General features: G+C 41.2%; 2 protein-coding genes across 3 annotated transcripts; both read right to left on the bottom strand.

Annotated features, from left to right (window-relative positions):
• Window positions 1-489: 489 nt before the first annotated feature.
• LOC121313943 (proproteinase E-like) lies at window positions 490-3916 on the bottom strand (the record flags this gene model as incomplete). Its single annotated transcript, XM_041246716.1, has 7 exons — window positions 490-1005; window positions 1222-1374; window positions 1745-1887; window positions 2276-2412; window positions 2823-2951; window positions 3542-3639; window positions 3800-3916. Coding segments are annotated over 7 exons (795 nt in total), but the record flags the coding sequence as incomplete, so codon positions are not given.
• Window positions 3917-10509: 6593 nt separating this feature from the next.
• LOC121314582 (serpin B6-like) lies at window positions 10510-27454 on the bottom strand. Of its 2 annotated transcripts, XM_041248001.1 has the most exons (8): window positions 27345-27454; window positions 15494-15671; window positions 13378-13461; window positions 12644-12784; window positions 12320-12437; window positions 11927-12069; window positions 11568-11735; window positions 10510-11162 (listed from the first exon to the last, which is right to left on the bottom strand). In XM_041248001.1, the coding sequence occupies exons 2-8, from the start codon at window positions 15659-15661 to the stop codon at window positions 10758-10760; spliced, it is 1227 nt and encodes a 408-aa protein (XP_041103935.1). In that variant the 5' UTR covers window positions 15662-15671; window positions 27345-27454; the 3' UTR covers window positions 10510-10757. The 2 variants fall into 2 exon arrangements, with proteins under 2 accessions (XP_041103935.1, XP_041103936.1); XM_041248002.1 differs by lacking the exon at window positions 13378-13461.
• Window positions 27455-59476: the final 32022 nt, after the last annotated feature.

Raw genomic sequence — 59476 nt, 5'->3', positions numbered from 1 at the left:
GCTTCACTGGTTTGTTTAATATAGTCATGTGTGTCTTGTTTGATTTAAATTTAGGAAGGCTGACTGATTAACTAGGTGGTTATATAAAGAGGGACCTGTATGGGGGTGAGGTTTTGCTGTTCTTTTATTCCTTTGTTTGTAAAAATAAGTTTTTGTAACTTTTGCCGAATATTATAAAGTAATTTAAAGAAACCTGCTTATTTTGAAAATAAACATAACATACACTGTTTTGCTGGCAAGTCAGTTGTTTGTAGAATTATTAAGAACTCACACACACACACGAACGCACGCACACACCTGGCAATGAAGTAGCAGATCCCTAGAGTACCATGCAAGAGAGGGTTTATTTAAATTCAATATCCCCACTCAAGCCTCAAATAGATCAGGCTTTTTAGTGTTATTGAAAGCATTTTATTTAAAAGTGGTTAGAGCTAGCATAAATTAAACATTTAAAAACATTCATTATTAGATGAAATAAAAATCAGCAGTTTCAGATAGTGTTGCACTTCCTTGGTTATTTCACCAGACAGTAAAATTACCCCCAGCCTTCAAAGCCTTCTTTCCTGTCATTAACCAACCATTTGTCTCCCTTATTGATTGACATGCTTTCAGCTTAACATTGACACAGAGGACACAACTTCTTTCAAAACTGCTCACCTGAGACCAAAAAATATTACTATATAATATTTTGCTCAATCATTAATCCCAGTTAATACAATAGAATGAAGAAAACATTTGATTACCATTATTATAGCATTTTTTATAAAGCATGGGTAACATTTTATTTTTTTCTTAGTTAAGCTTAACATGTCTTGTTTATTGTGGAAAGATGTTCATGTTTCATATGAAAGAGTGCAGAACGTGTCATGAATTGTTATTCACGATGTGTGAATAAAATCTAAATATTTCAATAAACAAGGAGAACAATGTTTCTTGCAGAACCATTTATTGCTTAAGCTCTGTATTCAGATTGTTTGAATAACTTTTTCAGTAGCGCGTCATGGTCTGAAAAGAAACAAGGGAAGCATTTTAGATTTTTTTCTGCTGAATAAGGATCATGTTTTAATATACAATTAATAACTTTGCTGTAATATTTTTTTTCTAATATTTTTTTTTAATCAGGGAAAACAATTTTTCAATTACTAAGGTAAACAATTCAGCTAAAACCAATCTTAATCTTTGCAGGTATATTTCACAAGCTGGGTTTGTTATTCTACTTACATCATTGATCCAGGAGATGAAGGCGGAGACACGGGTGAAGACTGTTGGTTTCCGAATGGTGTTACACCCACTAGAGGACCCAAAACTGGTCACGCCGTGGACGTACCAGAGCCCATCACTGGACTTGCAGTTCAGGGGTCCACCAGAGTCCCCCTGAAATAGAAAGTCAATATATTAGTTCAGTGAGAACATGTTTTCCTGCGATTGAAAAATCTTAAATGACTGAAACATGTTTAATGAAGTAATTTATGGGGTGCTGACTGTGCTGTGCTATTTCTTTAACTATTTAAAATCTGATCACTCATCTTTGAAAAATGTTTCAGCGAGTGTCTTCATCAGACACACTTAAAATGTTTGCCTACTTAACTTCCAGTAGTTTCTGTTAAACTGCAGCATATCATTAATGAAGTAATATGACATTTGTCTACTTATTATTTTCCCTCAGAAAATACAATATTTTGAATGTTCAAACCGATTTACAGCTAGATTTTACTATTCCAGTGAACAGGAATTGTGAACTCACATTGCACCCGGACTTGAGTTCCCCCCCGGCGCACACCATGGTGGTCTTGACAGTGCTGCCCCACCAGTCACTGCGGCTGCACACACTGTGGTCAACCACTGGCAAGAGAGCCTGCTGCAACTTTGAGGCTAGGGGCCCGTTGGCTGTTAGGATGAAGAAAAGAGTCAGTGGTAAATATTTTGATGGCACATCATGACTTTCAAAGAGTGACAAAGATTTAAAAAAATAATTTTAGCTTTTTTCTGTGGGCTGGGAATCTTTTAGTTCTTTGTTTTTATTGTTTACTTAAATTGTATGCAGACATTACAAAGACGCCACATAATTTAAATAACGCTCTTAAACAGCATCTTTCTCTACTTCTTGTTAACCTCAAGTCACTTTGTACGTGGTTACAGGAAACAAACTGTACCATCCTCAGTGAATATTACTAACCCCCTTAACTTTTAATAAGATAGACAATGAAGGCTCTCTCAATCTTGTATATTTCTATAACAAGTTACCCTGAGTATTTAAAATAAACAAATGGCGTACTGTAAAGTCTTCCCCATCCAGTGATGTAGCAGGAATAATTGTTGGGCAGGACATCTCCAGGGGCAGGGAGACAAGCTGGCTGGACCTTGTCATTGATGATAGCACTTCTCTCGAGCTTAATCAGGGCAATATCATTACTGGAAACACAGAAGAACAGCAAAAATGATTAACTTCTCTTCTATGGCAAGTGAGACTGATAAAAAAAAATATGGGGAAACTGCCATCAGAGGGTAATTTCAAACATAAACGGAATGTTGTTCAAACAGAACTTAAACAGACATTACGTGCAAAAACATTTTAAAATACATTCCAAAAATAGTCTAAGCTTATGAATCATACTTAAATTAGTCCTAGAAGTTGTTTATCACTACTTTTGTAACATACTGGAACTTAATGTTTTATTTTCCTTTCAATTAAACATACAAATCAAAAGTTTGAGCCTGGTATCAGCCAGTTTTGTTGATTTGCAAACACACCAGTACCAGTAACATATTCAAAGACTACTCAAAATAACTAGCAAACTTAGAAGCCATAAAAGGTGTCATACCCACAAGCCACGCAGTTGCTGTTCCAGTTGGGGTGCACAATAATGTTAGCTGTACCGAAGATCTGCTCGCTGTTCTCAACCTTTGTTAAGTCGTACTTACCAAGCACAACACGATAGGTGTTGCGAGACCTAGAAAAACAAATGACTGTTCAAAAAAAAAATGTATGCCTTTCTTTTCTTTGCTTCAGTGTTGATATTTAATATGTTTTTTCTCATATAAAAATACCATGCTTTATTTAACCTAATATGGTGCCAGATATTATTTGAAAATGGTAATACATGTTTGTTATGTGCTTCTTTCAAAACTGGATATATGAGACATACATAGTGAATGAAAGTGCATGAGAGGGAAGATTTACAGAATTATCCTATTAGCTATAACCACTTTAAAATGACATCTATTAGTTACCCAAATAAATATATACCTTAATAATAAAAGTATAATAAAGCATAGGTAAGCATTGTAAAGAATAGCAAGGTATGGTAAACCATAGTAAAAAACATGGAAAACCAGGATAAACTATGGAAAATGGATAGTATAACCATGGGAAAAGAATGGAAAACTTCAAAACTACTGAGCAAAAATACTGGAGTAAACTTTTGTAAGGACAACTCTTGAACTGTTCAATAATTAATTCATTATTGAATTTTGTATATCGCAAAAGAATACTGTTAATGAATAATGTCTTATGAATAATGTCTTATGAATAATGACTTACGAAATACAGTGCCCAGCTGTCATGACCCAGTTGGGAGAAATAAGAGTTCCACCACAGGTGTGGTAGTAGCTACTTCCACTTCTGTACTGCAGAGAAATCTAACAGAAACAATACAAGCAAAAACTGGTGATTATACAAAAAGCGGTCTTTCCAAAGTAATGGTGTACTTGACTGCCTTCGCACGTTGTGACTGCAGGTTTCAATGAAAATACCTGTCCCACACATGTGAGGTGCGACCACACAGCTCAGGCAGCCTACCTGCCAAGGCCAGCTGTATGCTTTTGCATCCACACCATTTACCACTTTGGCAGTGGGAGGGTAGGTGGGATTTCCACAGCCATAGGCTGAAATAGAAGAAAAATAAACACCATTAAGTCAGCATGTTAAACAAACTTCAATACATTCAGTATAAGAATTATAAGGTAAAACTTGTTTTTTTTCATACACAGTGCTTTCTGTTACGCTCTGACAATTAAATACAAAATTGCTTCTGATTACACTATAAATAACACAACTACAACATCATCATGGATAGGCCTTATAAAAGTTTACCACTGTATTGTTTCAGGATATTTTTGCAGTTTTACCTTGCTTTTCTCATTGTTATGCTATGCATTTGTCATGTCAGGCCATGTTTATTAACCATATACCTCTCTGTACTTCACAGTGCTTACCTATGTTTAAAATGTGCTTTATTACACTTTGCTATGCTTTTACTATGGTAACTTTTATAAAGGAGGTATCTCAGAGCCTGGTAAGGTATAAGCAAACTTTTTTTTTTTTTTTTTTTTTTGGTCTGGTTTTAATTTCAGACCATACAGTTTTATAAAGCAGGTCCAAAACCATGTAGAGACTCTTGGTGGGTAGCTAGTGGAAACCAATCACGAAAGAAAGAAACAGGCTGGCTGGCCTCAGTCTTGACAAAATGTCTTTTTTTACATTTTTTCCTCTGAATATTTGATTGAGTATGTATAAAGCAGGTTGAAAAATCTGTTTTTTCCATATGAAAATGGTCACTTACCAGACGCAGCCAATAGAAGAACAAGGGCCAGACGCATCATCTTTTTTCTCTGGTGTAAATTGGACAAGAAATGCTTTGCTGTGGTTTTATACCCACATGCATCAATTCAATTGTGTCATCCGTTCCAGCTGGTGTGAATTTGTGTTTCATAATGTACCTTTATCAGCAATGCTTGTTTGCAGTGTCTTCATGTCACCTGCTGACATTGCCTGGGAAATGAACTTCTGTTTTCCACGTGCTGAATCACATCGAGTCCACTTGCTTGCAATCTTCATTGTAGCCTGGTGGTGTATTTACATTCATCTGAACTACCAACTTTTACTTTTATGAAAGAATCCTTATTATTGAGATCATTTGAATGTTGAAGACATATCCCCCCCACATAACTATTTGATTATGAATAGTTAGTTATAGCAAACAAGCCCTTGTTGTAGATTCTATACTGCTTTGTATATTGGAGATTCACAAATACCACAATTATCATTCAATTTTGCATGGGGTGTTTTAAAGGTGTAATCTTCTAGTATGTATATCCTTAAAAGACACAACTTTATGGATCACTACACCTTGCAACAGACTGTGCATAGAAAGTGTAGATGTGTTTCTATTAAGCATTTATATTTTACCTGCAATTGTCCATATTGGGCTTACAACATGTAATACTTGGAAATTCCTGAACAATGTGTGTTAGAAGTTTTATTTCCTATACTGTAATATGTATGCCCATATTAAATAATTAATGATGAATTCGTAACTAATTGTATAACACATGCTTGTTACATCAACAAGTCTCATACACTGTAACATGGATTAGATATTAACACAGACAAATTATAATAATATTTAATTATTATATAATAAAATTATAATAATATTTGACAAATTGATTTTACCCATGTGTGTGGCTGAGACCCAGTCATAAAAAGCATGTGCTTTTCTCTATCTTCGGCTGTGCTAAAATTAGACACCCTCTAAGATAACTGACTAAATGTAGCAGTTGACAAAACTGTATTTTTCATTAGAGGACACTTTTCTGTCAGGCCATGCAATACGCTTATTTTCATTACAGGAATATCTGGGAAAACTGCAGATGTTGCTTTCCATGTACTTTAACCAGTACATGCTAGGAATCGGTTTTATGCAGAATAATGGAGAACAATGCAGATTTTTTTTTTCTTTTTGTCTTGTCAGTGATTTTTACACTCTTGTGTTTTTAATCAGCAAAAGACACAGGTGAAGACTGAAACAGAAAACAATACGCAAAGTGATTCTCAACAGGTTAAAAGACTCCCGGCAACTAACATTTCAAACTTGTACCAAAATTATTTGGGAGCTAAATGTTAATAAAACACACCAGTAATCTTATTTTTATAAAATATGTAATACTTACACTTAACATTGTAAAGTATTTTTGAGCTGATAATCAACAGTGCTAATAAACAGCTCAATCTACCATTCATCCTTCTTTAGTTTAAAGAAGCAACAGTGCAGGCATATTCAAAGGGTCCTCATAACCAAACAGTACCTGAAGGGGATAGCTAGACCCCCATGAGGCAGAGTGGAAGATAAAGATATTTGTATATAAAGGTTTTCAGATTATAGCCAAACAAGTTTAATGGAACAACTCATTCACTTCATTTGTTACAGTGCATGTGACAGGATCCCAGCTGACCACACATACATTGCAGTTGTGTAACACAAATACCGATAAATGTCTATACATTTACACTAACAAAATATTGTTAGATTTGGTGGATGCAGTCGATCTGGGCTACCGATAAAGAAAAAATGCAGGAGGAGGAGAAAGAACCATACAGCACAGACCTCAGACACACAGCCAGAGACACTGAATGTAGTAAGTCACTGTCACATCTTCAGTTGAGTGTATTAAGTAAAGGTTTATCTTTTGTTCCGTCCACCTCATGTCATGATTTTGATACAATTATGGATTTGCAAAATATATATATATATATATATATTTTTATATATTTTATATATATATATATATATATATATATATTTTTTTTTTTTTTTTTTTTTCCGGAAATTAAGGTTTACAAATTTCAAGCAATTCTGGTATGGTTTGACAACTGATTTGTCAGCCTCTAAGAGTGAAAACTGTGGTGTAATGGTTGAAGAAATAAAATCTTCTTCCCAAGGTTCAAGAACAAACATCGTTTAGGGGTAGATTTACTCCAAAAAATTGAAATGCTTCAATAGAAACCTATTCTAGGTTAATAGAAAGTGATATAAATTCCACTCTGATAAAAAAAAAGGCAATATAAGACATTTAAAAATTTGTTAAAAGGGGAGATGGAAGCAGTTGTGGAACTAATGATAAAAAATGGTAATAAAAAAATGATATTTCCATAGTTATCAAATGTGCTGACGAAGGCGGTGCCATAGTGATACAGAAAGCAATAGATTATGAATTTCAAGTGATTATACAATTACAGTAAATGATGATTTTATACAAAACTTTTGACTGATCCTACAGTGTAGTTTACTAGGGCAATATGTCACAAATTGAAACCATTTATGGATATTGGTGAATTAACCAAAAAAGAGTATGAATTCATGAAATTAATTTTCCAACAAAACCAGTGTTCTATGCCCTTCCTAAAACTCATAGAAATTTAGAGAACCCCAGGCAAGCCTATTGTGGCTGGTATAGGATCCTACCGAAAAAAATCTCTACATGTTTATTATTTTTTGAAACCTGTTCAATCCCTCCTGTCATACACGTGGGATACGTTAGATATGATCAATATGTTGAAGACTATAGATGATATTGAAGCTGATTGCTTATTAGCAATGCTGGATGTGGTGAGCTTATACACCAATATACCAAAACAAGGGGGCATAGAAGCGATTGTCCATTTTTTAAGAAAAAACTTTTAAATTTATCTACTACTGAATGTATTCAAGAATTGACGGAATTAGTTTTGGAATAATAATGTTTTATTTCAGAATGATTCTTATTTGCAAATTAAGAGAACAGCTATGGGCAGCACCATGGCACCTAATTACTTTAATTTATATGTGGGACTATTTGAAGACCTTTATGTTTATGATCCTGTGCGTATCCCTTTTTCACATTACATAGGACTTTGGCATCGTTACATTGATGACATATTTTTTATTTGCACGGGTACTCGGGCACAATTGGTAAATTTCCATGCATATTTAAATAGTTGTAGAACATTTGAACTTTACATTAGAATTTGACCAGTTTCAATTGCATTTTTTGGATAGCTTGAATATCAAAGATTACAATAGGTTAAGCATAGACCTTTATCGCAAACCCACTGCACGAAATTCTTTATTGAGAGTTGATAGCTTCCATCTTGTACCACTGAAGATGAGTCTACCAATCGGACAATGTAGTAGATTACGCAGGATCTGTGGTTCTGATGACATATACACAACAGGTGGATATCTTACAAGATAGATTTAAAGAGTGGGGCTATGCAGAGGACTGGATAGGTAGTGCTGCTAATCGATTTAGTTCTGTTAGTACATTATTGATTCAGATCCTTTGTTTCATAAGGTCTTCAAAGATTTGGTGGCTACACATTTCTTGAAAGAAAACCATAACATTACATCTCTTAAATATATCGGTATTGAACATCTCCTAGAAGAGAAACTACTATTTATAATGTCCCCAAGTGGTCTTAACGAGGAATTCAATATCAAACCTTTTCTGTAAATTCCTCTCATTTGACTAAAATGACCGAGCTCTTTGTAAATATAATGCTCCTACTGGTTATTTGTTTAAACTTGTATTGCAGATAAATGGGTAAGGTCCTGGTGGTTATTTATTTATTTATATATTGAGAAACATATTGAGATAACTCGAAAACTCTTTTGAACTCGTTGTTTTCTCTCAGGTCTTGATTGTGATGTGATGTTGTTGATTATTTATGTGTAATGAGTTGAATATATTGTTAATAACTATCAATTTATTATATCATGTTGATTATGTGTTATTATTTTTTGTGATGTCGATCTGATAAAGATATAGTTCTCATTCGTTTCTAAAGAGAAAATAATGTTATGAAAAGTACGAGATTTATGAAACATTATATAACATTATTAATAACATTAATCTTTTTATCATCTATATATATATATATCTATATATATATATATATATATATATATATATATATATATATGTTGTGAGCATTGTTCACAATGAGACAAAATAGTGTTAACAATAACAATGCAGTCTGATTTAAATTTCCTTTGTGTAATATAATGTGTTTGCTCACCTGTATCTAAAGCAATTCATATTTCATGTCCTGATGAAGATGCTTGTAGATCGAAACTTTGATTTTACCTGATGGCATGGTGTTTTTAAACTAAATAAAATATGTGTAGCTTCATAAGTGTGCGGGCATTCTATCTTTTTACTTAACTGGCAAATTTCCCAGAAAAAAATTCTGTTACTTTTTCCTTTAATTTAACAGTGCAGTTTCCTATGTGCAGCATGAAATGCAATTGTATTCCTATTGCCTCAACAAAGGAAGTGAACTTATAGCTTTTTGGCACATTTTTTATTTTATTTTTAACTGAAAATAAAACTTTTAGGATAAAGTATTTTTTGGAAATAAAAATGAATACAATAAGTAAAGTGGGTGGAAGGAATGTGTTTTTTTTTTTTTTCTTTTAATATGATGCACTATTTACAGGGTGTTCACATGGTTCTCCGCATGCAACACCACTATCAGATTTGAATTGACAGGGCTGTTGGTAAAGTTTGGGCTGTGCTCTCAAATTTCACCAATGCTATAGTTTCTTGCTGCATTTCTGTTCTGAACAGAAATGGAAACTTCTAGTAGTAGGTACTGATTTTGTGCCTGTAGAAATTCTAGTCATATATCTTGACTTGCTATAGTGATGAACAAGAACAGACATTAACTTTAGAGACATCCACTAGATGTCACTGTTTCCCCCAGAAGTCATTATTTCCTAACTTTGTTTATCTACATTCTGGATCATTGAATCTAATATTTTGTATATAAGACAACAGGGTTACCAAGGGTTACAAAAGTCCAATTGATCACAATTAAATCAGAGTCAGCCCATAGAGAATTAATAATAATCAAAATCATAATTTCACTAACCTTTACTATGTTGTAAGTCCCACAAAAATAGCAAGCGAAGTGAAACAACTATATTGTATGCTGCATTGTACATGTATTGTGTTTCACTGACTTGGGCCAGCCTCATTTTAGGACAAGTCTAAGGCCGGTACCAGTTTGCCAAAACTCAGCACCAAGCTGGCACATTCAGCTACAGGACAATATTGACCAGTTTTGTGGGATAGCACACATTCTTTTGTCTCTGTGAGAGCCAGGTGGCTATTTAATGTTTAATGGAATTTTCTGTATACTGTTTATTAACATCACATATATTTATGGTATTCATTTAAATAAAATGCCATGCCTTTGCAGACATATTGTTTAAACTCTGCTCCTTCTTTGTTCACATTATGCAACAGCAATCTCTAAACAGTTCAAACTATACTGGTCTACCGCTGCTTGTATTGTACATCATTTTGAAAGGTAGAAAACAATGGCAATGAAAACTTCACTTTGACTAGGCTGTCCTTTCCCCAGGACATCCTTAGAAGTCTCAGTCTGTTATTATATAGAATACAATATAACAGGTCGCTTGCAATAACAGCATTAGTTTCCACTGAAAAACTGTTCCACTGTTTAAATGCTTCTTAAAGCTGCCAGTGTTTGAAAAGTGACCATGTTAACACACATGCTGTACACACACACACTAAAAGCCAGCATATTAAACTGGTCATTGGCCTTTGGAATGCAATGAGATATCAAACACATTGGAGGGTCACTGCTGACTTCTAATACCTAAGTGAAAATGAAATCTGGAAAAAATATCAACAGCAAAACAAATAACTTGTAAGAATGTAATGCATGTTTAAAGCCTTGTTTATTCATTTGTGAGCACAAATATTTATGATTATACATTGTGGTGATATAACAACAGTTACGCAGTTCACTAAACACTGCAATAGTGTTGAACAAAAAGGAGCTATGCAATTCAGCTGAGCATTTTAAATGCTCCTTTCCTTACAAAGAACACCTCATTGTGGGTTTTTTTATAGTGTGTGATAAGGCATAAGGGTTTAAGGCAAAAATCACAGCACTTATAAGTGCAGACTTAAGGAGAGCTGAACCTGCCATAGAAGAGGATGTTGCCGGTTTTGTTGTGCCTAATGAAGAACAGGAATGGGTGGTCAGCATTGAAGTGTACAGGGATCATCGCACAGCGCATCATCATGATGGCCGCAGTGGCGGCTGCTGCCTCTGTGCCCTCCTCATTCACCTCCACAAAGGACTTGTGCACCACCTTCGACAGCACCAGTTCATTATTGGGAGACATGCCAGAGAAATCAGACTTGCCAATGTCAAAGGCATCTACCATGCCCAAGCTGGTCAGAGCCGACTTAAGGTCATAGGTCTCCTCCAGCTTGAACTTTGGCAGGGTTACAGTCACCTCAGTGTTGTCCATCATTTCTGCCTTAGTCCATTCCATGAGATTCTCAAAGGTGAGCTCCCTTTCAAGCTATAGAAAGAAAGACCACAAACCAGGCATTGTTACCAATCTTGATATTTTCACAATATTAAAAGTAACATAGTATTGGTTTTAAATAGAAGCTTGCTGATGTTCTGGGCAGGACAACCCCTAATGGTACAAGCCTAGTAAAATGATCCACTTATCAATCAAGCTCTGCTTCAATTCAGAATACAGAACATAAGCATGACTTTAGTATTTTTACTTTTATGCAGTGCTAAATCCTGTCATAAAAAGTCACCTTATATATTAGCTAAAAATCAACCTAAAGTTATACTGGTACTTGTTTGGTGGTGGCATCTGGAAGTGGTGGAAAAACAGGTATTGCCACTTATGGTGCCATTTCTTAACTGCTTAACTGGATGTCTGCTAATTTCAGAAGTTGTCCTTCCTTACCTTCTCCAGTCCAGTGGAATCGTCTTCAATATCCATAGGTAACATGATGAGCATGGTCAGGTCATTGCCAACATATGGGAGCTCTATAATCTGACTGTTCACTTCAGGAATGAATGTGAGGTTAAACTTGGCTTTCTGTTGCATCATCTGCACAGGTTTAGTTCCATTCTGTAAAAAAAAAAAAAAAAAAGTCAGAAAAAAAGAAACGATTTATAGCATCAATAGCTTGCTTTTGAGACAAAGGTTTGAACTCTATACAGTATATCACAGACTTGGGAAAAGTCTACTTGGGAAAGAAAACATAACTTTTTGGAAAGGTATACCAATTCTGTAAAATCTATAACAAAGAACCTACTTACCTTGCTCAGTCGGAAAGGCCTTTCTTTTGTTTCACTCTCACTGAACTTTTTCGCCCAGTTTCCTTTGAAATAGATGGCATTCACCAGGACAAGTCTGGTCAGAGAATCGACAGTCCCTTCAGCCAACAAGTTCTGGATTTTGTCTACATGATAACACATAAAATGTACATTGTAAATTAGCATTAAAATATATATTTTTTTTTTTTCTGAAGATTGAAATAATTTGAGTTTCCCTTCTAATGAACAGGCCAATAAACACAGATTTCACTTTACTTGCTGTGCTGTATACAGTGTGATTCTTTAATAAACCAGTCCTTTGAGAATCATAGCTGATAACAAGGTAAGATTTTCTAAATTCATTAATTAGCTTAAAGTTTCTATAATGTTATTCACCATTTGTCTGGCTCTGCACCCAGGAGTTGATGTTCTGTCTGGCTGCTTCTGATGCAGTTCCAAAATCAACAGCTTCCAGCTCTGCCTGGTAGAACTTCTTGGTGTCCTGAATGAATTCCTACAGGAAGTAAAATTAAAAATGATTGTCACCCACCATATTAAACTGCATTATAAACATATTATCACAGCAATTGAAACAACGTGGACAAATATTTCACATATAATTTTTTTTTTTTTTTTTTTTTTAAACAGATGTTTGTGTTCACTGTCTTAGTACAGAAATATTAATACAATAACTAAAGGCCCAAAAGATTTAAATCTTACCTTGACAAAGTCAAATGATTTTTCTCCATACAGACGATTAGCCAAACACAATTTATAGGGAGCGCCCTGTTTGTTGATGTCCGAGATCAGCGCTCTGAATCCAGAGTGCACAGCATCCTGAGATTTGTTAAAACGGACGGACTGTTGTACAAAACCAGAGAGAGCAGAGTTATTCAGCTTTCCATCGTTATCAGACAGATTTACTAAGATTTTGTTCCAGTTGTCCAATTAATATTATAAACAAAATTGTTTATAATATTAATTGGACAACTGGAACAATGAGAATGTTTCCTACTCTTTTGTTAAAACTACCAGCTTGGAGCAAAAGCTTAGTAAAGTTAGGTTTGAGTATATAGTTGAGGTTTAAAGAAAAACAGAATGTAAAAAAAAAAAGGACGCAGTTATGTTATTACCCGCCAGCTTTCAAGCATCTACAACATGTTTACTGAATGGTCAAGAACAGGCCCTGCACCTTCCCAAGAAACTAGTTAGTAAAATTAATAATGCACACTTTGTTTTGGGTAAAGACAAGCTTTTTTGCTACAGAGTAAATCAAAAATAATATTTTGATATAAGTTATTTGATATTAATTTCCCAGTAAAAAGCATCGGCCAACACAAAATAAATCCAAAGGCTATGGCTTCTAACCTCACACCACCTATCCCAAAAGCCTGCTCCAGTAACCAGAAATGTATGCCACCATTGCCAAAGTTCATTTAACTCTGATATACCACCTGTAGATAGCTAGGCATTTGCATTTGCATTTTCTGTTGCATTCCAGCAGCAGCCCCTTCTTTCGGTTTGCTAAAATGAACCACCTGGAGTTTAAACAAGTACATTATGAACACATGTAATATTACACATATACTTTCAGATATGATAATGCTTGTTCTTCCTATTCATTGCTAGTATAAACACATAAAGAATGTAAAGTTGTAATGTTAATCATCCAGCAGCACAGCAGGTAGTGGTCATATATATTTGGGATCCTTCAGTTCTTCACTTAAACCTTGGGCACTCAGAGGAGGACACTGACAAGTATACAAACTTCACCCTTGGGTCTTGGAAGACAGTCATCATCATGTACACTGGGTGTGCATTTTAAACTTCTTTTTAATTTGATTAGAAGAAGCAGAGACTAGGTTTTATTACTTTAATAGAAATCAACCAAAAATACAGTATGAAGGATACACCTTAAATGAGTATGTCATTTCTGACGAATTTCATTGTGATTGAAAGTTTAACACAAGAATTAACAAGAAATACAGTGGTAACCAGGGGCATCTGACTCACAGCAGAATCATCTCATGTTTGTACTGAAGTTATTCATTAATCACAAATGACTCACCCATATATAGAACTACCATTCATCAGACAGAGTATTGCTCAGCCTCTTAGAAACCTATATTACAGCACATACTATCTTGACATTACCTTTCACCTTTTGCTGGTAGAAATGATTTACAGTATGATCTTTCTCCAATACAGTCTTTTTTTTTTTTTCTAAAAGGAAAAGGGACTGGTAAGGGTAACAGAATGTAGTAAGGAACAGCAAAGTTTACCATAGATGCTTTACAAGTTAACTGCCCTGCACTCAGCATATCTTGCCATATCTTCCCCCCTTAAAAAAACAAGGGCTTGATTTGGTGTGGATTTCTAGCAAGTTTGCTTTAGTAACCTAAGCAACAGCCTTTGACGTGTGTTTGGTTTAGATAAGCAATAGCCTTTCTTATTACTCTAACCACAAAAACAATTTTCCAAAGACATGCTGATAAGGCACGGGCTTGTATGCAATGTGTTTCATAAGACATCATTTTAAAGACAGCTCTACTGAATAAACATTTTAAACTGACATCTTAAACTGGAAACTTTGCAAGCAAGGGATGACAATGCCATATTCTCTTTCTAAAGGGCTTTTCACTTTTCAAAGTGACTAATTTTTATCCTTAGAAAACAGTTTTATTTTATAAAAGCCATACAACCTTTACATTTGCAGCCTACCTAAGCAACCAACAACATGTTCCTGCATTTTATTACAGGTGAAATTGTGGTTTTATGCACTTCCACTCAATCTGTGTTTAAGATTTGGTTGTTTTTGCTTGCATGTACTAAACTATGTTTTGAAAATGTAGCTTTTCTATAGATAAATGTGTTTTATCAATTTTGAAAATTACACCACAGAAATACAGTAATTTAAAAACAACATGAAAAAACTGTGATGGACAGGGTGAAGTTCAATACTTATTGAAATCCACTGGTGACATGATTTTAGACAAAATATACTTAGCTTATGCATTCAGGCACTTTATAACCTATGTATACAGTAGAACTGTACATGCCATTCCCTAAAGTTGGAACCACACCCAAAGTGTGATTTCTGGCAGCATTTTACCATACAATAAACTATACTAGAAGCTCCTCCTACTGCTATAACTGAACTTTAACCTACTGAGCACCTAGCTTTGGTGGGAAGGGCAGAGAGACACTTTACTGCCTTTTTCCCAGAGAAATCAGAGTTGCTCTGAAAATTCTGAAGCTGGCCATTTCTCCAACTCAATTATCTATTAATTAAAGAATAATAATACATACATAGCATAATACTCATATGCATCATAATAATAATACTATTATAATATAATAATATGCTACTGTAGGGACAAGTTTATGCAGCAAAGTCATTTCTACTAGCGCCCCAGGGGAGAAAAGGCTAATACACTATCCTCAGACAGAACACTTTGGACAGAATTAACACCAACTGGACTGACCCTTGCACATATACAAGTCAAGTGGGATGGATCTGAAAAAAAACAAGAAAGAGCTGTAATTCTTAAATGCTTGAGCAGCACCCACCTGTGCCATCTCAGCGGCTGTGTTCCCCCGAGCCCCCATATACACCATGGCCAGAGCGGAAGAGATGCTCAGGGGGGAGTAGAAGATGTTCGCTGTTTTTCGGTCATTTGTGAGCTTCTTAAAGAGGTCCAGGGCGAAGCTAGTGTTTGCACTTGCCAAGCTCTCCATGATCAGCAGCCTATGGGAAATAAATACAGTAAATGACTTACAAAGTATATTGGCCAACGCTCCAAAACACTCATCTATAAATCTTGCTTGACAGCTACTGCACCCAGTTTTTTAAGATTAATGACAGTATGCACCACACCTTTTTTCCAGGATGTTGTATTGCTCTGGGTTGATATGTATAGATTTCAAATTTCAAAGTCTACAACCTTTTGGTCAATGCCTAAACTTTTTTAGTCAGTTAAAACATATTGTACTGCCAACTTAAACCAAAGCAAGTCCAGACTGCTTCATGTCTTTCAGAAAGGAAATAAAATTAATGGGGATGCTTAGCAACAGACCAAATACTTGAAAGTCAGCTTCTCTCATCAATCATTTAAAGGGTGCAAACAACCTCATCCAGCACAACCCATGTCCTCTCGTGCCTTATTGCTTAAATATAAAGTATCAGATAGAGTACTTTTAGCACTTTGGAAATCTTAATAAATATATCTTTGCTCATATGTTGCTGCATAAGATTTTCATATTAGTATTTAATATTACATTTACACTTCATTCCAGCAGATCACAAGACTTATACTGGCACAAAGTTAACAGATCCTCACCAAGTCAAGTGAACCAATTTGGGGTTGTGAATTCAGACATTTCCATGAGTTTGAATCTAACTCATCTCTAAACTGGACATGACCATGAAAGTTGAACATTTTAGATAATCAAATCTTAAATTTCAGATCTATTATTGACATGGAATTGTGATTTGCCTGGTACACAAAATATGACTATGCCTACTGTTTATTGGGTAAGCATATCTATTTAGCTTGTGTAGCTATTTGGTCCACTGCCTCTTATTATCACTACTTTAAAAAAGTCAGTCATATTTTCTCTAATTGATAATTGATGGCTTTGGTGCCTGTGTTATCATCTTGTGTATTAGCTATAAACAATGGATGAACTGTAATATTTTACATTTGAACATGGACACAACAGAAGATTCTGATTCTGGGCTCACCTCATTCTTGTAGAAACCACCCCCCTGTTAATCTAGTTCTTGATAAGCATGATATCTTTTCACAATCAGAAGTAAGAAACCTGGATGCCATTTTCTAGTCAGATCTAAGGTTAGAGGCTCACATCAAAAACATTCCAAAAGTGTCATGTTATCATCTGAGAAATACTGTCAAGGTGATGCCCTGCCTGACAAAGACAGATACAAATAGATTAATACATGATTTTTTTAACATCTAGACTCCTACATTATGGACTATGTTGCCAAAATTAATAAGGGACTTTGACTCTTAGTATTTTCAAATAACGCTTGAAAATTTAGAACACATACTATATTTTGTATTTATGGAAGGCCATCCGGGTCAAAAACTTATTTAGTACACGTTTTAAATATTTAGCACACATATTGATCTGGACCAATCAGGATACATAAAATAGTACGTGTTCTAAATAAATGTAAATTAACTACGCATTTTCTACTTAGGGGTTGGTCACTTTACATTAGTATCTATGTTAGTCAGATTTGTAGTACCCGCTTCCAACACGGACCCACTACTACAGGACCCGACCTGAACCCGAAACCCGGTGCAACACCATCTTCTTACCCACGAACCACCCGCTTTAATAAGACCTGCAACCCAACCCAAACTTGCAAGTGTTTGTCCTTTACCAACTGCCTGCGCTGACTGACTCTCTCACGCTTTCATTCACACAGAGATATCTCTCTACTAGCGATGGGTCGGTATACTGGTTTTTTGGTTTAGGTACATTACGGTATTGACACCGTTCTTTTTATTCTACACCGCAATTATCGTAATTCCTTTATACACTGGTTAACACATTTTTCAACTGCAAACACGCTTCATAAAATCAAGCTTAGGTACTTGCAGCCTTAGCAAAGGGTCTGAGGAAGATATTTTTGGGAAATGATACTGTATTTTGATAATGGTTTTGAAGGAAACTGTCAACACAGAATACATGTTTCAATTGCTGCATTCTGTTACCCAGAGCTTGCTGCGCCAGCTGCTGTCTGTCTGTCTGACTTCACACACAGCTTTTAGAGAAACACCTTCTCCAAACCTTGCAGCGTAGCCCACATTTTCAACGTGCTTTATTTACATTTGTCTAGCTTATCAACAGTCAGTTTAATGTAATTGATTAACATTAACTTTAGCGTAAAATTATACATCACTTATCACGGATTTAGTATGTTATGTTTGTTTAAAATATTTATTTATTTATTTAATATAGGTTTGACAAGGCTGTTCACAGCTTCATTGTATAATGATAAAATGTTGTTCACCTCCGCTAAAAAGGATGCAGTAGTAGTTTCAGTGGTTATTTGCATTACGATTAGCAGGTCACTCATGATCTTTGCATCGTCCCTTTGGTTCACAGCCACAGCCACACCCACTTAGTAACACTGGGTGACGTCTACAGCGCATCTCTGCAATTCTGTGCAGCACTGTGCAGAACTGCGGAAATCTGTGCTATAAGAACACGACCAATGTCTCAATTAAAATTAGCACAGGCCCAGGACTGCAGCAGGATAGCCTTCTTATTATCAACAATGTTTTGTTTAAACAAGTTATAACAGTATTCCAATTTTCTTAGGCAAGTGAATACATTTATTTATTTATTTATTTATTTTTTAAAAACTCCACATGTGTAATAATCATTGGAAGTTTACTTGTGCAATGTCGTGACGTGCAGCTATAAATCCAATAACACGTTTTAGTATTAAAATAGTTTTTTTTTGCTGTACATCTTTTATTTCTCCGGTTGAAAAAATAAACAACTCATCTCTGCTCTTAAATAATAACCTGTAGTACATTTGTGTATTAAGCAATAAGACCCATAATTTCCCAATTCTATTTACCATCAGCTAAACAAAGTATTTATTTATTTATTTATTCGTTTATTTATTAATTTTAATTTTATACATAAAAATGCTTTAACAAACTACAGCACCATGTCTTTTTGAGCAAATAATAGATCTTAATACTGTTGTAGTATAACATTCAGAGAGTACAAATGACAACCATTACCGAATGGGAAGACCCTCTCTGACCCGTCAATCACTGAGCACATATAAAAAAACTGCCCTATCAGGGCCCTGCTGTGAAGGGGAAGTCCCTCCCTCCTCACAGTAGCATATCGCCATTTTTCTCTCTCACCTCACTGAGACAACACTCAGGATCGAGTCTCTATAGTCTGCAAAAACTGATTCGCTACAGCAGGGGTGGGGAATCCATGTTCCTGGAGGGCCAGCGTCCCTCCTGGTTTTTGTTCCAACTCTACCCTAAATACCTAATTAGACCAATAATTGATTAATAATTGGTCCAATTAAGTAATTTAGTTTGAAAACAGTTGGAACAAAAAGCAGGAGGGGCACCGGCCCTCCAGGACCAAGGTTCCCCACCCCTGCGCTATGGTAAGCTTCTACATTTATGAGTATATTGAGATTGCTAGTCGCCTTAGTCTCCTCAGGTAGATTCTACTAATAGAGCTGGTTTAGACCCCTCTATAGATATTTTTTTTCTTTCTTCTCTCGTTGTAGTCACTTACTCTGCTTGATCGCGTGAGCTACTGTGTCAGCTGCTGTCAGGTGATCCCCGCTGTCATGCGGCAACAAACCCGATGCAGATTGACTCGGCTTCAGTGACTATCCAGCTTGGGGCCTACCGCACCCTTCTCAGCGCCGACTCGCAGGGTCCTCCGCTGGGTTTCACCAGTGTGACCAATGTGCAGCGAAGCTCCCAAAGGAGGATGGGCACACTCGCTGTGTCCGGTGCTTGGGACCGGCTCATGCAGCCAAGGTGCTGACAGGAAAGTCGGACTGCTCTCCTTGTCAACAGTTCACCAACAGAACCAGGTGCAGCAGGGCAGCCCTCTCCCCATCAGACTCCCATTCTTTGGAGCGTGGAAGGGTACTGTCTACTGCAACAGCCCAGGGCCCTTCTCAAGGGACCTCTGGAATCCCGCCTACTACAGTGGCGAGGGAGCACCCCCATACCCCTGGTTCACCCTCTTCTACCCCACCACAGTACGGAGGCGTAAACACCCCTCCATGGAATCGTGGTGGACACTGCCTAGGTGGCATCGTTCAAGGGGGCGTTCACGGGGACAGTAGACGCTCACCGAGGAGGTACCACTCCCCTTCTCCTCGTCAACGCAGGTGCTCTCCTTCTGCATCTCCGGAAAAACGCCAGAGCTCTGCAGAGAGGCACTTTGAAGAGTTGTCTTAGGCTGTGAAAGCCCAGCAGGCCATGCTTGCATCCTTGCTGCAGGCTCAGGGTAGACTGCCCCCTGCTACCGGGCAGCCCCAGGCCCCCCACTCCCGCTCTCCATCTCCAGCCCCAGCTAAACCCCCAAGCCCCGGCAAGCTCTCCTTCACTGCCTCAAGGTCGGACGTGTCCAACCTCACCACTTCGGTTTGGCAGGCCACAGCCGGGGGCTCCACACTGACCCTCCTGCATACCTCTCACAGAGAGGAGTTCCGTGCTCTGATGCAGCGCACAGCTGCAGCCACTGATGTTCCCTGGCCTGTGGAACAGGAGGGAAAAGCAAATCGTTTCCTTAAGCAAAGAGGGCACCCTACACAGCATGCTCGTTCTCTCTGTGAGGACTTTTGGAGCTGGTTCGCACTTCCTGGAACTATCCGGCATCTGCTCCCTCTATGTCCAGAACAGGGGAGTCCCTGCTGCACACCGCCCGAGCCCAAGAAGCTGGCCTGGGCACATTCCCTCCCATCGGGGACACGATCACTGTGTTGGTGCAAAGGTCCATGTCCATCTTGGTGCTTTACCAGTCGCAGTTAGCGGCAAGACTGTCGGAGTGGGCAACGGAGTGACTGTGAGAGGTCCCACAAGGTCAAGGAGTTTGCTTCAAAGTTATCGCACCTTCCTGCCTAATCGTCAGCGCCATAGATAGCCTTCCCAGCCTGCTGGGGTAGCTAGGCCTCAACACCGCCCTCCACCTCAGGTCAAGCAAGCAGACAGAGGGAAAGCCGGCGGCAAGGGAGCAGCAGACCTCCTGTCCAGAGAAGCTCCAGACAGCTCGGAGTGGAGACTGCACCCTCAGGTTGTGAAACAAATTTGGGAGAGGTTTCGTACAGTACAAGTCGACCTCTTCGCCACAGTCGAGTCCACTCATTGCCCCCTGTGGTTCTCTATGGAGAGAGAATGGGGTCCCCTGGGAGTAGTCGCACTAGCTCACCCCTGGCCACACCGCTACCGCTACTGCTCCTGACGCTACTGCTCCTGACGCTAGCGAGGATCAGGGTGGAGAAAGCCCAGGTTTTGCTGGTTGCACCCAGATAGACGAGGCGCCCCTGGTTTGCTCTCCTCTCCAACATCTTGTGGGGCCAACCGTGGCAGCTCCCGCTCTGCAAGGAGTCATCAGTAATCTGGAGCCACAACAGCTCTGGTACAGCTTCCCATTCGGTAATGGTTGTCATTCCACTTGAAAGGGAACGTTAGTTGTTTGTTTTTTTGTTTTTTTATTTAAATTCTGATTGTCTTTATAAAAAAGAAACATACCAAGTTATGTGGCATAGTAAAATACTAAATACCAAATGTTTAAACCATTCCATGAAAGGAAGTGTGATTTGTTGGTTTTATTTTTGTCCATTACAGTAATTTAAGTGATTTACATTAGTCTTTCTTCATTTAAGCCTTTATTTGATAACTTGCATGATGTACTGTAAACCATGATATTAAGGTTACCACGGTATTTTTTTTAACGGTTATCATACCGTGCATATTTTATACTGTCCCATCCCTAATCTTCATCATTCTCCATGGATTGAGTTTATAGAATAGGCTATACTGCGTGGCAGCTTTTGTAGTGGTCTGAATATATTTTAACATTAAATATCTCTGCTTACTTTACTATAAAATACCTGTCTGTTCCTTTCATGCCAACAGTTGAAAGGGAGCTACACCTGTGCTTTCGCAGAGTTTCGTGGCTGTCACTTACTTATGTAGTGGCTGGTCATTTTACACTCATGCAGCATAATTACAAGAGTAGGAAATTTGCAAATCATGGCGGGAGAGATTTTCTTCTAGACAGTGTTGACCGTGACACGGCTCAGTTTGTATTAATAAAGTACACAATCGTTTGTTTTTTTTTTGTTATAATTTTCTAATTATATTTATTTCAGTTTTACACTAAAATATTGAGTTACTATAGCTAATATTAGATTCAATATCAGATCTTTCAACACTTGTTTAAAATCACATATTACAGTGGGGTTGTTGGAGATCTAACTAACTAAGAATTAACCAATAAATATTATTGTGTAGCAGTTTCCTATGCATCTGAACTGGCAGAGCTGTACTCGTGCTATTTTCTGAAAAGTGATTGACACAGAATATGGTAAATGGTTAGTTTCAGTAATGCATGCAATGCTGCTGTGTTGGAAACCATGGACCAGGATTGAACAGCAGTTTGTGATGCATGCAGACTTATTATTTGTATGTGTATCTATACAGAGATTAGCAGAGAGGGTAGAAAACTGGTTGCTCAAATAATGCATGCAATACTGCTGGCAAATTCAGGGGAGCTTACTACCAGACTCTATGCACGGCTCCCAGGCACTTTAAAAGAGACGGCAATACTAATGGGCTAGCAGGACCCCAAGTAGGGAAATGAATCACAGATGATTCACTTTACAGAGCTTGGGCCAGAAGGAGATAAGGCTACAGCAGGCAATAAAAAGATAACAGAGCATAGATAAGAGGCCTGGCTAAAACCATAAATTATGTAGAGTGACCAGTCAAAAAGGTTAATGTGAGTTCAGAGTTACACACACACACACACACACACACACACACACACACACACACACACACACACACACACATATTTTCTTTCGCCGAAAGTTGAAATGCACAAAAACTTAGGTACCCAGTAACAAGAGAACAACAGGGCATTGTCTCTTTAGCATTGGTTACGTGCCAAAAATAGGGGTGGGAAACTACTCTTTGTTAAGGAGTATTTAACATCTTGTAAAGTTCTAAGAACTTTGGAAAAATCTGTCCGTTCTGTACTTGGGACTGGATATACCCCTGCATTAATTTAAAAAAACGACTATTGATTGAAGAAAAGGACTTTGTGTCTACATACTCACAGACTTTAACATTCTTTAAAAAAAAGTACATCAGGGGTTACCACTGAATTAAAGTGATTTCTAAGGATTTTAAACCTCTGGTTGATGCTTGTCTCGGAGGGTCCGGGTCTATCCATCTTTCACTAGACTTTACCCAAAAATGTGAAGTCCATATGCCGCCACGAATTGGGCAGGAATAGCAGATGTAAGGCGACCTTTAACTGCATAATTTATTACACATACTACTTTCTTTAAATTCATTGGTCCTCATTTCATTACAACACATGCTAAAGTCAAATGAGAACGTGTGCTAAATAACACGTTTTTGACTCAGGTGGCCTTCCACAGAATACAGTCGTCTCCGCCTATAGGAACACAAGAGAACAACTTGTGATGCAACCAATGTTTCCACGATTGTAAATGCTCCCCTAAAGGAACAGGACCTTCGCTTAAAACAACAATAACCTGATAATTCATCATCCTCATCAAACTTAAATTTAAATGGTCCATTTAATCTTTTTAAAACCAATTTGTCTTTGAGAGTGTCTTGACGAACACTGAATGATTTATTCAATCTTTCCAGAACCACCGCTATTTATCATTGCCTCATTTTGTCTAATTTCTACGAGTGCACCTCATCGCTACAAAATGGCATGTAACAAACAGCAAAACGCTTCGCTGTTGCTCTTGATACAAAAAGTTTGAAATTGTTCGAGGCTTTTGAACAGTGTTTACCGTTCTGGTAAGTTGCTTCACCATTCTGTTAAATATTTTTGTGCATGTCTTGAATATTGTTCCTGTACATATAAATTAAAACATAATCTAAAGATGCTGCTGATTTTGTAACGTGTATGAGTGCTGTGTTAATTTAGTTTGACAGTTAGTTTATTAAGGTTAGTTTGTCTGTTACTTTACCATTATAGTTTGTTACATACACTTGCCTATTGCTTTTCTCTTATAAAATGGCTTGGATAAATTAAGTGCTGTGACTGGCTGAAAAAGATCACATGACCGTGCGGTAATAATTGTCTTACCGCACGGCTATGACATCATAGACCAACTTACTTACCTGATCTATTAATATTACTACGCCTTAATAGTAACAATTATCTAAACAGTGTTTCTGTAGGTAAAAATGTAAACATGCAACTGAAACAGCATTAAATCACTCAAAAATCTGTTTTTTTTCCATCTCTGTTACTAAGAATTACAGAACAAAATGGCAAATATACTGTGGTATTTATTTAGTAGAACAGAACAAAGAAAACTCAGAGGCAAGCAGTAGCAGTAACACTATTCAAAGCCATCTGAGAAATCACCACACAAGTCTCACTAAGCATGTAATATACTGTATGTGCAGCAGCTGCATCTACTTATTAAACTAAATAGCGCCTTATAAAACTGACTAGTGAGAATGCAATATTTAAACTCGACACAACAGATACATCTTACCACTACCCTCCGATTTCAGAAACATATTTAAAATCTCTCTTCTGACACAACCGTTGGGCTTTTAAACATTCCGCACAGAATTCTATTGGCTCACCGCGGACGGGAAGGACTGCAGCACTGTGCAAACTGACACGGAAGTCGTTTAGTCCACAGATCACCTAGTGCTGGTTTACAATCTAGGAAAATGATGCCGGTTACCGGACATTGATGTGAAAACAGCCTCATAAATTATTCGTCAGCTTCTCTTGAAGACTGATATGCCTGAATAGGATAATTTCGTTAAAAAAAAAACACTCAGAAGGCCCTCCCACTAGTGCCAATGCAGTGCAGTGTTTGGCTGTTCCTTGAATCCTCCCTCAGAAGTGGGAAATCCGTCTGCTTTCAATTCATAAATGTCATTTCATCTCGGAAATGTTACTATAAATGGCAATGTTCAATGTAATGATTATGGCAAATAAAAAAGTACAAAATATATGTTACAATCAAACAGTCTTCAGGGACTGTTTTTTTCTCAGTGGAAGGATACATAATATATTTCTTATTTTTTTCCTAAAAAAAAGCCAGTTTGTGTAATTATTTTCTATTTTCTATTCACAACACACCCAGGGCAAGCGGTAAGAATTGTCGTACTGCACACCCTGTCATGGGTTATTTCTTACTTATTTATTCTGTTAATTTCTTGTGTTGATGCACGTGCGTCATGACAAGTAATAAATATTTATTTATTGATTGATTCATGTTGTGTCTGGTGGTCAACTCCGTCTTAGAGAACTCTTTGCTTGCTTCCTCAGAACTACAAAAAAGTAAAGTGGCTAGATTAAGTTCTAAGCAAATAGCAGAGCAAAATCTAGGGTTGCCACCTGTCCGGGTTTGACATGAACAGTCCTGGAATTGGCATCTGTGTCCAGGTGGCAGGAATTAACAAACTAATGTCCAGTTTTAAGTGAAACGCATAAGAAACACCAACGTTCCTTTCATATTTTCTTTGTCATGCTGTATAAGGGGGCATTTTAGCAGATTTTACTTTGGCTTTATTGGCAGTTTGGATTGAATAACCAATAAGACTTCCAGCAATCAGAGTGTGGCATACAGGGTGCGAATCCGCCCACTGACAGTGATATGCAGCACAGGTTAAAGAAGCGCTGGAAGGAAAGAATGTGTCGGATGCCAAAGTAAATATGAGAATGGCAACGAGTAATGAAGCTAATTTGCTTAAAAAAATTAAAAGCAGACTGGATATTTCCATCAATGGATTTAGGAAATCTAGAATTTATGATACAATCAGAAACTCTGAGGACTCTCTTGTTTTTTTTACAAGGGGTTATTTAAGTAGCAGCCAAAATTGTTTATGACAGACTTGTTAGAAAGACTGTAACAATGGTGCAAACTTGCTTTGGACTGCCACTGTCAATAAGTGTAGAACCTACTAGCCACCCTGCAGGTATTGCAAAGTCCCTCAACAATATGTTAAAATAAATTAGTTCTGCAACATATAAAAAAGCTGATTTTGTCAGTGCTTGCTGGTCTATTAGACAGGTTTAAATTTAAAACGTTTCAGTTTTGGCTTTATTGTAAACGTTTTCACAGGTGCAATACTGTCCTACAATTACTGAATGAGCTGTGATCATTGTACTGTGTAATGAACCATATAGCTGAGTTTTAAAACTAAAAGTTAGCAATGCCTACCGTTACAGTGTACTGCAGTTAGTAATCCTTTCCAATTACTGGCATCTTAAAATGCAAGGGACATATACCAACGATACATATCCTAATTCATTTTTAGAAGGCCTTGTTTGTTGTTCTCCAAGTTGCTGCAGTGACACTGTAACTAGTTGCAGTGCATGAGATACTGTTTTAGCAGACACATTTCATTAAGTAAACATGTATTTGAATGTTTTTGAAATTAAAAGTTGAAATACAAAACTGTGTGGCATTTCTCTTTGTGAACGTGCAAAGCGATAAATGCAATTTCAAAAACCGTCAAAATCTACCAATATAGCAAAGGGTTGCTTAAATGATTTTCACTATCTTATTACAAATGTACTATTTAGTACTGATCTGCATTCTACTGTGCCGCCACCATTTTAATAATGCTTTACATTACATTGACCTGCGTGTGATTAAACACATAACCTTTACAGTAAAATATGGTTTTCTTACTATGGCAATTAAACCATATATGCGTGCGTGTATAATATGCATTGCATATTTAGCGGTATACATTAGTAACATTGAAAATCCGAACCAAATTTGAGTGCATTTTGACACATTTTGTCTCTTTTTATCTACACACAATCGATAGTGCACAAATCTGCCTTGACACAATGGCTGTAAAATTACCGTCACAAACATGCTTAGACTCAGAAATCGAGTGACTGTGATAAAAAAAAAGTTACTTACTCATCACCACAGCTACTTGTCTCTGGTAAGATTAGCCTCTAACCTACCATGATATAGCTACTATTTTTTCTGGCTTGCAAGTTCGACTGCTAATAATATGAAGAGCACAATACTGTTTATACTGCATGATTATCGATGTGTACTGAGATCTGGTGGTATTGTGTTAAACTGCATTACCCTTCCTTTTTGATAGACCTAGGCTGACTGAGAAATGTGTCCATGTTTGGTCTGTGGGAAAGGTGGCAACCCTAGCAATATCCCAAACAATTTCACAAAAGCAGGACAAATTAAATCAAATTTCAAATTAACCTAAGACTTTTGTGGCGAAATATGGCTATGCACAGTTTTAAGTGATCACATCCCTTGATCACTTAAAACCTAAAGGAACGCCCGTTTACAGTTTTAGAAAAAACATGAAACCCCGATTGCAGCTCTGAGTGCTAATTGCCCTGCGCAAGGCAACCTGCCTGTCAACTGTGTAGATGCATAACGATCAGGGATGACAGACGTCGAATCAAAAGTGAACTTTTAATGTACATCTTATATCATTCCAAAGCCGCAGCTGTGTTTAAATAAACATAAACGAAAAGCATATTGTTGTAAAATTCTGTACTATCGAAATATATAGTTCATCACCCTGTTCATCACACAATGGATATTCATCGACAACACCGTATCCAAAACAAACTCTTAAATAAATTCGGTTGTAATACTTACTGTAGTTTGGTTTAATAGAGGTTGAATACAAAGCAGAAAGCACCACTTGCAATTGTCTTTCAATGCTGCTACTGTCAGAAAATTTATAAATATGCCACGCCTTCCACGGACTAAACTTCCGCGAACTGCGTTTTTAAAGCGACAGTACAGATATTGCCTCAGGGTAAAGCAGAGAAGGCAAGGCAAGCGATTTTGACAGACATGTGTAGCGTCAGCAGGCATTACACTATGTAACACAATTTTTGTTCCTGGGTAGTAAGTGTTATTTCCTAATTGCTTATGTCTCAAAAGTCTAGAAAATGGCTATTATTCCCCACAAACTTTGCTTTTGTGACCAGGACAGTGATATTTCAAAATATCACTATTTCCAATGGGAAAATGGGCAAATGTGTGTCTTTTCGTTCACATAAAGTCAGAAAAAAACAACATATGAATCCAAATTAACGTGTATTTATACTAAAGTAATACAAAGATGACTACAAAAGATTTAGAAGTGAGTAGTTTTTCGAGATTTACAATTATACTGTATTTATACTGCAAAAAGTCTAAATTGGGGTCCTTTTCAGCTGGGGACACGTCGCTTGGAGGGATCGACAGGGGCCCTGAGATGGACCCCCATACTGATTTTCAAGTCTCAGGGACCCCCAAAACCCGAAATATAGCACCTTGAAAAATGTCTATGGGAAATCCCATTATAAAACACCTTTGGGGAAACCCCCGCCATCTGGCATACAAACCCATGGCCACTGATTTTCTTTAGCTGAGAGTAATGTGCACCCTAGCTCCTTGCCCCAGGGGTCATGGAGATATGAGGTACAATAAGAGACCACCCCCTCCTTATGGCAAATCCCATTATAAAAACACCATCTGGGTAAGGCTCAGCAAATGGCGGTCATGGGTCGTACAAACTTAAAGGAACCCGATTTCTTAGCTAAGACTATTGTGCATCCCACCACCCCACCCCCAAACGCGATTTCCTATGGCAAAATACTACAAAAAATGTCCATTGTATATAAAACCTGAAACATGCACATTTTGTAGTGTATTATGCAACAGAAGCACTGATTAAGCCCATTCGAAGTGTTTTGTAATCACAATCTTGATGTTTTATCTTGAGATAAACATTTTAAATGTCACACAATTAATCAGAGATGGGAAGTAAATGTTAACGTAAAAAAAAAATAAAAAAATTTACAGTGCACACTATTTTGTATTATTTATACTAACTTTGCCGAATAGAAGGCAAATACAATTGTTTCCAAAGAGATTAGCAAGTACTTTTTAATTATGTGCATCTGTGCATCCAAGTACTTCTAATTAAAAGTTTTAAGACTTTTTAAGGCTACTGTTTGTTATTCAGCAAATTATTTATTAAATAAATGGGGGGGGGGGTTCATCAGATTATACTCCATTTTATTGCAACTGAGGTACCGTTCAGTTGAGTGACAATTGTAAAGGGGTACTTGAGCTGAAATCTACAGGTAGAAGGGGTGCAGTTTCAAAAAAAGATTGAAAATCCTTGGCCTAGATAAGGAATAAATAGGAATAGATAAGAAAAATGTTGACTAATACAATACAATGAGATTTATTTGAAGTTATTGAAGGGCACTGGTCTCTTAAAACCAGAAGGTCTGATAAACCCCTACGCATGACTATATATTGATGGTCATTACATAAGCAAATTAAATGTAATTTTCTTAATACCATGTTCCTTCTCAAAAGTGTTTTAATATTAGCCTTTAATAAAGGAAAACAACTGCTTTAATTAATTTGCATGTATCTAAATCAAGTTTCTTCATTGTAATAAGAAATACTTTAACATTTACATTTTATTTCTGTATCTTATTAAAAAAAAGTTTTCTTGGAAGAGTAAAAAATGCATTAACTTTGACTCATGTACTAACGGTTACTCTCAAATGAATTCACGATCCAGTTGGTAAACTACGCATGCAGAATATCCCAAAAACTGGCTGAATTCGAAAATGCAGAATTTGGGACGTTATTTGAAAACCAAAGCAACACAGAATTTGGGACATTATCAGAGCGGCCCAGAATTTAGGACGTTATCTGCAAACCAAATAGGCCCAGAATCTGGGACATTATCAAAAGCAAAGCGGCCCAGAATTTGGGACATACATGAAAACAGGGGCAGTCTATGTGTAAAACTGTGATTACATTAGAGATAAACTAATGTATCGTGTATATATTTGATATTAAAATACATTGTGCAAACTATTATAGATCTATGCTATTTGAAAGAAAAAAGTACACCACTACAGAAAAACAATTCTTACATTGATACCACTGTCTCGCTGTGCCGTTTGTTTGACCACAGCGCTACATGGTGTCAGAAGAACTAAAATAAAAATAATAAAATAATAATATAAATAAGTAAAGTGTGTGACGGAACACCGCCATGGCAAAGTTTCGTGCACCGGAGCCGCTGGACTTTTCCAGACCATCTGACTGGCCTGACTGGAAGCAACGCTTTCCTAGGTACGGGACAGCCACAAAGTTCGCTGTCAAGTCAGAAGACGTGCAGGTCAGTTCGCTAATATATGCTATGGGGGCAGACGCCGAGCATATTTAGGGTTTCTTTAATTGTTAAGCATTTTAAAGAGTCGTCATTTCATATATGCTGCCCAACTTTCTATTACTAAATTAAATAATAATAGGGAAAGTGGTCACCCGTGACACATTCCACGTGAAATATTAAAGGACTTTGTTAAAACAGTACCGGTGTATACAGCTATTAGACTTTTGTATAATGTGGAAATACAATTTATAAAGTTGCTTTTAAAACCCATACGACATAACACTGCATACAAGAAATTCCACTCCACCCTATCGAAGGCTTTATCTGCATCCACACATATTACTAAAGCTTGTTGCCCTTGATCTTTGAACGCCTCTAAAACAGTTAAGAGTTGTAAAACATTATCTTATGAAAATTTGTTTCATGAAGCCCTTTTGGTCCAGACGAATAATCCCTTCCATTACACTGGGCAAATGGTCAAAGTGTAAAACACAGTACTAACAGTTCTGCTAAGAACAAATGAGAATAAAAAAAAAAAACCTTGAGAAAAAAAATATCCATTGATGGTGTTAACCAACTGCTAAACACCCAGCGAAAACAATTCATAACACACTGCGAGTCTTTCAGTCAGACAAAACCTCCTGCTCAGGAAAATGAATGATATAACTAAATACAGAAGTTTGAGATAAAACATTCAGAGTGATAGAGTGAGCTCAGTTAAAATATTAATCTTGCAACAATGTACATGAGTGCTTGTAGCTATAAATTCATAAATATGGACTGTGACAGAAATACAATGATTCTTGGTGGTAAATCTCCCTCACGACCTGTGAGGGCGCTAAGTAACGGGAACAGAGTACTTTGGACTACCTGACCTGACATTTCGCTCTGAGGGTTAAAAGGAATTTGGTCATTTAGAAATGGGGCGGAGCTTCAGTACACTAACTCATTGACCGGGAAGGGAAATGATGTGGCAGCTGCGGATTGGAGGAGTTGCTGCAATCGTTTACCAAGGGGTCATGAGTGTCGGTATAAATAGAGGTCGAAGTGATGCAATTTGTTCCTTTGTTTTTGTTAATATGAAGTGACCCAGAAGGACCTGTGTTTTTGTGAATAACACCGTGTAACAAATGTTTGTTTTTTTTTTTTTTTGTTCCTGGGTAGTAAGTGTTATTTCCTAATTGTTTATGCCTCAAAAATATAGAAAATGGCTATTATTCCCCACAAACTTTGCTTTTGTGACCAGGACAGTGATATTTTTAAATATCACTATTTCCAATGGGAAAATAGGCAAATGTGTGTCTTTTCGTTCACATAAAGTCAGAAAAAAACAACATATGAATCCAAATTAACATGAACTTATACTAAAGTAATACAAAAATGACTACAAAAGATTTAGAAGTGAGTAGTTTTTCGAGATTTACGATCATACTGTAAATTTACAGTATAATCGTAAATCTCAAAAAACTACTCACTTCTACATCTTTTGTAGTCATTTTTGTATTACTTTAGTATAAATACATGTTAATTTGGATTCATATGTTGTTTTTTTCTGAATTTATGTGAACGAAGAAATAGTGATATTTTGAAATATCACTGTCCTGGTCACAAAAGCAAAGTTTGTGGGGAATAATAGCCATATTCTATACTTTTGAGGCATAAGCAATTAGGAAATAACACTTACTACCCAGGAACAAAAATTGTGTTACATAGTGTAATCATGAGTGTTTGTTTTACACTTTAAACTGTATTTGTACCACAATCACTAATTCACGAACTAACCGGACTTGTATGTGTTTTGTGTTTAATGTGAGGATACAATAACAGGACTGTTATTTCAGGACCAACCAGGGGAATATAATGTAATACATGCCGCTGTATTACTTACCAGCATTATTATTTACCGTTTGTTTTACCATCAGGCACTGGACATACAAGTAATAAAAACAAACCTTTGCACCTGGATTACAATTGTCTGTCTGTTCTTGGATCACCTGCACATGCACACTATTAACCACTTTGCCACACTGACATACACATAGACGTTCATAGACACAAATAATATGTATACATGCACATACGACACATTAATACATATATACACTCATAGCTACATATTACTATATGCATACTAATACATATGCGCATATTTTTTTCATTCATACAGTCAAGGCAAGTAGAAAGTCCCCGAAGGGGGGAGAGAATCAACAAAAAAACAGAAGGGAGACCGCATCAAAACAAGAACAACAGTCACTCAGGTAAGACAACCATTAAAATGTATTTATCTAAATGCTAGAAGTATCAGAAACAAAATTAAGACAACCATTAAATGTATTTATCTAAATGCTAGAAGTATCAGAAACAAAATTCTAGAACTTGAAGCTACTGCACTAACAGGTAACTATGATGTGATAGGTGTTACAGAAACGTGGTTATCTGAGAGTGATGGGGACGAATATAATATTTGTGGGTATACACTGTATAGGAAAGACAGGCAGGACAGAAGAGGAGGAGGGGTAGCGCTATACATAAGAAACAGTCTTGAAGCCCAGTGTTAAACCTGGACAAAGAAAATAAAACCGAATCAATATGGGTCAGAATAACAGACAAAAATTCAAAAGGCATAATAATAGGAGCATGCTATAGACCGCCAGATTCAGACGGTGAGCACAATAATCTGTTATACAATGACATTAGAAATGTGTGTAGCAAAGGAGAAGCCATACTAATGGGGGATTTCAACTTCCCCCAAATAAAATGGGAAAACCCGGTGGGTAGCGCGAAGGATGAAATAGAAATGGTGGAAATGACAAATGACTGCTTCCTAACACAATTTGTGAAGGCACCCACTAGAGGGGAGGCATGCCTTGATTTAGTCTTTTCAAATAACGAAGACAGAATAACTAAAACAGAGGTCAGAGAACCACTGGCAAACTCAGACCACAACATGGTCTCATTTGAAGTGTTTTTTAAATCCCCAAAAGTAATGACTAAAGCTAAGGTTTACAATTTTAGAAAAGCAAACTATGAAGGCATGAAACAGAGACTAACAGAAGTAGATTGGAGTAAAATAGAGAAAACAACCACAGAAGAAGGATGGTTGTTCTTCAAAAATGTAGTACTAGAGGCATTCAAAACAATTATATCCCTAAAGTAGACAAATCTAAATGTAAAACTAAATTGCCAAAATGGTTTAATAGATCAATTAAAAAAAATATTCAGCGAAAAAAGGCACTTTACAGAGCATTAAAAAAGGACCAAAAAGAAAGTACACAGAAAGAGTACACAGAACTGCAAATGCAAGTCAAAAAGGAAGTTAGAAAGGCCAAGAGAGAAATAGAAATGAACATTGCTAAGGGAGCTAAAACCAATTCCAAAATGTTTTTCCAATATTACAACAGCAAGAGAACATTCAAAGAGGAGATTAAATGTTTAAGAGATACAAATGGCAAAATCGTAGAGGAAGAAAAAAAAATAGCAAATATGTTAAATGATTACTTTTCACAAGTTTTTACAAAGGAAGATACTGACAACATGCCCCACATGTCATCCAGTTCCTATCCAGTTTTAAATAACTTTAGCATAACTGAGGCAGAAGTGTTAAAGGGACTAGGAGCTCTTAAAATAAACAAATCCCCTGGGCCGGATGAGATCCTCCCAGTAGTACTCAAAGAAATGAAAGAAGTAAATTTACAAACCGCTAACCAAGATCCAGCAGTCTCTTGACACAGGGGTGGTACCGACAGACTGGAAAATTGCAAACGTAATACCGATCCACAAAAAGGGAAACAAAACTGAACCAGGTAACTACAGACCAGTAAGCCTGACTTCTATTTATGGAAACTTAATAAGAAAAATGGAAAATTACCTATATGAAAACAGGGTACAAAAGACAGTCAAATTTACCTAGGAATGGGAGATCTAGGGTACTAACTTGCTTGACTATAAAAAATGCAAACATCGATAATGGATAATTTAAAAGGTTTTATATGGAGATGTAGATTTAGAAAGCTTTTGACAAAGTCCCGCACAAAAGATTAATTTAAAGATAGTTGGGATTCAAAGGAAAAAAATTACATGGATTAGGGAGTGGTTAAAGTGAAAACAGAAAGTACTAAATTGTTTAAATAGAAGGTCATTCAAAATGATCTAGACAAGGCTCAGCTCTTTAAAAATGACTGATGAAAGTGTAAACTGCACGCAGGAAAAAAAAAGAGGAACATATGTACATGAATCAAAAAAATTAATATTACTTAACAGAAAATATGAATGTGGGGACCGAAAAACAAAAGAAGGAAAGCTCCGAGAGTAACCTCTGTGATCGTGATCGGGCGAGGTCCCACCCCGGAGTAGTCCGGTTCATTTCATTATTGTGCGCGCTTTTTCATCATTGTTTTTAATATATAAATTTATATCTAAAAGCAAATGGTTGACCATGGTTTTCGCCCCAATTTCCCAAATGGCCAATTGTTTTGGAATCCTGGTTCAACCGTACAGACACCTGGCCATCGGGCGATGAGGTTGGAGCCAAAAAAGTCAATACGAAACGTGGCTCATTAATGAAGAGCGACCAGAATTATTGCCGGGCTTAAACAGGCATGTCACCCCGTTAATTTGCAGGTCCTGGTGCTTTCAGTTGCAAAAGTATTGAAGTGTGCCGGTTTAATTTTGCAGTGCAGCAAACATATCAAAATGATTTAGAAAATGAACAGACATTAGGGCAGACACATTTTTACACTAAATTTAAATGAAATGCTTGTGTAAGCCTAGGGATACTTCAAGAATTACTGTGTGCATCAATAAGCTATAACAAACCAAACGAGATAGACTTTAAGGAATGGATGTCCTCTATTTGTAAATTTAACTATTTAGGAGTATTTTTGTTATACTCAGAAACTGTACTAAATTGTTTTAATAAGGCTGTTATTGGCAATGTGGGGAATGCTATTTAAAAGGCTAACCTCGGGATATCAGACTGACTAGTATGTGAATCAATGCCAAGGGAAGTAAATGTGTAAAACTTGTACCACTTGAAGGAAAGCTCATGACGGGCGAGGTGGACTTGTGGCTCAGATGTGTCACCCCGTTACAGGTCCACTGCAGAACCTCATGGGTACGGAAGCCATCAGATTTTGTTGGTGCATAGCAAACCATGGATTGTTGCCTGCACTTGTACGTGGCCACGGTCACGTCGTGTGCGAGCCTTCAAATGACTGGATGCACTAAAAAGAGACCTAAACTGTTTAAATAACCACTCAGGGGCACTCCCATCACATTTTTGACAGCACATGTCAGTATTTATTGATTGTCGTGTACCTTCTGATGGGGGGATGAACTGTCCCATCACGTTTCTAAACCTTTTGCGGTCCTGTCAGACCAGGTCCGACATTACAATTTTCCCTTTCCAGTCATCAAAAAAGACGTCAAGCACAGGTCTCTAATAATTTTTTCTCCCGAAAAAGCCGAGAAAACCTTTCAATGGCCGAGTGAAACCGATAGGACCTGTGAGAAGCCGGAGAAAAGGGGTGTATCTGAGCAATACACATGGCCCCTGCACCACAGAGATAACACGGACACAAACAAAGAAGATAGCTGCTTCCGCTTCCAGCGCTCAAAGAATATCATTGACATTAGCCGAGATTTTTGAGATGTTATAGTAATAAAATAATGACTTGGATCGCATTATTGAGGAGTTTGGTGATAAAACAAGTGATAAGGAGAGGATTTATCAGTATGCGCAACAGGTATTTAAAAAATACAGTGACCAAGGGGTGGGGCTTGGCTGGAGATGCAATACTGAGTGTCCTTTGCTATGAAGTACCTTTTAAACCTGTTTTACTCTGAAAAAAAAATTTAAACAGTTTGTGTGAAAACAATAGGGTTAGGGTTAATGATCCATATGGTTAACACATAGGGTTAATGATCAATTTTCTCCGTTTGCACAGCAAAATCTGGAAACTTGCTTTTCATGAAGGCTTTCCTCTTTTCCTGTAACTCTGGAGTCTGGATAGATGTTGGTTGATGCAGCATAGCCCAGCTAGCCACAGTAGAAAAGTAAGTTAATGAAGCTCCAATAAAGAGAGCCCATGATGTAGCCACACCTTTGGTAGAGTGCGCGGCCACTCTCCCAGGTGGGGGGTACACCAGCATTAGTATACGCAGTCGAGACTGTGTCCACAATCCAATGGGACAGTCGCTGCTTAGAGAGGGCTTGACTTTGGGTCCTTTCACCATGACAGACGAAGAGCTGGTCAGACTGACACAGCGTTCTCATCCTATCCACATAATCAATCTCCGGTCTGTCTCTTCCGCAAAACAAGGGGGATGGAAAGCCTCTAGTTCCACTGATTGATTCAAGTGAAAAGATGGAATCACCATAGGGTGAAAAGCAGGATTTGTGTGCAACGCTACCCTGTTTCCATTGTCAAATACGCATAGAGGAACTGTACACTGACAGAGCCTGTAGCTCACTAACCCACTTAGCGGAGGTGATGGCTAATAGAAAGGCTGTCTTCATAGAGAGATTTCAACTCTATGGAATCTATAGGCTCAAACGGGACCTTAGTGAGAGCCTCCAGTACCATGACTAGGGAGGACGTCTTCTTAGGAGTGTGAAATCTGCCGAGTGCCCTTCAGAAAACGCCCAGGACTCTGAGTCAGTGGAGACATGGCATGCAGATATGGCTGCTAGGTACACTTTCAATGTAGAGGGGGATCGACCTGCCTCTAACAGATCTTGCAGAAACTGCAAAATAGTTGCTATAGGGCAATACATGGGGTCATGACCTCTGGTCTCAAGAGGGCCCAAGATGTAGCCAACCCTCTAGTGGAGTGTACGGCTACCCTACTAGGTGCAGGCAAACCAGCACCTTTACACGCAGTCAAGACTATGTCCACAATCCAATGTGCCAGATGCTGCTTAAATAGGGGCTGTCCTAGGGTCTAGGGTCAGATTGACGCAGAGCTCTTGTTTTATGCTCATAGCCTCTCAATGCCCGCAGTAGGCAGAGGAAATTCAATTTGCACAGACTGATTAATGTGGAAGGCTGTGATCACCTTGGAGAGGTACGCAGAGCCACCCTGCTGCCATCCTCCCAAATACACATGCAGGAGCTGTTCATAGATAGGAAAACTGAGGCTTTCTCTAACCGGACCTTTTCAAGAAAGGCCGGGAGCAGCAGTATGGGCAGGAAAGCATACAAAACCTCTTTGGGTCGTTCGTGCGCTAGGGCGTCTGCGCCGAGTGGACCACCTAAGCGGTGGAGGGAGTACCATGGGGGCAATTGGTCGTCTCTGCCGAGGAAAAGAGATTGACCTGTGCCTTCCCAAACCCTTCCCAAATGTGCTCCAATATCTGAGGGTGGAGTCACCACTCTGACGGATGACGACCGTTCCTGGAGAGGAGGTCCACTGCCCAGTTCACCACTCTGGGAATGTGCATCGCCCATAGGGACAGTAAGTTCCTCTGATGTCAATAGCCTGAAGGCCATGCGATGCAACTGTCATGTTGTCTTTCTGGATCAACACATGTGTACCCCGTAGCACCGGGAGGAAGTGGTGGAGAGCAAGGGAGACCGCTTGCAGCTCCAGTATGTTTATATGCAGGGACATCCAGCAGTCCGGCCAGGATCCGCTTACTCCTCTGCCTTCCCAGACCACCGCCCAACCCAAGCTGGAGGTGTCTGTCGTCACCGCTTGGCGGTTCAACTACTCCCATTTGCAAACCGACGCGCAGGTTAGAGGTCGTCCTTCACCAGCGTAGAGCTGCCAAGCACGCATGAGACACAGTCAGCTGATGGTGTCTGTCGCATTTGGTGTTTGAGGAGGAACGCATTGAGCCATGCTTATAGCGGGCACATGCGAAGCAGACCCAACTGAATGGCCAATATGGCTGTGGCCATCAGACCCAATAGTTTCTGACACAATAGGAGGGTGACCTGCAATCCCTGTTGAAACAAGGAGAGGCAACTCTGGATAGCTGCAATTCTGCCATCTGACAGGTATGAGCATATTGTACTGGAGTCCAGCAGGAGCCCTAAGTACGTTGTGCACTGCACCGGTGTAAGCTGACTCTTTGCATAGTTGATGGTGAGGCTCAGCGTCGCCAGATGCTCTGTCACAACCGTCGTGTGGGCCACTGCTCCCTCTCATGACTGGGAACAGATCAACCAGTTGTCAAGAGAGTTTGTTACTCTGATCCCCTGCAGCCGCAGGGAGGCCAGGATAGCGTCCACACACTTTGTAAACGTATGAAAAGCTAGAGAGAGGCCGAATGGCAGCACAGCAAACTCATAAATGCTTCCTTGAAAAGAGAAGCGGAGATACTGTGCTCTGGAGTAATGGGAATGTGAAAGTACACGTCCCATAAGTCCACAGTGGTGAACCTGACCGGACGGACTGGAGAATGTGACAGTGCATCAGCATTTGGGACCTCCTTTCTTTTAAGAACCCATTGAGGCGCCTCAGGTCCAAGATGGGGACCTAAAGCCGTGAGCACACTTGCTGTGGGACAGGCGTGTTTGCCTGAGCCTCTGCTGTATATGCCCACTTGAGATGCGTTTCCATCACCTTGCATTGAGGGTTCGGGCACATTGGGTCTAGCCAACCCACCCACTGGCGGGGCCTTAACCAGGGCCGCAATGGTGGAGTCTAAAGGGGGGAACTCCGCTAGGCCAAGCTTCTCAGCGCCTTCTAGAGAGGCAAGCGGTCCGACCTGCTTTAGTACACTAGGATCTGAGGCCAGAGGATCCCAGGAGAAGTGTACTTCCTCCATGAAATCCGAGAAGACCGGGAACTTCTGAGGACGAGGAGCCTTCACCTGCATCCGGAAAATGGACCAGCGTGGTTCTGCCGCTTGCGTCCAGGGGACCTGCAGGAAGGCTGCAGCGCATCCCATAAGTTCAGAAACTGAGCTGGACAACAGAGGGGCACTGGCTTCCGAGGCTACCTCAAAGCCAGGTTATTCCTCAGCAGGGGGCTCGCCTACCTGCATGTTAGAGGAGAAGGAGACCCTCTCCCCAGAGGCCGCTATGGAAAGTGTGTCCTCTTATGCCAGCTAAGTCACCTCTTCCCACCCTGGGGGGCGGGGGTATGGCAATTGGAACTGCAACGGAGCCTGGGCAGAGGCCAGAGCCACCGGTGCCTGTTTGGCCAAGAGCTCCAGGACCTGGGCCATCTGGGCTTTGAGGTCCATAATGTCCCTCGTCTGCTTGGAACACTTCACCCTTCTCATCTTCGTCCTTCTCCAAGGCCAAGATGGCATGCTGGACGCTCAAGCACTGCACACAGAGGGTATGTTTATCCTCTTGCGGGATATTCGCATTGCAAGCCGTGCAGGAGTGGAACTCCAACTTGCCTGACATGGGCCTGATGTTGTGCATGGGCCGTGCACTGAACACTGCTTGTGCTGTACTCAAGCACTGGTTAAAGCGTGAATGCCGTGCACTCACCCAGTAGCGCTGTAGCAGAGGGTACCAAACACCATGCGGATCATGCTTCTTGTGCCCAGTGTGTATCAGGCACCATGGGCACCTCATGCACCACGTACCTTACAGCATCGTATGCCCGTGCACTAGTGTAGAAGTAGTACTAAGCACCGTGTGCACCACGTTCCATGCAGCACCGTGCGTTGTGCACTAGCACTTTAGCAGTGGGTACCAAGCACCACGTGCATCGTGCGTACCAGGAACCACATGCACCGAGAACCAAGAGCACTATGTGTACCATGTACCGTGCAGTGCTGTGACTGTGCACTGAAGCTATGACACTGGCACCGCGTGCCATATGCGCTGTGAACTTGTGCACTGAGATACCTAAGTACCAAGGGCTATGCATGTGGTGCAGTACCGGAGAATATTATTATTATTATTATTATTATTATTATTATTATTATTATTATTATTATTATTAACAGTCCGTAATACAAGGTGGTATTATGCTGCAAAACCGCTCTGTTTAGTTTTGTAACATGACATGACGGGGTTGTTACAAGTATTATCAGGGGAGTGTAAAAACGGGTAATCAAAACATTGACACTGTACGTGCCCACACAATGTGCAGTCTAGTCCCCTCACATTTTTGCCAAGACCCCCTCAGCTTTCTCAACAGGGAGAGCCTGGTGCCACAACTGAGGGTAAGCCGTAGCAATTTATTGAAGCATAAGGACCAGGGAGGTGGGGAGCGTGTTAACTGGTTGTAGTGGTTTAAACTGAAATGTAAATATAGTGTTCTATGCAGATGTCAAATAAATGAAGCAACCTAAGCAACAGCCTTTGTCGTTTGCTTTGTTTAGATAAGCAATAGCCTTTTTTTTTTTTTTTTTACACTAACCACAAAAACCATTTTCCAAAGACATGCTGATAAGGCACAGGCATGTATGAAATGTGTTCCATAAGACATTTTAAACTGACATCTTAAACTGGAAACTTTGCTAGCGAGGGATGACAACGCCATATCCTCTTTCTAAAGGGCTTTTCACTTTTCAAAGTGACTCATTTCTATCCTTGGAAAACAGTTTTATTTTATAAAAGCCATACAATTTTTCACAATTTGCAGCTTACCTAAGGAACCAATAACCTGTTCATGCATTTTATTACAGGCAAATGTATTTTACCAATTTTGAAAATTGCACAATAGAAACACAGTAATTTAAAAACAACATACAGTATATCAATGAAAAAACTATGATGGACAGGACGAAGTTCAATACTTATTGAAATCAAGTTCCACTGGTAACAGATGATTTTAGACAATAATAGGGTCCCACTGTAATTCACCCTCCCAATCTCAAGTGGCGTTGCGCAGGGTAGTCTGAGGTCGGAGTGAATGGCTGGAAGGTGGCCAGATCGGTTCTGGTCTGGTCGGCCATTTTGCCCCAGCGCGGAACCACACGGTCGCCATGCCCACTTTCTGCAATCAGCTGTGCTGCATCCGTTGATTAGCTGAGGCAGTGGCGGGGGCTGATTGCAGGGGCGGGGCTGGGCAGTTTTTAAGGCCCTTACACACCAGATGCGATGCGATTTTTACTGGGGTGACACAACAAATTCTCTGCGAAAACACAGTGCACACCAGAAGCAATCACAGAAATGACGCGACAGCTGGAAATTTGCCAGATCTTTCAGAAAGTGTGATTACCAACAAACGCAATAGAAAATGGCTTTTTATTATTAAAGTATGATTAAGTATGATCTTTACCTCCATTTTCACTGAAAGTGTGTGGCGGGTGTGTGACCCCTTGTGTGTATTTTTGTTATTATTATTATTAGTAGTAGTAGTCCTATTTAAAAGCCTACGTTGGGACTGACCAACATAGAGGACTACTCTAGCCGTCAAATGACGGCTGGAGAGAAGAATTCAAATCAAATCCTCAAATCCTCTTAATTAATTAAACTGAAAAACCAGTTCAAAGGACTGTAAATTATATATTCAAAACAAAAGGGGGGGGGGGTGGTACAGAGCAAGCCACCCAGAGCCCACTGTTCGACAAAGGCCGACTTGTTGCCAGCCGACTCCCCGTGGGTGTGCTCCAAATTAACCCGGGACTGGACCAGGGCCCTGAACATGGCTCCGCAGTCAAAGAGACCCTCCCCAGCGATCTTACACTTCTTGGTCTTGTAGATGGCTAGTCTAGCAAGAGCCAGGAGCAGATTCACCAGGAGGTCTCTCGCCTTGCTGGAGCCACGAACAGGGTGCCCAAAAATGAGAAGGGTGGTGGAGAAATGCAGCCAGAACTGCAGCAGAAGGTTCTTTAGCAGAAGAACGAACGGCTGCAGCACAAATAATAAATGTGAACTACCGATTAGGACTGACCGCAGAAAGGGCATGCGGTGTCCGAGTCGGTAAAGTGATGCAGGATCTCTCCTGACGCGAGTGCTCCGTGCAGCACTCTCCATCCCAGGTCCCAAGCTTCCCTTGGGACCAGTGGGGAGTACAGGGCCTCCCATTGGGGACCGACGCCCTCTGGTGGTCGGAAGGGGCTCCCGTCAAGCAGTGTCTCAACGGGAGACGAGGGCGAGGAAGTGGAGGGTGTGGAGTACCATCGCGTACAGGGTCTTCTTCGACGCGGATCACAGAGGGGTCGAGGAGAACTGCGAGATCCTGCTCGGGTTGTTCTCGAGGGGAGGTCGAGGGGGGTCTCGCTCCTTGGGTTTGACCAGCAGGACAGGCTGGGGGTAGGGGGGGAAGCTTGTTCTCCGGTCCCGAGAACCCCCTCGAGATACCTGACAGAGCCTGGGTGCAACGCTGCTTTGCACTCCTGGATCGCTTGGCGGGCTGTTCTGACAGTCCCCCAAGCCGCCCTGGCAACCAGCGATTCGGGAGTGAGCCACTCCGAGCGGTTACGATCCAGGAGATCCCAGACTCTGGTCACCTTGGCCGAGATCAACAGTCTCCTCACCGAGGGGGACTCCAACGCCTGCGCACCTAGGTGGGGGTTGTGCAGCAGGGGCTCCAGAAGGAGTCTTCACCCTCGGTCGGAACGGCGTCTCGGCTGATGGAAAACATGCTCTGGGTCTTGAGCAGGTCCTGGTAGAAGACTGGCAGCTCGGGGAGACAGATTCCCCGGAGATCGATCCAGAAGAGCTGTCGGTCGTAGCCCAGGTCGTGCAGCTGGCGCAGGAGGAGTTAAGCCAGCGTGCACCATTGCGGGGCCGGGTCTGCATATAGGAATCTCTGCAGAATCTGTAGGCGGAAGGTGTGCACCTGACTCTTGATGCACACCAACCACTGCCCTCCCTTGGCCAAAGGGAGGCACAGCACCCCGACAGAGAGCCAGTGCTTTCCGGTCCAGAAGAAGTCCGTCAGCTTCCTCTGGACCCTGGCGACAAACTCAGAGGACGGGCTCAGGACGGTGACTCGATGCCAGAGCATTGACGCCACCAGCTGGTTGATGAACAGAGTTCTGCCCCTGAAGGAAAGCAGTTTCAGCAGACCCGACCACGACCTCAGTTGCGCAGCAACCTTGTCCTCCAACTCCACCCAGTTGGCAGCCTTGACACACTCCTCTCCTGAAGGCGAGGGGCGTGGTCAGGGACCAGTTGACCTTGATCAGGTACTCAGCAGAGGCATTCAGCATCCGGAACAGGCCCATGAAGTGCAGCCCGAATCCGAATGCTCGCAGGGTTCTGAAGAGATACTCGTGATCCACCCGGTCGAACGCCATCTCTTGATCCAGAGAGAGGAAGGCGACCGACCCTTCCTCCTGCAGTAGTGCAGGAGGTTATGTACCAGGAAGACGTTGTCAAATATTGTCCGGTTCGGGACCGTGAAGGACTGTTTGGGGTGAACCACGTCTGCCAGCATGGACTTGAGCCTCAGGGAGGCGGCCTTGGTCACGATTTTGTAGTCCGTGCATAGCAGCGAGACCGGGTGCCTTCTTGAGGCAGCGTAGATCCCTTTTCTTGGGCAACAGCGTGATGACCGCCCGCCTCATCGAAAGGGGCATTTCCCCGGTCTCGTAGGCTTCCACCAGGACCCGCAAAAAGGTGTGCCCCAGCAAGTCCCAAAACTTTTTGAAGAACTCCACAGTCAGCCCATCGATGCCCGGCGATTTGTTGTAGGGCATCTAACTGAGAGCGCCGGTGAGCTTGGCCAGGGTCAGGTGGACCTCAAACTCTTCGGCTACGCCCTCGCCAACCGTGGGAAGCCCGTCCCACAGAACCCTGCACGCTTCGGAGTTGACGGGATCCAGAGAGAAGAGGGCAGAGTAGAAAGCTCTGGCCCTCTCTTTCACACTCTCCGGATCCGTCAAAAGGGAGCCGTCCTCTGCCAGGAGGCAGGTGGTGTTCCTACAGTGTCCCTTCTTTTTCTCCAATGCATAGAAGAAGTGTGTGCCGTAGTCCATCTCCCGAAGGAACTGGACCCGCGAGAGCACAAACGCCCCCCAGGACCACTTGAGCTGCAGGTCCCGCAAGGTACTCTTCTTCTCCTCGTACGCGCTCTGCTTGAGTTGGTCCCTGCAAGCCAGGCGGCTCTCCAGATCGAGCAGCTCCCTTTCCAGCCATTCGATCCTTTTGGTCACGAATGTGCACGCTCGTGACTGAAGTTTTGATGGCGTGACTGGCTCTGAGGAAGGATCTCACAGAGTTTAAAATCCTCTGGAAATACCCCCATTTGTCCAGGGCCTGCTGTACCTTGTCACTGCGGTGGATGGTGGCCTCCATGAAGTCCAGGGGCTCCACCGAAGGTATGTCCAGAGAAGGGGCAGACAGACGCCCCGAGCCCACGTTGCACGTTGGACTCCGAGTCTTCCTCCCTCTCCTCCGGTTCTCCACCACCCCCGTTGCGATGGAGAAGCACAACGCACTCACGTTGGTGAGTGAACGCGTTGTGTTTTATTTTTATTTTCACTGAGTCTCCCGGCGCCCCACCCCCAGGGGACGCGGCGGGAGACATCGGTGGAGGGACCCTCGCGGGGACCGTATGCACCCTCTTTTTAGGGGGCACAGACGGGCACTCGGCATATGCCGCCGAGCCCGATGGTCTGGGTCCCTCTTTCGAGGGCCGAGGCACGGTCTCAGTCGTGGTCGGAAGGCCCTCATCACCGACGGAAGGGGAAGCCTGAGGCGGTTGTTGTTTTGGGGGCTCCTCCTGCGCCCCCTCGGTAACCGCGGTTGTGGCCAGCCCCTCTGTGGTGGGTCGGGAACCGGCCTCGCGACCCCATTGCACGTCAGGAAGGGGATCTACCTTGAGGGCACCACCTGCTTCCGCCCTCTCCAGTTCTTTCCCTCCCTTCTGCGCTTCGGCATCCGTTAGTTCCGTGGGCTCCACTTTTTCTGCAGAGCCCACATCTGCCTTGGGGGATGGTTCTATCCCCCTCCCCTCGGCGGCACGAGGGCCGACACCCTCGTCCCCAGAGGAGAGGGATGCCCGAGGCAGCTCCTTTTCTGGAGGCTCTTCACCCCACTCGTTCAGCCCCTCAGCAGGGCCAGCCTGCATGGGCTCCACGGTGTCAGTGGAGCCCACGTCTGTCTTGGGGGCTGGTTCCGTCTCCCCATCCCCGCCGGGGAGGGAAGCCTGAGGCAGCTCCTTTTCTGGGGGCTCTTCCCCAACCCCCTCTTTTGGCCCCTCGGCAGGGCCAGCCTGCGTGGGCTCCACGTTGTCTGCAGAGCCCATCGGGCGGTGTTTCTGCCACCCCCTCCTCGGCAACACAGGGTCCAGGACCCATGTCGCCACCTGAGACAGGTGATGCCCGAGGCGGTTGTTCTTGAGGGGGCCCCTCCTGGGCCCCCTCGGTGACCCCTGTTGCGACCGGCCCCTCAGTGGTAGGCTCAGGGCTGGCTTTTGGGGTCTCTATTGTTTCTGGGAGGGGGTCTAAGGGTTCCCTCCCTTTGCAGCCCAGGGGGATTGGGTGGATGGCCGTCTTTATATCCCCCAGGGCCTGCAAGTGGGGCCTGAGCCGGTCGTCCCTCAAAAAAGGTGGGACGTTTGACAGGACGACCCTTGTGCCCAGGCCCGCGAGCAGTTCGATGGAGATATACATCCCAGCCACCACAATACCCCTCTCAATCGCTGTGTTCGCGGCAGCCTCCGATTTTAGGAAGAATACTGCTTTTCGAGAGGGTGTCTTGGAGGATACACCTGACCCCATGCCTCCTTGTGATATTTTTGAAGGGGACTGCAGCCTCCTCTGCAGCCACCTTTGCCCATTGTTTTGGGGCCGGCGGAGCCTGTGCACTCATTTTTTTTATTATTATTTCCTGTTTTATTTATTTATTTAAAAACAAACAAACAAAAACAAACAGACACACCCCTGCACTCCAGTAGTGCAGGGGCACACAAAACAAACAGAAAAAACAAAAGGGGTTTTTTAATTTATTTATTTTTTAAAACAATTATTTATTTATTCTTAAATAAACAAGCAAAACACACAGATACATCCCTGCACTCCAATAGTGCAGCGGCAAACAAAATAAATACACTGAGTGTACAAAACATTAGGAACACATTTCTAATATGGAGTTGCTCCCCCTTTTGCCCTCAGAACAGCCTCAGTTCGTCGGGGCATGGACTTTACATGGAGTCAAAAGCGTTCCACAGGGATGCTGGTACATGTTGACTCCAATCCACAGTTGTGTCAAGTTGGCTGGTAGTGGATTTCTACTCCGAATAGCTTGTTCCATCTCATCCTACAGATGCTCAATTGTATTGAGATCTGGTGACTGGGCAGGCCACTGCAGTAGGCCGAATTCACTGTCATGTTCGTGGAACCATTCCTGGACAATTCTAGCCTTGTGGCATGGGGCATTATCCTGCTGAAAAAAATCCATTAGCAGATGGATACACTGCTGCCATGAAGGGATGCACCTGATTAGCAATGATGTTCAGATATCTTGTGGCATTCAAACTTTGCTCCACTTTTATCAAGGTGCCCAGTGTGTGCCATGAAAACACACCCCACACCATCACACCACCACCAGCCTGCAATGTTGACACGCAGCATGATGGATGCATGTACTCATGTGGTTTTCTCCATACTCTAGTCCTCCCATCAGCGTGAAACAGCAGGAACCGGGATTCATCAGACCAGGCAATGTTTTTCCAATCCTCCAGTGTTTTCGTTCCTTAGCCCACTGCAACTGCAGTTTCTTGTGTTTTGCTAAAAGAAGTAGAACTCTGTTAGGTCGTCGGCTGCCATACCCCATTTGTGTCAAAGTACGACGAGTTGTGCATTCTTTTATGGGTCTTTCGGCACCAATGTTGTACTGGACTGTCAGTTGACTAACTGTAGCCCGTCTGTTGAGCTGCACAATTCATGTCAGCCTTCTTTGGCCTCTTTCATCAATGAGCCGTTTTCGATCACTGGCTTGCTGTTGGCTGGATGTCCTTTGGGTGGTGGCCCATCCTTGATACATACGGGAAACTGTTGAGCGTGAAAAACTCAGCAGCGTTGCAGTTCTTGACACACTCAAACCGGCGCACCTGGCAGCTACTACCATACCCCATTCAAAGGCACTTAAATCTTTTGTCTTGCCCATTTACCCTCTGAATGGCACACATACACAATCCATGTCTCAGTTGTGTCAAGGCTTAAAAATCCTTCATTAACCTGTCTCCCCTTCATCTACACTGATTGAAGTGGATTTAACAAGTTACATCAATAAAGGATCATAGCTTTCAGCTGGATTCACCTTGTCAGTCTATTTCATGGAAAGAGCAGGTGTTCCTAAGTGTATATTGTGTTTTTGGCTGGTATTATTGTTTTTTTTTTTTTTTTAAATAATGCTACCCAATCTGGGTGCTGACTGTGGCTTCGGACCCTTTGTTTTTTTTTTTTTTGTGAAACAACAAATAAATATACCATTCAGACGCCAGGCTTGGTGCTGAGTTTTGCACTCCACCCTCGACTCCGTTAAGTCATTGCTGGTCCACCTAAGGCTACACCCACTACCCTCTGACAAGCATATACTTGGCTTCTGCATTCAGGCACTTTATAACCTATGTATACAGTAGAACTGCAGATGCCATTCCCTAAAGTTGGAACCACACCCAAAGTGTGATTTCTGGCAGCATTTTACCATACAATAAACTATGCTAGAAGCTCCTCCTCCTGCTACAAACCGACTGCTGAACAGGCATTGGCCTGGATTGAAAGAGATCCCTGACCGGGAAGCCGTCCTACTCGGAGAGGGCTCAGTCTCGAAGGCTGCTGGCCCCGAGGATCTGAAAACATAAGAAAGCTCTGACCCAGCAGAGTCGCCTCTCGGGATGAGAGAATAGGTCTTGGTGCTGCTGGGACCTGAAAGGAAGTGATAGTAGAGGGTTCCCTGATCGATCTGGTGCTGCCCTCGAATGAGGCGAGACGCTGCCTCCGAAGCCAGGAGCAGAGGAGCATCCTGTAGGGTAAGGAAACAGAGCAGATGGGTTAGGTGGGACTTGAGCTCTGGGAGAGTAAAGCGGGCCACGTCACGAAAAGTTAGAGCTAGGATAGAACCTCAATGTGATGAGGTAGGATAATCACATAAGCTGTGAAAAGAGTGTGGCCGTGGGTCCCCTCTGACTCACGTGTTGAGAACCTCCCTTTAATGAAGCATAGCTTGACCTAAGGTCGAGGAAGGGAGGCTGACTTACCCCCCAAAAGAATGGACCTCCGGCTCCCCACAAACCTCACCGTCAGTAGAACACGTGCCAATGCATAACATAAATTCGAGAAAGAAATGAACATACACAACAGAGAGCGGTTAGAAAGGGTTAGTGTGTGATGGATTATGAGTTAGGTAGCCCCTATTCCGGGCATGCTAGTTATTTTTTGATGGGCTTTGGCAATGTCATGAGCGAATATATGTGTCTACTACTGATGAAATCCAGTGCCCCATATTTTTGATTAGGTGGAGATTGGAGCTCTTGAAGATCCCTCTGAGTGTCAGATGAACTGTTGGAATGGATAGGAGAGTTGGGGAAGACACAGACATGAGGCGGTAAAAGTACGGGATTCCAGAGATGCTTTAATGGTACCGGGAGTCAGATGGAGAGAATCCCTTGCATAGACAATAAAGGTGTAAGGATTTTGCCATGACTTTGTAGCTCTTTTGCTTGGCACGTGGCCAAAAATACACCTATGTAGGGAGTAATCAGCTTTTCATAACTCAGAGTGCACCTCTGATCTCAGATAAAACCTGTGTTTCTACTTAATAAACTGTTTTGAGCCTATGTACAAACCATAATCAAACCAATTAAAAATGGTTCTAACTTACTTTTGTTAAAAGTGACATGCTATATAACTTTAGATAAGTGTCACAGAATGCATAACAACACACTACTGGAACACGTAGGCTTTTTTTCTGATAAACACGCACCTTGTGTGGGGCAGTGCACACACTGTTTCATTTAAATGGCACAAGCTCTTATTGTTCCATCAGCCTTTGTTCCTTGTCATTATAAAACCTGTTACTTAAGCTTCCCATTTAAATAATGAAGGAAGTGAGAAATCATTGAAACTGTCTGTAAACATTGTGTGATTTTCTTGTGTTTAATGTAAGCTCTAAATCAACGCAGGGTCAACAAACTCTTAAAATGTAACTGTACATAGCTGGTGTACATCACCAGTTTGCAATCACCAGCCTTGTTGTTCGACCTTGTGATGCGTGGGTGTTGCGCTATGCTGCCTGTGAGAATTGAACAAAACTCATAGCATTGTTCTTAAATGCAACTTTCTGTTATCTGGGTTTCTGCTGACATTGGTAAAGTGAAGAAGAAACGCAAATTTTAACTTTTGGCTTTGTCTTACACCATGCATCATGCTATGGAAATAATACCAGATTTGGACAAGGAAATTATGTAAGATAGTTGTGTAGCTGTGCTGTTTGAAGTCATTTCCACGCTTAGCTCAGAAACTAACCTCTACACTGATGCCAGCTCAGAAACTAACATCTCTATGCCATGCCGGCTCAGAAAAAAGCCAATGTCTCTGATGCCATGAAAGCTCAGCTCTGAAGTAAATAACATCTGCACTGATGCCAGCTCAGAACACCATCAACTGAGACTTGTATCTGAGATCACTGATGTATCGCATTTGATGTGCTTTGTTCCTGTTTGCATTTTAATTCCTGAATAAACTATTTTGATTGACTTTATCTGAAGAAGGTTCATTATTTCTGAGAAGAAATCGAACCTCTTACAAAGGCTAAGATCCATTGTTCATTAAACGAGATAGGATGGTTTTGACCACAGAAGGTTGACAATGTTGTCCAGCCAGTGGTGTAGGAGGATTTAGTAGCCTGGGCTAGAGCTGTGTCCATGTAGCATCGGGCAGATTGCAGGAGGTTGGAAAGTGCTGAATTCAGTTGAACAGCAGATGTTGGAGTTGAGGTGTTTGAAGAGGGAATGGGGACGCTGCGGGGACCAGATGATGAAATCGGGAAACCTGTAGACGAGAAAGAGCATCAGCTGCATTATTGTGGGTATCAAGAATGTGACGGACTTGAATTATAAAATTGTGAGAGACAGAGATCCAGATTAGACGTTGAAGCATTTGCATAATAATGGGGGGATGAAGAGAGCCCTTTATTAATGGTGTGAACTGTCGATTTCTTGTCACTGTAAAAGAGAATAGATTTTCTTGTCCATTGGTGACCGCAGAGGTGAGCGGCTGTGACAATGCGGTACAATTCTAGGAGAGCTGTAGATTTTTGCTGGGGATAGGTTCTGGATTTCTGGGGGCCATTTGTGGAACGCCGACAGCAGGGTCAGGAGGGTCTGATGGATGGAATATAAGAAGGAAATTGTCAATTAAGTGCAGGAGAATTGGAACATGGCTGAGGAGAATCCAGCAAAGTGTTTCGGAGAGCGTGTTAAATATTTTTGGGCTGCTGCAGCAGCCGAATGTAAGTTGAGTAGCAAAGTAGTATTCACCCTCCCAGCAGATACCAAACAGGTGGCAAAGGGAGGGATTGATGGGCATGACTTTAAAAGCATCTGAGATAGCAGCTTTAGCCAGCCAGGAACTGCGACCTGTTATTTTTATGGATTTAATAGCATCTGAAATCTTTACATAATGTAAGGAGATTTGATTGTGTGGAATGAGAGAATTTATACTGCATGTACTGGTTCCTCGAGGTGCTGATAGAATGATGATGAGGCGTTTCTTTCCTGAATATTTGTGAGTTGCAATGCCTAAAGGGTTGATGCAATAGATTGAAAAAGAAGGGGCTATGAATAGGCCGACCATAAAGCCTTAATCGATTTCGGCTTGAATGAGAGGGCTGACAGTTTTTGGTTCAGCTAAGGCAGAATGCAGATTTTTGCATATGTAAAATTATGGTATTTCGGAAACCCTGGAGAAGAATCCATTTGACAAGCCGTCAATGAGATAGGATGTAAACAGTTTGTCTGGATGATACTGAAGTGTTTTTTCTAGTGCTGGAATGTTTATAGGTGTGAAGACTGACAATAAATTTAGGAACGGCAGGTTTTGTGGTAATAATAAATTTAGGAATGGCAGGTTTTGTGGTAACAAACAGCAGTGTTGAAATTATTATACACTGAACAAAAATATAAACGCAACATGTAAGGTGTTGGTCCCATGTTTCATGAGCTGAAATAAAAGATCCCAGAAATTTTCCATATGCACAAAAAACTTACTTCTCTATTTTTTGCATAAAATTAGTTTACATCCCTGTTAGTGAGCATTTCTCCTTTGCTAAGATAATCCATCCACCTGACAGGTGTGGCATATCAAGAAGCTGATTAAACAGCATGATCATTACACAGTTGCACCTTGTGCTGGGGACAATAAAAGGCCACTCCAAAATGCGCAGTTTTGTCACACAACACAATGTCACAGATGTCTCAAGTTTTGAGGAAGCGTGCAATTGGCATGCTGACTGCAGGAATGTCCACCAGAGCTGTGGCCAGAGAATTGAATGTTCATTTCTCTACCATGCCTCCAACATCGTTTTAGAGAATTTGGCAGTACGTCCAACCTGCCTCACAACCACAGACCACGTGTAACCACACCAGCCCAGAACCACGCCAGCCCAGAACAATTTTTGTTCCTGGGTAGTAAGTGTTATTTCCTAATTGCTTATGCCTCAAAAGTATAGAAAATGGCTATTATTCCCCACAAACTTTGCTTTTGTGACCAGGACAGTGATATTTTTAAATATCACTATTTCCAATAGGAAAACGGGCAAATATGTGCCTTTTCGTTCACATAAAATCAGAAAAAAACAACATATGAATCCAAATTAACATGTATTTATACTAAAGTAATACAAAAATGACTACAAAAGATTTAGAAGTGAGTAGTTTTTCGAGATTTACGATTATACTGTATTTGCAATTAGGAAATAACACTTACTACCCAGGAACAGAAATTGTGTTACATAATGTAATGCACGGCCCCATGTCGCAAGGATCTATACACAATTGCTGGAAGCTGAAAATGTCCCAGTTCTTCCATGGCCTGCATACTCAACAGACATGTCACCCATTGATCATGTTTTGGATGCTCCGGATCGACGTGTACGACAGCTTGTTGCAGTTCCCGACAATATTCACACAGCAACTTCGCACAGCCATTGAAGAGGAGTGGGACAACATTCCACAATCAACAGCCTGATCAACTCTATGGGAAGGAGATGTGTCGCGCTGCATAAGGTAAATGGTGGTCACACCAGATACTGACTGGTTTTCTGATCCATGCCCCTGCCTTTTTTTTTAAGGTATCTGTCACCAACAGATGCACATCTGTATTCCCAGTCAAGTGAAATCCATAGATTAGGGCCTAATGAATTTATTTTTCAATTGACTGATTTCCTTATATGAACTGTAACTCAGTAAAATCTTTGAAATTGTTGCATGTTGCGTTTATATTTTTGTTCAGTGTAAATCTGATTGGTACCGGAGAAGTTGATTTTGTGACAGCATCTGTCCTGAATTGTGGATCTGTTCAGTGGAGCTGATGAATGGATGGGGTTTGGAGCAGATAATCTTGTATTAAAGCATGGAAGGGAGGAGCACTGACCAGGTGTGAATGAGCTTGCAGCTGCTTTTGGACAGAGGGAGGTAGGATGCGCTGTGGAAGCACAGATGCCACAAGCATTAGCTCGTAACCTGCTGAAGATGCAGTTAAAGAGATCTAAGTCGGGGGATGACCAATCGATAATATGGTTATCTAATGATAGAATAAAAACAGCGTTAGCTTAAAAAGCTTTGTGGTGCTCGAAGAACATGGTACCCCCGTGTCTTACACAGAGTTCCACGGTGTTGAATAGATATTGATCCAGCTCATGGCGGCGGTGTGGGTAGACTAAGCAGAGAACGTCACGGTAAATGAAAAAAGCAAGGACAAATTCCCCCAGGGTTAAATTCTTCAGCAGGCGTGGGTCACGGGATTTGAGGATAACTGAAAGGTTCCCACAATCGATTATGCGGTGGTCCAAAAACTCAGAGGTGGCAATGAGTATGGAGACCAAACTGATATTTTTACCTTTCATTATTTGTTTCCGAATATTAACTGAAAGGGAATAATGCTTAATGCTAGAGGCTGAGTGGGAACCAGAAGCCATTGCTGATGCAAGGTTGTAATACGGGATGTCAATAGCGGGGACCAAGGTTGAAGTACTGGAGGTGGAAGCTACTGTGGGATTAGAAGATGCAGAAAAGGTAGTAATGGCTGCTGATCATGGTAATGTGCCTCGGTTTTCCAAGTCAAACCGGGCATTGATGGTTGCGATAGAGTTTGTTATAGGCTGGGTGAGGTCTTTTAAATTGTCAAAGATGCTCTGATGAAGGTAGGGAACGGGGTCTTGGGATGGAATGGGGATTTGAGAAGGCTCTGTGAGGTCAGGTGCGGAGTGTGCAGCGGGTAAGGGATGTCCACTTGAAATTGGTTGTAGGCGAGGAAGAAAAGGGCTCTGAGGATATAACTTTGGAGTATACATTGAAGAGAGTCAGGTGTTTCACTGCCGATGAAAATGTTGATGCCTTTATCAAACAAAGCTTTTAAAAGTTAGGTGATGGGCCTAATAAAGTATTTTCTAATGTGTTTTGAATAGTTCATAACTGCAGGACTTCTGCAAAAGTGTGCCTGCCATTCTGCCCAGAAGTGTGTAAATGACCTGATGCATGACCTGTACACCTTAGAGTATATGTCAAGGCACAGTGCAACTGAAGAGTGGTCATCACATTGTGGCATGGAGGCAAATATTAAAACAAGTATTATGAAGAATAAATTGCTAGCAATCATTTATAAGTTGCAATATATCTTTCTGTTTGGCAATTTCATTATTTAACGTTGAATAGTGAGATAACAGAATTTAAGTAAGTAATATGACTAACATTACAAGTGTTTATAAACAGTTAAGTCAGTAGTTTTGTAACCTTTGGTAATGTTCTGTCCAAGTTGTTATATATCATTTTTCTGTTTCATACACTGTTTGTAAGTCAATGCATAAGGAAGTCTTACTAAGCATGGGATATGCTTGAACTGTTTCTTGTAGTACACTGTCCAGGAAACAAATTTGTAATGCAGCTGTGTCGTAATCCTGTGGTATTGGGCTCCTTCTTTTTGGCATTGGTGGCAGGTTCTCAGTGAGGCTGAATTCCAGTGTTCTAACAGATGCTCGGATGTCCTGAATGCTTTGAAGAAACGGAATTACATCTTCATTAGCATCAACAGATTTCTTGCCAGGAGTTTCTCATACAAAATATCCACCTTCATCATTATATTTTGGAACAAGTACAAGAAGTACAGAAACTTTGTCCATGAGCTTCTTTAACTGTGACACTGTCAAAGTCTCCTGAATCACTAATTGTTTGAAAATGCTGTTCAAACACTGTCCTCACTTATTTGAGGAGCAATTGCTGGTCTTTTCTTTACAACTTCATCCAAAACAGCAGTTTTCTTTGGAGAACGACAGAAAAAAATTGAAAAACCAGAGGCTGGAAATTGTTAGATTTAATTGATGGGTGTAGCAACGTACATAATGTGCATTTGGATATTTTTTCTTTACACACTACTGGACCTCACTAGTCTCACCACGCATTACACTAGATCCATTGTAGTTCTGTACAATTATTTTAGCCTTTTCACTTTCTTCTGTGAATATGGCATCTAGCTGTTGCATAATGGCGGTGGAATTAGCTTCAGCTTCAAACACGTCCAGTTTTGGGAACAATGTACCTAAAAACTAGTACACTTTGGGAAATATTTGTAATGTCACTGGTTTCATCAACCTGTATAGCAACATAATCAGTCTGCTTCAGTTCTTTCACTATTTTTCCTGCAGAAGTTTACGTATTCAATAATGCATGTAAGTATGTGTCAGTTTTTACACAATTCTTCATTGTTTCTTTATGGCATTTTGGTAAGCAGTGCTAAGCTGGACAGCAATATTCACTCTCCCTAACATACCTAGATGCATTTATGAATTCTCATGTTTTTTTTTTGTTTGTTTTTTTTATTTAGGGGAAATATGCTGCAGGTCTGTATCCCCAGTTCTTGACCATTCTGCATCAGTGTCACCTCGAGCCTTAGCAAAAAGGAGGCAAGGAAAGCAAAACAGTGCATTGTTGTTTTCACTTGCACAACCCCACGGCCTAAGCTTATACCACGGACGATTAAAGGTTTGAGTGTGTGCCCGTCCTCTGTCACTATTCACCTGCACTCGTTTTATTGGAGGTCTGCTGGGTCCCAACCTTTTGATCTGCAGTTTCTGCACTACAACCGTTGCAACAAAATTATTAGCAAGCAAAAATTCTACTGTGTTCATGTCTTCTTTTTTTGATTAACTTATATATATTATATTAAAACCTGGTAATATAACAAAAACATAAAAAAAACTAAAACAACCAAATGTACTCAAATTTGATGTGTTTTTATTTAAATTTAAGTTGTCCCTGAATCTAAATCAATCACAAGTTCACAGACCAAGAACAGGAAAAAATAAGATCTTAAATGGAAGCCACAATTAAGGCCAAAGGAAAACAAAACAAAAACAGTGTAATTAACAACAAAGTAGATTTTTATTTTATTTTCAGGAACCAGCAGATAATTTATACAGATCTAATAAAAAACAAACAGTAAAAAAATAGCCTTTAACAAGATTTAAAATATATGTATATAAAATATTATATAAATACTATTAAATATTACAAATAAATTATACAGTATATTTAATAGCCAATTACCTAAAACAGGCAGTAGTGGTCCGTAAATAAAAAAAAAAAAAAAAGAAATTGCCCAACACAGCAAGATATTACTGAGCTTAAGTTAAAACACTGCTGAAGAGCAGCTGCCTCAGGAGAAAAAGGGACAGACTAAAAAGGCAGATTAAAACTTGGAAAAGAACAAAGTTGAACAAATAAGAGTTTCCATAAACATTAATTTAAAGTTTGACAAAGATAATTAGATTTGAATTTTATTTTAATATTTAAACTGCTAAACATTTTCTGTAACACACCATGCGAGAGTTACTCCTGCTGGAATTCTGCATGCTGTTTTCAGCACAGACCTTGGCCCTGTTCCTCTAGCTGGTTTAACTAATTTAGGCTAATCAGAGGTTAGCCAGATTCGATTAACCGATAATTGAAGTCAGGCTAAAAGTGTCTCGTTAACTCGATTCCAACTTAAGAAATCTGGGTAATTGTGTGTGCTCGTGCTCCTCAAAGGGAGAATTGCAGAGCACTTTTTTTTTTTTTTTTTTAATTTATTGGATCAAAAGTCAAGAAAAAAGCAAAACAGAAAATAGAGACAGAATAGTTCCATACAATAAACATAAATTTATCATGAACGGGGGGGGGAGAATCTCAATATATAATTATACATCATAGACTTTATAGCTTTTGCATATATTATAGGTCATGAAGCTCACTTACTCGTCTGGCAGACGTAATGGCTATTAAAAATGCTACTTTCAGTGAAACAGGGCGCACTTCTGCTGATGCCATGGGCTCAAATGGGCGACCCATAATGGCCCGCAGTACCAGTTCTAGATCTCACTTGAAGACCATACTTTTCATGGGAGGACGAAGCCTCAGCCCTGGGTCAATTTTGTCATGGCACACTGATATTGCTGCCAGGTACACCTTCAAAGTGGATGCTGATTTTCCTTCATCGAACAAGTGTTGTAAGAAAGTTAATATCGTCTCAATAGGGCAAGTCACAGGATCGTGACCTTCGGCAAGGCACCAGTCTTGAAAACTTTCCATTTATATAAGTATTGGGCTCTAGTGCTTGGCGCCCTAGCAGACTCTAGTGTCTCTACTACTGCATCTGGCAAACCTCGTCTAAATAGATGGCTCCGTACAACGGCCAGACCCAGAGTTGAAGCTGGGTTTGGTTCGTGTGCCATAATAGCCCCTCCGCTTGGCTCAGGAGGTCCTTGCGCAGCGGGAGCTGCCACGGCTGATCCGAGGAGAGCAAACCAGGGGCATCTCGGCCATCTGGGTCCAACCAGTAAAACCTGTGCCCTCTCCACCCTGACCCTGAATTCATATGCATTGCTTTGAAAGGCAAAGCGCAGATATTTTCTGTGCGGGGGACAGATCGGGACATGAAAGTAGGCGTCTTGCAGGTCGATCGATGTGAACCAGTCACCCAGTTGAACGGACTGGAGGATACGCTGTGCTGTCAACATGCTGAACTTCCTCTGTTTGAGGAACAAGTTGAGGACCCTGAGGTCCATAATTGGTCTGAAACTGACAACCCTTTTGGGCACCAGGAAGTACCTGGAGTAAAAGCCGCTGAGGGCATCGCTTGGGCTTGCCAAGCGTACCGCGTTCTTCCTTTGAAGATTGGCGATCTCCTGTTGAAGGAGTATCGTCCTCGCTGGTTCGACGGTGGTGGGGAGCACACCCTTGAAGGGTGGCGGACCTATGCGGAATTGTAGACTGTATCAGTGTCTCTTTGTCCTTATTACCTAGGAGTCCTGGGTGCAGCCTTGCCATGGGTCATTGCCATTGTTCAGTCCGGTTATGGGGGGTTTGGTGGCAGCCGTCTCCCTTGGGCTTGGGAGGGAGCGGGTCTTTCTTAGGCCCTGGCCTCGGTCTCCAGCCGGATAACCGGTTACCCCTGGCCCGCGGTGGTCCCCTGCCACTGGCCCTGCCTCTGCCTGCTTGTCTACTCTGGGGTGGAGGGCGATGTTCAAACCCTTTCACCCCGGCAGGCTGCCCATGCCACCTTGGGCACTGACGGTAAGCCGGAAGGCGCGAAAACTTGGAGGCGACCTCCGTGGCCTTGTGGGACCTCTCAAGGCTCACATCAATGGTCGCCCCAAAAGTCTGCCCCGTGTAATGGGGGTGTCCACAACCTTGGCTTGTATCAGTCACAAATGTTCGTGCTTCGGCCACCAGCGGTGTCAGTGACCTCACTGATGCCTGACCTAAATCCCCTATTAGGTCGGTCATCACCTTAGCTACTGCCTGGAGCTCCCCCGTGTCTGTTTGTGTAGCTCTCTCTTGTAGCCTCTCTGCCAACTGGTTCTAGTAGAGCACCAGTATGGCCATGGCATTTGCTGCTCGGGCCGACAGCGCTGCCAATCCGTGTCCCTCATAGTGGGGAATATGCCTAGGCCCGCTTCTTGGGCTCCTGCAGTAAGAAGCAGACTCTGCTGTTCTGGAGGCTGAGGGTGCAGACGCTGGGTTGCTCCAGGAGGAGCGCACCAATTCCAGGAAGTCCTGGCATAGGGGGAGGGCATGCTGTGGGTGCCCTTTCTGCTGGCAGAAGCGGTTCCCCTTTCCCTCTTGTTCTGCCAGCCAGGGAACGTCCGTGGCTGCAGCTGCACACTACATTAGTGCCCGGAACTCTTTCCTCTGCGACACGTGTGGCAAGAGCATTAAGGAACTTCCCACTGAGGCCTGCCCGATGAAGGTGGCTGGGTCTGAGACGTCCAAGCTGGACGCCGACAAGGACACCTCGCCTTGGCTAGGGGGTCCAGGCAGAGGGGATGGGGAATGAGACTGTGGGGGCTAGGGCTGCCCGGTGGTAGGGGGCAGCCTGCCCTGAGATTTCAATAGGGTCTCCAGCATGGTCTGCTGAGCCCTTACAGTCTCTGCCAGCTCCACGAAGCGCCGCTCGGCCAACTTGGGCGACTTCGGGGCGACTGTGACAGTGAACATCTGCGCCTGTGTGGAGAAGGGGAGCGGTGCCTGAGCAACGACTACCTGTCCCTCGGGGAAGGGGAACGGTACCTGCAGGGCAACCACCTGTCCCCTGGTGAGCGTCCCCTCAAGTGATACTGCCTTGGTGTGCTTTAGCCTCGTGTTCTGGCGCAGGACCGGTGCTCGTCCTGCCTTGGTGGCTTCACCGCACATTGGTCGCACTGGTGGAACCCAGCGGAGGACCCAATTGAGAAACAGCAGTTGCATTAAAGTATTAAACAAGTTTCACCTTTTACCTCAGATTGTAGCGATTTAATAATTTGCTTTTCTATTTCTGCAATGTCGGTAATATTTTTTTTTTAAGTATGGGAAATGTGTGTATTTATTTATTTTGTTTAGATTTTTGAACATTGGAATTAGGCGTGGTGTTTTACGCACGGAATGACATCTGTACACAGGATAACATGACGTTACATATCAATGCAATACAAGGCAGTCTGTTTACTTTACACCGTCAGACATATATTAGCGTTCATAGAACTCTGAAGCAGCAAACTTCCCAATCTGCCCAACATTACTCTCGATATTTAATGGCAACATTTGAGACATTTTATAAACACTGAAGGGCCTTGTGTATATGGCAGTTCAACAGGCAAGCAATGTGTTGGAGCTTGTACTGACCTCTAGTGATTCATCATTCACATTAATTTACTATTTTTTTAAAAGTCCAGTATCCAATAATAAAAACAAGCCAACTGCAGCCCTATAGTAGCACTCCATTAAGGCTGGCTTTTCACTAAAAATAATAAAACAAATAATAATTTTAATATTTTTTTAATAACTCAAAATGATCACGGACAAAGACAAACCTGCCCCAGCATGGCACCAGAGGTGAAATCCTTGGGTTATTATCGTAACCCCGGTTCCCTGAAATAAGAATATTAATCATTATAAAATGGGTGTTTCCCTTTAAGACACCCAAACTGAAAAACTCTACACCAGGGGTTCTCAAACTCGGTCCTGGGGACCTAAATTAATTAACTATACTGTTAATTGAACT

The sequence above is a fragment of the Polyodon spathula genome, chromosome 4 (assembly GCF_017654505.1).
Source record: "Polyodon spathula isolate WHYD16114869_AA chromosome 4, ASM1765450v1, whole genome shotgun sequence".
NCBI classification, from domain to species: Eukaryota; Metazoa; Chordata; class Actinopteri; order Acipenseriformes; family Polyodontidae; genus Polyodon; species Polyodon spathula.
The sequence above is the reverse complement of the archived record's forward strand: the minus strand, read 5'-3'. Positions and strand labels throughout refer to the sequence as shown.

Excerpts from the sequence above, each read along its gene's own strand:
- LOC121314582 (XM_041248001.1), bottom strand. The coding sequence starts at position 15,661 with ATGGAGAGCTTGGCAAGTGCAAACACTAGCTTCGCCCTGGACCTCTTT. Across the intron at positions 12,438-12,643 it reads AATCATTTGACTTTGTCAAG|GAATTCATTCAGGACACCAA; the intron begins GTAAGATTTAAA and ends TACTTCCTGTAG. Across the intron at positions 11,163-11,567 it reads ATTCCACTGGACTGGAGAAG|CTTGAAAGGGAGCTCACCTT; the intron begins GTAAGGAAGGAC and ends TTCTTTCTATAG.